We start from the raw sequence: 71,037 nt of genomic DNA on the forward strand, positions 1-71,037 counted from the left end.
GAGAGCATTTCTCACTCAAACCACCACAATAATTATGTAACTTCTACAAAGTCTTAATAGCTACTGCTCACTAGGTAACTGTCACAATTGTGTGGTGAATTACTTGGCTAATACTTAGTAAACTGATAGATGTTTACATCCATATTATATTTGGAACCCAAGTTCTCTCTCTCCCCCCCACCCTCTCTCTCTCTCTCAAAAAATTATCTATGTGTATATGTGAGTGAATGTCATGTGTATGTGGCTACAGAGGCCAGCAGAGAGTGTTGAATCTCTTGGAGCTGGGGTTATAGGCAGTTCTGAGATGCTTTGACATGGGTGCTGGGAACTGAACTCAGGCCCTTTGGAAGAGCAGCAATTTTTCTTAATCACTGAGCCATCTCTCAAACCCATTAAATTCTCTCTTAGCTAGACCATTATATGTGTTTACTATGGTTCAAGAATTAAAAAAAAAAAGATTTATTTATTTATTATTAAGTATACAGTGCTCTGCCTGCCTGTATAGCTGCAGGCCAGAAGAGGGCATCAGATCCCATTATAGATGGTTGTGAGCCACCATGTGGTTGCTGGGAATTGAACTCAGGACCTCTGGAAGAGCAGTCAGTGCTCTTAACCTCTGAGCCATCTCTCCAGCCCTCAAGTAGGACTTTTTATAGTAGGAATAGCTTTATTAACAAAGTATGTCATAGTTAAATCCATTTATAGTTGTGTGCTATTTAAATAACTCACAACATCGCATCAAGTTAAGTGTAATAAAATGGCTGAATTTAAATTTCTGTTTGGTAATATACAAATTGTATATACAAGCTCATACTAGCATCTAAAGTTTTAATTTTTCCCTTTTTTTTTGGTCTTTACCACTAAGTTCCCTTTTTCAGTGTGAAAGTGAGGGTTGGTAAGGGTTTGTTGACATACCTAAGTGGGCAGGAAGTTTAAAATAGCTAAAAAACTGCCAGTGTGGGGGAAGCCCATCAACTCTGCATCTGAGACATCAGATCCCAGTACAGTCTCCTGATAGCGTAACTAGGAGATGTTAATTTCTGTTTCAGGTCTCCCTCCCAGCGTGCCAAGGAGATGAAATGAAATCATGTGCATAAGATGCCTGCTAGGTAGAAGCTTCCTCGAAGGCAGGAGGAAGTTACTTCATACCTCAGAGTCCTGCCCCCAAGCCACAGCTGCTGGCTCTTGGCTCCTTAAAGGCTGCCTAGAAATGAGGTATTATTGTGTGCAAAGCAGGGCTGTGGCACACCCCAGGCCTCCTCGATTGGAGTCTCCTTTCAAATACACAGTAGTCATTCTTGACTCTGGCCAACACACTTTCTGATCGCCTTGGTTCTTTTATTTTTTTTAAAGACTTATTTATTATGTATATTCTGCCTGCACAGTAGAAGAAGGCAGCAGATCTCATTTCAGGTGGTCGGGAGCCACCATGTGGTTGCTGGGAATTGAACTCAGGACCTCTGGAGGAGCAGTCAGGGCTCTCAACCTCTGAGCCATCTCTCCAGCCCTCACCTTAGTTCTTAAGGACTGTGATTTTAATTGTATTTCACGTGTGTAGGTGGTTTGCCTGCTTGTATGTCTATGTGCCCTGTGCCTGTGGAGGGCAGAGAAGGGAGCAGGAGATCTCCTGTACTGGAGCCACAGGTGGTTGGGAATCACTGTGTGGGTGCTGGGAACCGAATCTAGAGCCTCTGGAAGAGCAGCAAGCATCCTTACCTACTGAGCCATCTCTCCAGCCCAGCTCTTCATAGTGTGACGGTTAATGATGTCTACTTGACAGAGTCTACAGTCACTCAGAGGCAAGCTTGTGAGGCAGGGCAGTGACCACACTAATTATGGATGGCAGCATTTCTTGGGAATGCGTGGGGGGGGGGAGAGGGAGGGAGGGAGGGAGGGGACTGAGGAACAACATGCATGTCTTTGCTTTCACTTCCCATTGCAGATGCAATGTGACCAGATTCCTCACTTCTTTGCCACCTTGCCTTTTCCATCATGGTGGACTATGTCCTCCAACTGTGAGCCAGAACAAACCCTTCCTTAAGTTGGATAACTAGCAATGAGAAAAGTAACCAATATATGTATATTTGCATTTTAATTTTTTAAATTGTGTGTATGTGTGTGTGTGTGTGTGTGTTTGGGGGAGCATTCGTACCGTGGCATGCATGTGGAAGTCAGAAGACCGCCTGAGCTAGTGGATTCTCTGCTTTCCATGTTGTGGGGTCCCAGGGTGGGGTGATTTCCCAGGGTGAAATCAAACACAGACTTCAAGTTTAGTAGCAGGCGCCTTTGCCCACTGAGCCATCATGCAAGCATATTTGTGTGTGCAGGGAACAAAGAAATAATTCTGAGAAATTTGGTGCCTGCACCCATATACTCACATATTTTCCCTAGTATTGCATAATTGTTCCTTGTAGTAGAGAGATAGATATTTGGAGATTTGGAGCGACTACACTCAACTCAATGGTGACTCCAGGACTAAAGCACATCTCCATCCTTCTGAGGAAGAAACTCACACCTGCACCTGGCCTAGCTCCGCCTCCACTTGGGTTGGGCCTCTCGCCCTCGTCCCTCCTCCACTCAATCTTGATTGGTTATAGGAAGAAACTGGTTCTCCATTGGCTTCTTCGTGAGGGGGTGGAATCGGGTTGTGTTTCATCTCTCTGCTGCCGGCCGAGCTCGTCCGAGGGGACCCGAGTGGGACCGAGGCCTGCGCTGTAGCGGTGCTGAGCTTAGGCTGCCGGACGCGCCCCACCCAGCACCAGGCGGAGCCAGAGATGCTGGCTAGGGCCGAGCGGCCCCGCCCGGGCCCCCGGCCGCCTCCGGGCTCGCCCTTCCCGCCGCCGCCGGTGCTGCTGCTGCTGGCGATGCTGGGCGCCCCGGTGTGCGGCCGCGTCCCCCGCTCTGTGCCCAGAACCTCGCTGCCCATCTCCGGTAAGACTCAGGAACCCTTGTCCTCAGCCCTTTGCCCAGTGCCCAGCCCTTGCCAGCAGGTGCCCACACCCACCTGCCCTGCTAACCCCAGCGGCAGCATCTAGGGCCCGTCTGCACCGTGCACACCTCTCTGGGACCAAGACTGAGACCTCTACCAGGTCCCTCTCCGTCTCATGCCATTCCACCCCACGCCATCCACCTATCCCACCCCCAACCCGTCCTCGCATCTCAGCTCCCTAGACACAACCGGGGTGCTCCTGAAGCTCCCCCCTTTTTTCAACAGGGTGCATCCCCTAACCTTGCATACCTGGATACTGAGGCCCAGGGTTTGCCCAAGGTTGTCCGTTTCGGTCCTTTATTCCTGTTTCTCACACATAGACCCACACCCATCTCTTCATTTCTAAGCCCGTGCTATTCCCTAACCTTTCTCTCTCTCTCTCTCTCTCTCTCTCTCTCTCTCTCTCTCTCTCTCTCTCTCTCTCTCTCTCTCTCTCTCTTTCTTGTGGGCCATCAAGACCCACCCTGATCCTGAGCCCAGAATTTCAGTCTTTTGAGCTTCATTTCCCCACCGTCCTTTCAAAGGCCCTCCCGCCTCCATCCAGACCCAGATCTTTCCAGCCCGCTTCCCATACCGCCTCTGGAGCTATCCTTCCTATCTCTCTGTTATCAACTCACTTTAACTTTCATTTCCTGACTGCTCGCTGCTCCCTCTGCCCATTCCCTACTTTGAGTGCTAGAAAAACACTTCAATGAGCCGACTCAGAGTTCTTCACAAAAAGCAGTGGAGGGGGCCGGAGGGGAGGCTCAGTTGTTAAGAGCCCTGGGCTGCTTTTTCAGGAGATCCGAGTTCTGTTCCCAGCACCTGTGTTGGTGGCTTACAACCGCCTGCCACTCCAGCTCCAAGGGAACAGGATTTTGTTGTTATTTGTACTCACATGTGCACATATAAAGACACAAATACATAAAATAATAATTAAAAAGAAACATTATATATATATATATTTTTTTAAAGCAGGATAGGGCTGAGGTGCTTTATGAAGACATGGAAGATGTCAAGGGATGTAAAATGGCATTCACGGTTTAAATACTCTTTGCTGAAGTGGACATGAGTGTGTCGTGGGACTTGTTTTCTTCTCAGTGGGCACAAGTGAAACTAGAACTCACAACTGGGTCACAGTAACTTAGAGCTTATGCTTAGGCCAAACGACATCTAAGGATGCTATGAGCTCAGAAGGCAGAGTTGGGATCAGAGCCTGCGGAGTCTCCGTTTGTGCTCAACCTATATACACCACAAGGAGAGTTACAGATGCCCGTCTTTATTGACCTCTGGGAATCCAGAGAGGCCTGGATGGCAAGACAGAGCAGAGGACGCAACATAAGTGGAGTGTCCACACTTCAGAGCTTATACCACGCATGAGAATAGGAAGGGTATATTGGAGCTGAGTGGGGGCGTGGAAGGGTGGGGTGGACGGGGCTCACACCCACCAGGCACACCTAACAGTGAAATGGGCTGGGAGCTGGAATCTGGGTGTGCTGGTGCAAGGCTTCGGTCTTCAGAACCGGAGACTGAGCAAAGGTGAATTCACACAGGGTTCTTATGAACTTCAAATCGTTAAGTGATTTGGATGCTGATAATGTGTCCAGTTTGCGTCTAAGTCAAACTCATGCTAAGGAAGGAGGGAAGGATGTGGCCACTTGTGGGATGGGGGGCACGCTCACTTGTTCCTCCTTTTAAGTCTCCCAACACCCCTGGATGGTGGTGTTTATACACGGGAGGAAGAGGAGGCTCTAGGAGGGCGAGTTACTGACGTGTGCACGCACACAGCTGGTAAGTGGAGGAGCCACGTTTAAATGCAGGATGGCCTATTTCAGAAGCGCATATCCATCCCACTGTAGCTTTGGGTAGAATGGGGTAAGGGTGAGGGAGGATGCGGACTCCAAGTGTGTTAGTAAGGGAGTATCCGGTATGGTGGTCCACACCTTTAATCCCAGCTGTCAGGAAGCTGAGGCAGGAGTATTTTGAGTTCAAGGCCAGCTTGGGCCATATAATAAGAGTCTATCTCAAAAGGAGGCAGTGGTACAACAGGAAAGTTATGTATCACATTGCTATGAGTAGAAGTGACGGATTTTAATATTTGTGCAATTATTTTTTTTTAAAGTGTTCTTTTTATAGAAAAAGCATGCCTGACTGGACCATGGGCTACCCACTCTGGCCTCTTCAGCTATTTTCCACTAGGGACAGGAAGATGGTTAGCTTGTCGGGAAGGTTCTGGGTTTTCCCTCTTGTTGGCTGCCAGATGAACAGTCCTTGGAAGACAACAAAATCAGCCCCTTTGGGGACCTGGCGTCTCTGGAGGGATGGCTGATGTCACTCTCCTCTGTCCTCTTCTCTTCTTGCCAGAGGCTGACTCCTATCTCACCCGGTTTGCTGCCCCACGCACGTACAACTACTCTACTCTGCTTGTGGATCCTGCTTCTCACACACTTTACGTCGGTGCTCGGGACAGCATCTTCGCTCTGACCCTGCCCTTCACGGGAGAAAGACCCCGCAGGGTGAGAGATGCCAGTGGGGGTGACCCAGAGTCCATAGCATACGTTTAAATCCATCAGTCCGTGGGCTGTAAGTGGGAGAGTTTCAGAATAACTAACGATGAGATGGAGCAGAAGGACAGAGGGAGCTCGCGGCAGCGTGAGTTATGGGGGGCTGGGGGGTAGCGCGGAGTGTTTTTTTTTTTCTGTGAGCTACAGTGGTGGGTGTGGCTAAGGCCCTCACTGAATGGACTGGAAGCTGGGGGCAGAGTGTAAAACCTTTGTCAGTCAGGGAGGAGCTGACGGGAAGGGGGGTCCCCTCACCTGTGTTGGCTGTGATGGGGAGACATGATGATGGGGGAGGCTATGGAGGGGGGCATAACGGCAGGGAAAGGATACAGTGACACGTTTCAGTGACACGTTTCAGGTGGCGGTGGGCAGTGGTATCTCGAGGATGGTGATTTACCCTGGGAGAGGATTCTGTAAACTGTTTTCACCATGTTACCAGTACTATGACACAGTGCCCAAGAGCATAAATGCGGGGCTGGAGAGATGGCTCAGTGGTTAAGAACACTGCCTGCTCTTCCAGAGGTCCTGAGTTCAAATCCCAGCAACCACATGGTGGCTCACAGCCATCTATAATGTGATCTGATGATAAAGTACTCATATACAATTAAAAAAAAAAAAGCGTAAATGTGTCCGGACAGAGACTTTCCTTGGGACAGCATTGACATATAGTGACAAATCCTGATATATTCTATTTCTTTAAATGTGGTTTGGGGTTGGGAATCTGCTGACCAGGTAAAGTGTTGGCCCAGAATGGACAAAGCCCTGCGTTGGGTCTCCAGTACCACATAAAAGTCTGGTGTGGTGGTGTATACCTGTCATCCCAGAACTGGGGAGGTAGACACAGGAGGATCAAGGCCATCCTCTGCCCTATGAAGAGTATGAGGCCAGCCTGGTTGGCCTGAGACCCTGTCTCAAAAATTAAAATGTGGTTTTGACTTCCCAGTTGATTTTGTTCATTAGTGGCGGGGCTAGGGATGGGGAGGGGGAGGGGAGGTGGCAGCTTCCATTTCAGAAGAAGTGAGGAATCTTAGAACTTTCCAGATTGTTGAAGTGTGTACAACTGTTTCTTTTCCCCTGGCCTCAGTGTACATGGGGGAAGGGAACTTGGGGAAAAGAGCTTTTCTTCTTTCTCAGATCGACTGGACGGTGCCCGAGACTCACAGACAGAACTGTAGGAAGAAAGGCAAGAAAGAGGTAGGTGTAAGCCTGCACCCTGTTGTGAGCATCTGTGGAGACCCTAGCCCAGCCCTGAGGTTGGGTCAGACCCCACTAGTGCTCCCCAGGCGAGGATCTAACACTTCCCATCCCCTGTACTCCCCTGTCCCCCCATCTGCCTCTGATTCTCTCTTACCCATCTCTGACCCTCCCCGCAGGATGAATGTCACAATTTTATCCAGATTCTCGCCATTGCCAATGCTTCTCACCTCCTCACTTGTGGCACCTTCGCCTTTGATCCGAAGTGCGGGGTTATTGTGAGTGACAGGGGGAGAAGGAGAGGGAGAGGGAGCCTGCAGCGGTGTGAGTTACTTGGGGTGGTGGGTGGGAGGGTGGGAAGGGTACTTTGTGAGTGATCATATTGGGCACGGTTAAGACAACCATGATGTAGGATAAGTACCAGGGGGTGGGGGGTGGGGGAAGGGCAGGTAGAAGATGCCCTCATAGGGTGGAGCCTTTGCCTGCTACCAAGGGAGGGCAAGTGGAGTGGGAAAGGGAGCTTGTCTGTAGAGGGTAAAGGATGCTAAGAGTAACAAGACGTAGTGAGAGAGTGAGTGGGGTCAGGGTTGTTGGTTGGCCCGGGAATCGGACAAATCCAAGAGATGTCTCAGAAGGTCAGACATTCATGTTTCTTTGCCCAGAAAGTGCTTTGGCCCAGCAGCTGGAGCCTGTTCCTTTATCAGAACAGCCCGAGCTCTCTTCTCCCACAGCACGGCTCATCATCGTCTGGCACCCTCTGCCAACCCCATTCTCTATGGGGTGTGACTCTCTTGACATCTGATGTCACCACCCTGTAATGTGGTACCAGCTGGCTCTGGGCTCTGGGTCTCGCCTTTGGGGTGAGCCATCCTGGTAACCGCATTTTCTTCTCCATCTTGTTTATTAGTGAAGGCCTGCGGGCCTTTCCCACCCTCAGACCCAGGCAGTCTTGGTATGACTATGTTCGTGATGATGTCTAGGCTAGCTCGTCATAACTAGAAGTGTGGAACTCTCACCTTCCTCTGTTAATTGGACAGTGGTCGTCATCACTGGTCTTCTGGCAGCAGATTCGTGACTGAGCGCTGCTACGTGGCACAACGGTGTGAAACGTGTTTATTTCTTGCTCTGACCCTGAATTGCAGACATCGACTAGACTGTTCTACAGTCTGCACTGATACAGCGACCCCACTTGGGCCTAGATATAATATACGTGCCCTAAAACCTCTGTTTGAGAGCACCCTCCCGTCTCTGGTTTATGGATCAGTCAATCACCAGGGTTTTTCTCAGGCTTAGTTAGTTGGCCTTGGTGGATTCTTTCCACATGCTCTTAATAAAAGTCTGGATGATTCTTTCAGCCTAGGAAGCTTTATCAGTTCTGGAAGGTATTTGAAAACCTCTGTGTTCCATCAGCCAGTATTGAGGGTTTAATTCTTTATAGTTCCCACCACACCCCCACATGTAGCAAGGCTATCCCTCCCCCCACCGTCTCCCCCACCCACCCTGCCCCCACCCCCGGGCTGCTCAAGCATAGCAATCTCAGAGGATAGCTATCACAGTCATAGCCTATGCACAGTGTGATGATCCCAGCTCATCTTCCTGGACTTTTCCGTCTTCCTTGGATCTCTGAGTTGGGACCCTAGTGAGTCCTAACCAGAGGACCCAGATCAAAAATGTTCTGGCCATGCCTGTGTGACCTGGGCCCCCATCTATTCTTGAGAGATGTCGGCAGTGAAGAGCGAAGCCAGGGTTCGGCGCCCAGCCACTTCTTCTCACCACTTCAGCGTTTTCTCGGAAGCCCTCTCTCTAACAGGCTCGCGAACTGAGGGGCCGTTCTGCGGAGCTAACAGGTTAGCTCTGTTAGCCCTCCAGGCTCCGCCCCAAGCCTGCTCTGTAAACTTTTTGAACAGCCTTTGCCACTCTTACCTGTCGTATTCTGTGTGGTTATATCCTTGCTTTACCCTTAGTGCAGAACCTCCTTAAGTATTGATGTCAACACTGCAGCTAACTGTTCCCTGAAAATCTTTGATCTGGACACAACTCATTCATTGATGACTGTGAAGTGATGAGAAGTGAAGCAAAGTGAGGTGCCTTAGGAAGCCCCGGATCTACCAGTTTTAGCAAGTCTTTCAGTGCCAGCTTCCATCACACATTAGAAGAAAAAAAATTTTTTACAAGATTTACTTATTTTATGTATGAGTGCCCTATCTGCATGTACACTGCAGGCCAGAAGAGGGCATCAGATTCCAGTATAGATGGTTGTGAGTCACCATGTATGTGGTTGTTGGGAACTGAACTCAGGTCCTCTGCAAGAGCAGACAGTGCTCTTAATTGTTGAGCTATCTCTCCAGCCCCCCAGAAGAGAATTATTTTAATGTGACTTGTTAATGGAACTCCAGCCATTAATAGAGAAAAATACTAGGCCACCGGAACAGCCGTGGCCAACCACTCTGTTGCAGGCTTACGTTCACGATTAAGTTTAATTTTATTACCACATCATGCTGCTCAGGTATGATATTTATTTCTATTTTATAAGCAAGGAAACTGATATTCAGGGAAATTTGATGCCGTGGCTAAGGTTATATAGCTGGCAGAGGCAGGGCCAATATTGGAACTTGGGTTGGTCTAGATTGTTCTACAATGCTGTCTGTGTGGCCACCATGTAACCCAGGGGACCCCATCTGGCTTCAGTCTCTTGTGGCATATGACATGGTTCATGCATCTCAGAGAATCTTTTTTTTTCCTCCCCTACCTGGGAGAGATCCTTTATAAGCCTTCTGTTTATTTTTCTCAGGCAAAGCCAAAGGGCAAAGCACCCAACATCAGTGCTCAGGGAGAACCGTCCTATCCGTGCCCAGATTCCAGCTTTAGGGATTTGCCTTGACCACAGCTGATAGGAGGCTGTCTGCTGACATGGTGACGGTGTGACAAAGAACCCCCACAGACAGACAGACAGAATCATCCTGACCACCTTCCATTTTTACACACACCCCGGCGCAGGGCCATTTTGAACAGAGGATAATCAGACCCTTATCTGTTAATGGGTGGCTCAGTTTCTCAAAGGTTAGATGATAAGATTATGCCTCTGGGGAAAACTGAGAGGGAGCTGGTCGTGGCATGTTGAGTTTTAAGAAGCGGACAGGTACGGGCTGGAGAGATAGCTCAGGGGATAAGGGCACTGACTGCTGCTCCAGAGGTCCTGAGTTCAATTCCCAGCAACCACATGGTGGCTCACAACCATCTATCATGAGATCTGATGCCCTCTTCTGGCCTGCAGGTGTACATGCAGGTAGAGCACTGTATATATAATAAACAAGTAAATTAATCCAAAAAAAAAAAAAAAAAAAAAAAAGAAGCGGACAGGTAAACACTGAGAAAGCCCAGTAGTCAATGGAAATATGGATTCAGGTTTGGAGGATGTGGGGCTCATTAGGGAGTCTCAATGGTTTTACATAGAGAGGCTGGAAATGGAAGAATGAGAGGGCTATTTAAATAATATGCTAGAAAGGCTGCAGATAGATCCCAAGGATATACACGGTGGCCCTGGAAAAAGAAGGAGCTAAAGAAACAATTATCAAATAGGAGAAAGGGAAGTTAGAGTTTCAAGGGCCGAGGAATGGAATAGTTCAAGGAAATGAATTGAACATGGCCATTTGATACATAGAGATTGTCGTGCATGGGGACCAGGAAAAGGCCCATCCATTTTTTCCTTTGGTGAATTGGAAGAAATGAAAGGGAGCACTTTTAGGTGTGGAGATGGGAAAACAGCTTATTTTCCAGGAATAATAAGTGATTTGTTTGGATAGATCAAAGAAAAATTGGGGAGTAATAGAAAGTAGGTAGGTAGGATTAGACTTTGTACTCCAGGCAATGGTGGTAGTGGTGGTGGTGGTGGTGGTGGTGGGGTGTGTGTGTGTGTATGTGTGTGATTCTGGAAGATTGGTGTAAGGTAAGTATGGAGGTAAATTAGGGCTGGAGCTATTCAGCCTAGGGCAAGGAGTAGCTCAGGTGAGACAGGAGAAGTGCAGCCACAGTAGGTGCTAACTGCCTGAGCACCTCGGTAGTTACACAGCCACCATCGTTCTCCTCAGACAAGGATGTTCTCTCTACCACACTGTGCTTCTGTGAGGTCTTCCATCCCAAAAGGCTCGTTTGATCCGGTACCTCCCTTAGTGGAGCCCATGAGATTACACCTCATCTCCACAGCCTTGTTAAAGAATTGTCTCAGAAACTCAAACCTTGTCCGTCATCTGAAGCAAAGAGGGAAGTGACGCGTGTAGTCCAGTAGCAGCATTAAGCTCAAGGGCACACGTCTTTGTGTCATAGCCCTGACTACCATCGGAGCAATTTAAGCCGCAGCCACAGTGTGTCCGCTTGAGCTCGGGAGCCAGAGCCAGCATGCCTGGCGTGCCCATGCTGTAGCTTTGACTTGAAACCAACTACAGGAACGTTTCTCTGGGTCCTAGTGTGAAACCATCCTTCACTTCCACTTGTAGATGTCATCCTGAAACTCTCTTTAGTGCCGTGCGCTAGGCTGAGGCCACTTGTGACTGGCCCTGGTGGGACGCTTATGTGTGTTACCTCCCACCCCTCTGGAGGACCCTGGAAGGAGAAGAGACTTATCTGACACACCCTCAGATCGTGAGCTGAGCTTTGGCTCATACTTCCACCGACTTCACAGTTTCCTTCTCTGCTTGGATGTGGAACCTGGCCCGCTCCCCATCCTTAGGTGGGAGTTGGTTGAGAAAGATGCTCTGTTTTCCCCAAGGCTTCGGCTGGTTCTCACAGAGTTACACTTTTCTTTGCCCTTCCTCGGAGCTCCTCCAGCCCGCCAAAGGCTGTCTGCTTCCTTCCTTCCATCTCTTTGGCCATAGCACATCTTGTAGGGCAGTTACAAACCCCCGAATTTCAGAGGACGGGTCTGTGCCCAGCTTCCGTGGTATTTCCTAGGTCTGTGCTGGGTATGTTTTCATGGGCAAGTGTGGAGGACAGGCCCGAGGGCAAAGAAGAGCAAAACAGAGAAAAGAAATGAGTGGGTAGAGGAATCAGGAGTAAGGTAACCGACTATGGGAGTGGGGGTGGGGTGAGTGGGATATGGATAGAGACGGCTTTCCCTTCATTTGATCTGATGTTTAATTCTCACCATGCACCTTGTCCTATAACCCCTAAACCACCTGCCCTCCCCTCCCCCTCCCCACCTTTCTGGTCTGTAGGATGTGTCCAGTTTCCAGCAGGTTGAAAAACTTGAGAGTGGCCGGGGGAAATGTCCTTTTGAGCCAGCTCAACGGTCAGCAGCTGTAATGGCTGGTGAGTGGGGAGAGACAGGAACGGTGATTCTTGCTCTAACGACCTCCTTCCCCACCCTCCCTGCTCGAGCGTCTGCGTCTTTTCTTTCCTTGGGATGTGTACTGCATTGGTTTCTTCCATTCAGCGTTTCCTCATAGTCCCCGAATGCCTGGACTGCCTACGTCCCCACAGGGTGTTACATTCCCCAGGCTCCTCTCTAGGGAACGTGGCCTCTGCACCTCTAGTGTGATTGCTTTTGCTGCAGACTCCATTTTGTTCTCCTATAGCACTCCCCCGCACCCCCATTTATAACAGGACTTGACTGCAGTGAATATTGTAATATATTTGGAAAGAGCACTTTTAAAAGAGCGTACGTTACACTAGCTGTGAGTTCGAGGCCAGCCTGGTCTACAAAGGGAGTCAAGGCTACACAGAGAAACTCTGTCTTGAAAAACCAAAACCAAAAACCAAAAAAAAAAAAAAAAAAAAAAGAAAGAAAGAAAAGAAAGAAAGAAAAAGAAAAACCAAAACCAAACAAACCAAAACCAAAATAAAACAAACAAAAAATAAACCAACCAAACAAAAAACCACCAAGAAAACCAGAAAAAGAAAAGAAAACTGCTGCCAGTATTTTAGGATATTCCTTTCCAGCCTGGAAACTGTGTTCACACGTCCATATACAGTCACACACACTTTGTTGGCTCTGCCTTTGTTCTCTGGGGGGAAATGGCTGGTTTTCCATTCCCTTCGTTACCTCCTTTGAGGGAGTCACCTGCAGTTGCTCAAGAGTGAACCCCACCCAGACTTCTTCTGGAGAATGACGAATCTGTTGGCACAGAGAACAGATTGCTTTTGTACTGCATAACCCGGGTTTTAGGGGCGGTCACCCCACGTAGACTCTCCAAATTCAGAGAAAAGCCAGGTGTGCCCTTGTGACCGCGCACGCAGAGCAGGCGGGGACAGGATGGAAACGTAATGCGTACTCCATCACATTGAAAGCGTTACAATCTGACATGAACATAATTTTGAACTTTGTCATGTGACTTTACCTTACAGAACATTCCGTATGACTTTCAAGTTTGTTTTTTTGTTGTTGTTGTTATTTTGAGGCCAAGTCACATGTAGCCCAGGCCAGCCTCAAACTCTCTATGTAGCCAAGGGTGAGGTTGAACTCCTCATTCTCCTGCCTCCACCGTCAAAGGCTTTTGCCGTGCTGATGGTGAAACCCAGGCTGTGTGTGTGTGTGTGTGTGTGTGTGTGTGTGTGTGTGTGTGTGTGTGTGCGTGTGCACGCGCGCGCGCGCGCGCGCGCTAGGTGAGTCCACTCTGCCAAGTGAGCTACATCTCCAGCTCCAAGAATACTTTGTGAAGACATTTAAAAAATTAGATTTGGCTGGAGAGATGGCTCAGTGGTTAAGAGCACTGCCTGCTCTTCTGAAGGTCCTGAGTTCAATTCCCAGCAACCACATGGTGGCTCATAGCCATCTATAATGTAACCTGATGCCCTCTTCTGGCCTGCAGGTGTACACACAGACAACACTGTATACATGATAATAAATAAATCTTTTAAAAAATTAGATTATTTATTTATTTATTTATTTATTTATTTATTTATTTATGGTTCTTTGAGACAGGGCTTTACTATATAGCCTCTGCTTTAAGTGCTGGGATTAAAGACATGTGCCACTATGCCCAGCTATGAAGATAGTTTTTAATGGCATTATGCTGTTTATCTTTTGAGCATACCATGAGTTAGTTAAATAATTCCAAATTTTTGTTATTTTAGATTTCCTTCAAAGTTTTTAGTATTATCCATATTACCATAGTGAGCATCTTTTCCCCCCTCAGTTTCCATCATCTTCTCAGGGTTCCTAGAAATGGATTGCCACATCAAAGGGTGCGATCTTTTATGGCTCATTATCAGATGCTAATTGCATTTTTAGATGGGGTGTACCAATTCGCACCTTAAGCCATGATGTACGATGCTGTTTTGCTTTCTCACATTAATTTTGCCGTAATATTTTGTCATTTAAGAAAATCTGTGCTAGTCTGAGGCTGAAAGTGGAATTGTTTGTTTGTTTTCCAGGCAGGGTTTTTCTGTGTAGCCTTGGCTGTCCTGGACTCACTTTGTAGAGCAGGCTGGCCTTGAACGCACAGAGATCTGCCTGCTTCTGCCTCCTGTGCTGGATTAAAGGCCTGTGCCACCACATCCAGCTTGAAAGTGGCATTTTGCTTTAATTTGTATTTCTTTAAATGTTAGTGAAGTTGAACATTTTGTTTTTACATGTTGTAGTCCTTATTTTTGCTTTTTCTTGGGTAAATTCTCAGTTCAGATAGGTATTAGTATTCCAAGCCACACATCTTTTCCTCTGTAGGGTGTGTGCGCGTGTGTGTTTTCTTTGCTTTATTTTATGTGTATGAATGTTTTGCCTACACTTATGTCAGTGCAGCATGTGTATGCCTGGTGCCTTCAGAGGTCAGGGGAGGGCATCAGATCCCCTGGCACTGGAGTTGGGGATGGTTGTGAGTTACCATATGTGTGCTTAGAATTGAACCTGGGTCCTCTTGAAGAGTAGAAAGTGCTCATAACCACTGAGCCAAACACTGAGCCATCTTTCCAGCCCCTAAATCTTTTAGGATTTATTATTATTATTTTTTAAAGATGTATTTATTATTATGTATACAGTGTTCTGTCTGCATGTACACCTGCAGGCCAGAAGAGGGCATCAGATCACATTATTGATGGTTGTGAGCCACCATGTGGTTGCTAGGAATTGAACTCAGGACCTTTGGAAGAGCAGGCAGTGCTCTTAACCACTGAGCCATCTCTCCAGCCCTTATTTTGTTTTTTGAGACAGAGTCTTTGTGCATAGCCCTGACTGTCCTGGAATTTACCATGTGAGCCAGGCTGGCCTCAAACTCACAGAGCTCCTCCTGCCACTGTCTCCCTAGACTGGGATTAAAGGTTTGTACCTCCACACTCTGCTTCTGATTTGTATATTTTTAGAAAACTCAGTCTTTCTTTTAAAGAACAGATAACCATGTTTCCCTTTTAAAAAATTTTTCTCTCAGATTTAATTCTTTGAATATTTGGAATTTATTTTATTGACTGCTGTTGATAGCTCCCTAATCTAAGGCTGTTCTCATGGGTCAAGCTGTTTCTTTCTTCCCTGACACATAGGTTGTCATAAAAAATATTTTTACTTATTTGTGACACTTTTTATAAGTTGTTATTACTTATTCATTAATTAATTAGCTTAATTTTATAGTTTTTGGATACAGGGTTTCTCCGTGTAGCCCTGGGTGTCCTGGAACTCACTTTGTAGACAGATTGGCCTCAAGCTCAGAGATCCCTACCTCTGCCTTCTTAGTGCTTAGGTTAAAGGTATACACTACCACACTTTTTTTTTTTAAATCAGGGTCTCACTGTATAAACCTTGAACTCACAGAAACCTACCTGAATGCTGAGATTGAAGGCATGCACCACCATGCCCAGATTGGACAATATTTTGTATAAATAAAAGATTGAGACTTGGGCTACAAAAGTGCATTTTCCCCTCACTTATGTACGGCTTTATTTTTTAGGAAAAGCCTTAGAAGATAAACAGATTAAGCCACTCTCTAGCCACACAGTTGATGACTTTCTGTCTGAGAGTGAGCAGAACGCTGAATAATTGCAGCGTCCAGTCAGTTCGACCAGCCTGACGAGATCCTGTTGGTTCTAGTTTAGGTTGGAGTAAAACAGTTCGGGCAATATTTTTCCTGGCTTTTTACCCACATCTTTGGCAAAACTCTGAGTTGGTCACTGGGGTCATTAAGAAGGATTTCTGAGTTGCAGCTGTTGTAAACACTGCGACAGACATCTTGCAGAGTTGTGTATCAGCGCACACGCGACTTCCCAGTTGTAGGAATGCAAGTCGTTAGTGGCGTGCTTTTTGCTAAGCAGTAGTCACCAAGCCTGTGCCAGTCACTGGATAGCTTCTCCCCTCTGTCAGGAAGAGCACGCATATCAGAACGTGGTTTAAGGAGATATATTTCATTCTAAGTTTATTTTGTTGGTTACATTTATTATTATTATTATTATTATTATTATTATTATTATTATTATTATTATTATTATTTAATTAAGAATTCTCCTCCAAAGTCCAGCTTGATTTGTAATTCCCTCCCCTCTCCCCTTTGGAAACATGGTCTCTTCATGTATCATTAGCTGGCGTGGAATTGGCTAAGTAGATAGACGGACCTTGAACTTGTAGACACTTTCCTGCCTCTGCCTCCTGTGTGCTGAAGGTAGAGATGTCCACCACCCTGGCCCTGGTTTGTATTTTGAATGGTGTTTCTCCTGGTGAGACCAACCAGCTCTCCTGTGTTTATTGGTACTTTTGTGGAGGGTGGGGAGGTGAGGGAGGCGGGGTAAACCTAATAATCTAGGGTTTATTTTTATTGTTTTTGACTTTGTTTCTTAGGCAGGTCTCTCTGTTGCCCAGGCTGGATTTGACCTTCTGCTCGTAGTCTTGTCTCAGCCTCCCCAGTGCTAGGATGGTAGACATGAGCAGCCATGTCTAGCATATGACACATTTATCTGTCCTGTCGTCAGATAAAATTAGCAAAATCATCTCAGTATCTTTATTTGTGATATTTATGCTAGGGGAAAATGTGAGTGTTTTGGCAGTCGATTCACATGGACCTGAAATCATTGGCGAGCCCTTGGCAGTCTCCTTGTCTTGTGCTTGCTCTTTGGAGGTTGGCTTCCACCCAAAGGCCTCGTCTCAGCCACGCAGTTGTGATCTTAACCAGCCCTGGGCCTCCTTTCTCCACCGCCCTCCGCTGGCTTCTGGTTCTGTCCCCTCCTGCCAGACCTAACCTGAGTGGAAAACACACCTCCAGACAGCTGTGCTTGAATAACCGTCATGCTCCAGTGAAAGCTCATCACCTTCATCTGAGTCCTCCAAACCTGCTCCCCCACCCCACCCCACCCCACCCCACCCCACCCCACCCCACAGCCTCTCTGGGCTCCGGCTACCACACAGGAGCCAGCGGCTCGCCGCCTTTGGTCTTCCTTCCGCGTCTGGTAATAAAGCAGGTTTTCATGACGATGAGCTTAAGCTTTTGCTGTTTCTTTTCTTTCTTTTCTTTCTTTCTTTCTTTCTTTCTTTCTTTCTTTCTTTCTTTCTTTTTTTGTAACCCTTCCAGTACCTTTTCCTCTATGGATTCCAGAACACACGCCAAGGCGCCCTGCATGTGTTCGGAGGCGCGGCTCCTGCCTCCATCTTAGGTCACACGTGACCTCTCACATCCCCATCTGCCCCAGGACAACCAAGCATACGCTTGCCATGACAGGCATAGCATCCTATATGGCCAAGAGAGAGCAATAAGAGGCAAACGCTTTTGGGGGAGTTTTTTCTTCGAGACAGGGTTTCTCTGTGTAGCCTTGGCTTGTCCTGGACTCACTTTTTAGACCAGACTGGCCTCGAACTCACAGAGACCTGCCTGCCTCTCCCTCCTCGATTGCTAGGATCAAAGGTACCACGCCTGGCTGAGTAATTATGACTTACTCATAGGTTGATGAAAAAAGGTAACCTGCTGATATCATTTTTAGATAAGGAATTGGAAAACATTGGATAGAATCAAAGAAGTCTAGCTTGAAAGACTGTGTGACCAGCTGGGTGTGGTAGCAGATGCCTGTAATCCTGGCACTGGGGAGGAGGAGCTGGGAGATTGGGAATTCAAGGCCAGTCTCAGCTACATATTGAGTTCGAGGCCAGGCTGGGCTTCATGAAACCTTGACAGAAAAGCAACAGGAAGGACGGAAGAGAGGGAGGGAGGGGGGAGGAAGGAAGAGAGGGAGAGGGAGGGAGGGAGGGAGAGAGGGAGGGAGGGAGGGAGGGAGGGCAGAGGGAGAAAGAAAGGAGCCTGTTCATAAGAAGGAAAACTAGAGTATGTTAATAATCTTTTTAAAAACCAGACAATCGGGCTGGAGAGATGGCTCAGAGGTTAAGGACACTGACTGCTCCTCCAGAGGTCCTGAGTTCAATTCCCAGCAACCACAGGGTGGCTCACAACCATCTATAATGTGATCTGATACCTTCTGGCCTTCAGTTGTACATGCAGGCAGAGCACTGCATACATGATAATAAATAAATCTTAAAAAAAAAAAAAACCCCAGACAATCCCTATTGTTAATTTCCTTTAAAAGTGAGCATTTGGAGAGACTGAGGCAAGAAGATCTGGAGTTCAAGGCTATCCCAGGCTACAAAGTGAGAGTATTTATTGGGTTTTGTTGTGGTGGTTCTTTTGTTGTTAATTTTAAGACTTAGTGTTTGGCCTGCATGCATGTCTGTGCACTGCGTGTGTGCTTGGTGCGTACAGAGGCCAGAAGAGGGTATTGGGTTGTGGAGTCAAGGATGGTTGTGAGCTACCACGTGGCTTCCGGGAATCAAACCCAGGCCTTTTATAAGATCAGCAAGGACTCTTAACCACTGAGCCCTCTCTCCAGCCCCTCCAGTGGAAACGTGAAAGTCCAATAGCATAATGCATATTTGCTGCTAGATGCACAATTAGCCTGTTAATTTTAGGGTACTTAACCCTTCCAGGACCTGTGTCCAACAGGCCATCTGGGAAAGTGGCATGTTTCACATACGGTTGTGGTTTTTATTTGGCTGTGGATCTTCGTCTTTTGTGGCTTTCAGTCTTTTTTTTTCCTATTTTTGAAATGAAAATTTGTTTTTGAGTTACAAAAGTAAAAAAGATGCTAACTACAAAAAATAATTAATGATTATAAAAGAATAAAGAAACAAATAGCCAGGTGTGGAGGTACATGCCCTTCTTCTCAAGCACTTGAAGGTGAGGCAGGAAAAATCAAGGTCCTCCCTCCCTGCATGCAAAGTTTGAGGCTAGCTTGGGCCACATGGGATGCTGTTCCTCTATCCCTTTCCCCCAGAGAAAAATGATCATACTAGGAAGGTGCTTTCAGCTGGAAATCCCAGCACTTGGGAAGTTGCATCAGGGAATCAACAGTTCAAAGCCATCCTAGGAAGATCTTCTTTCAAAAAACCCAACGCAGAACAGTTTAAAAAAAAATAACATTAGTCAGAAAGAAATGTTGTTAACACCATAGTTATACCATTTTCAACAATCTTTCTGAAGACCGCACACACACACACACACACACACACACACACACATGCACACACACACAAACACGAACACACACATACACATACATATAAGCATGTGCGCACACATGCACAGATATATGCACAGATGACATATTTGTGTGTGTCTGTCAGTTATCCGTGGTGTGGTGTATGCACACATGTGTCTGAGTGACCGTGCATGTGAGTGTGGAGGCTGTCAGAGGATGTCAGGTGTCCTGCTCGGTCACTCTCTGCTTTGTTCCCTTGAGGCAGGGTCGCTCACTGAAGCTGGTGCTAAGGCGGTAGTCCACAAGTCCCAGAGATCTTACTGTTTCTGCCCCAGGGCAGGGGCTACAGGCTTGCGTACAATCATGCTTGGCTTTCTCTGTGCATGCTGGGGATCTGAACTCAGGGCCCCGGGCTTGCACAACATGTACTCTTAGTTGCTGAGTGATTGCCCCAGCTCCCGTATATGTATATATTTAAATATTTTATTAAAATTGGGCTGAATTACCCCCAGTACTTTTTTCTAACCACCTTATTCACCGAGCTCTGTGTTATTTTGTGGCCGTTACACTGGTCATCTCATCACTCACTTCTGCATGTTTTTAGTTTTTGTTATTATTTGTTTTTGTGCCCAGGCTGGACCCCAGGGCTTATGCAAGCACCTTACTGTTCCACCCCCTGGCCACGAGACTCTTTGATTTTGTTTGTTTTGTTTTTGAGACAAGATCTCACTATATAGCCCTGGCTCTTCTGGAATTCACTATATAGACCAGGCTGGCCCCCCAAACTCACAGAAATCCACCTGCTTCTGCCTCCCAAGTGCTGGAAGTAAAGGCCTGTGCCATACACCCTGCCCTCAGTGTCTGGAGACAGAGTCTCGCTGTGTAGCCCAGGCTGGCCTGCGGTACCTAACAATCCTGCTTCAGCTTCCTAAATGTTAGCGTTTCCTGGCGTGCAGCACTGGACCAGCCATGCATTTGAAGTTTACTGACTGAACCATTCAGTAATAATTGGCCAAGTAATTACACATTTATGAATAGTTTACTATGTGAGGGTTGCAGTTCTGTCATGTTGGACTTCATGACTGTGTGGTTGAGCTTGAGACCATGGTGAGCCCCGCTCTTCCCAGAGCACCAGGACACCTGCTGCATCCATCCCAAGGTGTCTCTCTCCTTCTGTTCCCTAGTGTCAGTGACCCTTTTTTATTCTACCCCGAGTGGCAATTCTCTTCCGCAGTTGCGGGTTCTGTGTTGCTAGCTCGTCAAGGTGTTGCTCCCCCACAGCCATTTGGGACCCTTTGCCTCCATCGAGGCTTTTGCAGGCTTATCTGTGATTCCTCTCCATTAGTGATTTATTGCCTTTACCCCCCAAAGACACAGTCCCTAAATATACACAAGTGTCTCCTCCTGTCTTTTGCGTTCTCACGACAGCCAGGGCACAGCTTCTGGCACAGTTTTGGTTTTAGAGCCTCCTGTGTATGGTGTTCTTTTTGTTTGTTTGTTTGTTTTTGTTTTTCAAGACAGGGTCTCTCTGTGTAGCCTTGGCTGTCCTGGACTTGCTTTGTAGACCAGGCTGGCCTTGAACTCACATCAATCCGCCTGCCTCTGCCTCCTGAGTGCTGGGATTAAAGGCATGTGCCACCACACCCGCCTGTGTATGGTGTTCTTAGTGACCATTTTTCTTTTCCTTTTCTTTTTGAGACAGGGTTTCTCTGTGTAGCCCTGGCTGTCCTAGAACTTGATCTGTAAACCAGGCTGGCCTCGAACTCGGAGATCTACCTGCCTCTGCCTCCCAAGTGCTGGGATTGAAGGCGTGTGCAACCACCTCCTGGCTAGGGGCCATTTTTCAATCAGCTTTTGTGTGTAAATTTTCTTTCCACCCGTCACCTTGCAAGTCCAGAGAGTTGGCTTCTGTGGGGCTCCATCTGTTGCTGGGCCCTATGACTAATATTTAGGCTTCTCTCCTAAACTCTGCTGGAAGGGATTGGCATGTCGTTTGACAGCTGCCCCTCCTCTGCTAGCAGCAAACAGCAAGTCAAGCATATGTCTCCAAAGTCTCACAGGGAGCTGTAACTGACTCTACCACGTATCAGCCCCTTGCCAGGGCTCTGTAATTGTTACCGAGCATCTGCATTTATTCTGAGTGGAAAGTGGCTTTCTCCCTAGTCTGTATTTTTGGAAGAACCTGGTATTTAGGAAAGTCAGTTTGCTCAAGACTGTACTGTCTAGTAAGTAGTCAGGAGTTCGAACCCAAGTCTTCTGATGCCAAAAACCCTTTCGATGGTCTCAAGTGCTGGAAGCGTCTCTGCTTCCCGCCCACACCCTGCAGGGCCCAGGCCTCCCTGCTGGTTTGCACTCTGCATTGAGTGTTGGGTCAAGGCTGGCTAGCTGGCCACTGCTAACAGCACACAGCCTTGTGGGACCACCGGGTAGCCCTAGCATGTCTATGCTTCTTCCTCTGCATGGCCCTGCTCTCCCCTGCCTCTCCTAGCTAGCACAAGCCCCTTCAAGTCCTTGCTAAAGCATCTGCCTTGCCTCTCCTGGCTCTCTGTTCTGACCTCCCAGCTGCCCGCAGAACACTGTCCCTTAAATGGTGGTGTTCCCTGGGGCATCCTGATCTACTTACCTTTCTCCTCAGTACCTTTGCCTTGTTCCTTTTAGGACCTAAAGCAGGATGTGCAGTGACTCACTGCCAGGTGCTGTCTCTGGCTGTGCTTCCTGGACCCTTCTAGAATCTCCGATCTGTTCTGAGAGCACTTCTGCCTTAGCATGTCCAGGAGTGAATGACCTTCCTCTCCAGCTGCCTTCCTCATGGGTCCTCCTCTGTGTTTCCTGTCCTGGGTACTTATGGGTGATAAACCATCAGAAAGATTATCTTAGTTTTTTCTCTCATCTCTCTTACCTCAGTTTGTGCTCAGGTCTTACTCACACACTCTACTTTAGAAATACTTTCTTGGCCTTTCCCCTCTGTCTCCTCAGCCTTGCCCAGGTCTGCCACGCATCTAGAATTGTGTGAATGGTCCTTTGAGGCTGTTATTTCTCTTCTGCCTTCTCTTTTTCTCTTTTTGTCCTCTCCTTTTCATCCTTTTTCCATTTCCCCTTCCTCCTCTTCCTCTCCTTTTGAAGATACAAAAAATAAAATATAAGCATAGCACATAAAAAAAAAAATCACATGGTGAGCTGGGCATGGTGGCGCACACCTTTAATCCCAGCACTCGGGAGGCAGAGGGAAGTGGATCTCTGTGAGTTCCAGGCCAGCCTGGTCTACAAAATGAATCCAGGACAGCCAGGGCCACACAGAGAAACCCTGTTTTAAAAAACAAAACAAAACCCCACAAAAACAAAACAAAAAAAGAAAGAAAAGAAAAAGAAGGAAATCACCCAGTGAATTAATGTAGGAGTGGCTCTTCTTTTTTTTCCATTTCATTTTATGTGTGTTTGTGTGTTTTGCATCCATGTATACCTGGGTACCACATGCCTGCAGTACCCAAGGAAACCAGATGAGGGAGTTGGATCTTCTGGAACTAGAGTCAAGGATAGTTGTGCGCCTCCATGTGGGTGCTGGAAACCAAACCCAAGTCCTCTGCAAGAGCAGCTAAGGTGCTTAATGCCTAAGCCATCTTTGTTGTTGTTGTTTTATTTTTATTTTTATTTTTATTTTTATTTTTATTTTTGAGACAAGATCTCTCTGTATAGCCCTGGCTGCCCTAGAACTTGTTATGTATACCAGGCTGGCCTTTAACTCTCAGAGATCTATCTGTCTCTGCTTCTAGAGCACTGCAATGAAAAGGCATGTGTTACCATACCTAGCCTTTCTCCTTTTTTTGATAGTATCATATTTTGTAGTTTAGGCTGGCTCTCAACTTCTGATCTTCCTGTCTCTGCCTCCCTACTGCTGGAATTACAGATCCACAGCACCATGCCTAGCTATTGTCATTGTCATTGTCATTGACAATGTCGTCATCACCACCATCACCATCACCATCACAACCACCACCACCACCACCACCACCACCACCACCACCACCACCTCCACCGTGGCCTTCTAACCCAGGACTTTGGGCTTACTAGGCTAACACTCTACCATTGAGCTACATTTCCAGCCCTCATTACTTTCCTTAAAAACCCAAATTGATTATGTTGCACTCCCCATTGAAAAAAAAATTCAGACATTCCTCCCTGTGGGATAAAAACTACAGTAGCTCAATGGCAGAGTACATCTTACAAATGAGGGCACATCTCCAGGTCTCTGGTCTTGTCTCTGCTCACTTGTTCGGCCCAGAAGCCTTTGCCCCTCGGGGCATCTGCCACCACAGTCCTAATGCCTGAATATGGCTTCTCTCTCCCCCGCTTCCCCATCTTTCTCCCTGATGTCCTCTAACTGGCAAACTTTGTATTCCTCGGAGATGCTCTGGGGCTGAGGTATAGCTCAGTTGGTAAACCACTTTCCTGGCATATGCAGGGTCCTGGTTTCAATCCCTGGTACTCCCCTGTCACCCCTCAAAAGATGCTGCAACCCCAAGTAGCTATGACTAGACCATCCTCTGTGCTCACCTCCATCTCTTAGTTCAAGTCTCCTGGTCCCTGATCATGTGCCTGCCTTCCTCACCCCAGCGGGAGTCCGTGATGACAGGATGTGCTCAACACAGTGTTTGTGCACAGTGGCGGATGGAATCCTGCCACCTTGCTTTTCCCACAATGCCTGGGCTGCTTGAGACCCTCCAGGGGCCCATAGCTTTCTATTGCCCACAGCCACTTTCTTATTCCTTGTGTCTGAACTCTTGCTCACGTTACTCACGGGGGCAGAGCTGCCCCTCTCTTCTGCCCCAAAGTGCCTGTGATTTATCCTCTTATGGCCACTTTTCTGACAGCGCTCGCACCGTCTCAGCACAGGAGGGAGGCTTCCACTCCTCTGTTGTCCTCACTTTCTGTGAAGTTTCCTCTCATCAAACTGGGTGGAAACTTCCCATAGTGAGGCTTAAACTGCTTGTATCAGAGTAACTCCTGCTGGTTTGCAGGGCGAGGTGTGATTTGACTTCTTCCTTTCCCATTTGGATCCCCTTGATCTCCTTTTGATGTCTTATTGCTCTGGCTAGAACTTCAAGAACTATATTGAAGAGATATGGAGAAAGTGGGCAGCCTTGTCTGGTCCCCGATTTTAGGGGGATTTCCTTGAGTGTCTCTCCATTTAATTTGATGTTGGCTATTGGCTTGCTGTATATAGCCTTTATTATGTTTAGGTATGTGTCTTGTATTCCCGATCTCTCTAGAACTTTAAACATGAATGGGTATTGGATTTTGTCAAATGCTTTTTCTGCATCTAAGGAGATGATCATGTGGTTTTTCTCTTTTAGTTTGTTTATATGGTGGATTACATTGATGGATTTCTGTATATTAAACCATCCCTGGATGCCTGGAATGAAGCCTACCTAGTCATGTTGAATGATGTCTTTGATATGTTCTTGTATTTGTTTTGCGAGTATTTTATTGAGTATTTTTGCATCAATGTTCATAGGAGAAATTGGTCTGAAGTTCTCTTTTTTTGTTGGGTCTTTGTGGGATTTAGGTATCAACATGACTATGGCCTCATAGAAAGAATTTGATAATGTTCCGTCCATTTCTATCTTTTGGAGTAGCTTGAATAGTATCGGTATTAGCTCCTCTTTGAAGGTCTGGTAGAATTCTGCACTGAAGCCATCTGGCCCTGGGCTTTTTTTGGTTGGGAGACTATCAATGATTGCTTCTGTTTCTATAGGTGAAATAGGACTATTTAATTTGTTTATCTGATCTTGATTCAGTTTTGGCAAATGGAATTGGTCGAGAAAATTGTCCATTTCCCTTAGATTTTCAAATTTTGTGGCATAAATTTCTTTAAAGTAGGTTCTTATGATTCTTTGTATTTCTTCATTGTCTGTTGCTATGTCCCCCTTTCCATTTCTGATTTTGTTGATTTGGATAGTGTTTCTCTGACTTTTAGTTAGTTTGGCTAATGGTTTGTCTATCTTGCCAAACCAAATAACCCAATTGAGAAATGGGGCTCAGAACTAAACAGAGAATTCTCAACAGAGGAATATCAAATGGCTGAGAAACACTTAAACAAATGTTCAGCCTCGTTAGTCAGCAGAGAAATGCAAATCAAAACGACACTGAGATTCCATCTTACACCCATCAGAATGGCTAAATTAAAAAATTCAAGTGATACCACATGTTGGTGAGGATGTGGAGAGAGAGGAACACTCCTTCATTGCTGGTGGGAATGCAAACTAGTACAACCACTTTGGAAATCTATATGGCACTTTCTCAGAAAAATGGGAATAGGGTTTCCTCAAGACCCAACTATTCTACTCCTTAGAATATACCCAGAAAATGCTCTACCACACAACAGGGGCATATACTCAACCCTGTTCATAGCTGCCTTATTCATAATAGCCAGAACATGGAAACAGCCTAAGTGTCCCTCAGTAGAAGAATGGGTAAAGAAACTGTGGTACATTTACACGATGGAATACTATTCAGCTATTAAAAACAAGGAATTCCCAAAATTTATGGGCAAATGGATTGAACTAGAAATTATCATAATGAGTGAGTTCACCCAGAAGCAAAAAGAGTCAAATGGTATATACTCACTTATATCGAGACACTAGCCCAAGGGGCATGTCCCATGGAAGTCTTCACTTACCAGGAAAGTGGGTCAGAAGGGAGGACATCTTATTGGGACTTTAGGCGAGAGAAGTATGGGAGAATGAGGAAATAGAAGGATCCAGAGGGTCCTGGAAACCTACAAGAAGAACATTATGATGGGAAGATCTGGGTCCTGGGGTCCTGCTCAAACTATGGCACCAGCCAAGGACAATATAGGCAGTAAACTCAAACCTCTACCCAGACCTAGCCGATGGACAGGACATTTTCCACCGCTGAGAGGAGAGTGGGGTCTGACTTTCATACAAACTCTGGTGCCCCATTTTTGACCATGTCCCCTTGATGGGGAGGCCTGGTGGCACTCAGAAGAAGGATAGCAGCCTACCAAGAAGAGACTTGATCCCCTATGAGCATATACAGGGGGAGGAGGTCCCCCTCAGTCACAGACATAGGGGAGGGGAGTAGGGGGAATGCGGGAGGGAGGGAGGAATGGGAGGATACAAGGGATGGGCTCACAGTTGAGATGTAATATGAATAAATTAATAAAATATTTTTTTAAATGAAAGGCAAGGTGTCGGGGCATGCTGCGGTTCTACCCCATTAGATCACTGAGTCTCCAAGCAAATTCTAGTCTGCTCTTTTGTTGTGAGTTGGCCCAGAGTAGTGTACCCAGCAATACTCAGCAGAGCACAGGTTCTAGGTCCCACAGTGGAAAACTTGAGGAAGCCTAGGGTTTGCCACCTCCTGGGGAGTCTCAGGACAGATAGCGATCACCGGGTTACTGCAGTGACACCTGTTGTCATGCCCCTGTCATACTGTGGGCCTCCTGGCAGTTTTTCCTCAGTACAGGCTTCCTACTCCAGCACTTCCTTTCCCATTCGTAAGTCAGGTGTCCCCTGTGATGACCTTTGGTGGGTGCTCAGTCCTGCGTGTTGCTTCTCTGCTTTGTCCCATGCTTCTGCCCGTGCCTACTCCCCCTTCTGGGTGTGTGACTCCGACTGCTCACCTCCTCCCTGTTGCCCTGCAGGGGGCGTCCTCTACACTGCCACTGTGAAAAACTTCCTGGGGACGGAGCCGATCATCTCCCGAGCTGTGGGTCGTGCTGAGGACTGGATTCGAACAGAGACCTTGTCATCCTGGCTTAATGGTGGGGAGAGGGACAGGGTCCCCTGGGACGCAGGTCAGGTGGAGGATGGGTAGCCTCAGGCTCTGAGGGTAATTGGATTTTTTTTTTTTCAGCCCCGGCCTTTGTCGCTGCCATGGTCCTGAGCCCGGCTGAGTTGGGGGATGAGGATGGAGATGATGAAGTCTTCTTCTTCTTCACGGAGACCTCCCGGGTGTTGGACTCCTATGAGCGCATCAAGGTCCCTCGGGTGGCCCGCGTGTGTGCGGTGAGCTCTCTGTCCTGGCTGGCTGACGTGACCCGGTGTATGGCCTTCTGTCTTTCCCTCTCTGTGCTTGCTTTGTCTCTCTCCTCAGTCTGCTTTGTTCTCTACCCAGGCTTGTCTCGTGGGAGCTTGAGGAATGTGAGGGAGAAGGCTCTGGCTCCCCTCCCAACACACACACACACACACACACACACACACACACACACACACACACACACACACCGTCCATAAGAGGTTGGTTTGTATTAGAAGGTCAAGGAAGGATCTAATGATGGACCCCCAAGCTCAAGTCCTGCCCCACCACTTCCTGCCTCTGTGACCTCTGGGCGGTTCTCTAGCGCCTTTGAAACACATATGTAGATGTTACATAATAACCAACGCTGACCTGTGCTTTAAGGGCTGTGTGAGGTCATGGCTCTTTGTAAGTACACAGTAACGTCGTCCTAGCTTTGTTATCATGACCCTACCCACCTCTGCATCTTACTGTCTGCAGTTTCTCAGACTGTGTGTCTGTTCTTCCTCTTCAGTTTGTCTGTCTCCCCATCTGTGTGTGCTGTGAAGTCAGGAAGGAGACTAGAGGGTTGGTCTACACACATTTTGCATAGTATTGATCTTTTAAAGAGTGTTTTCTGCTGGGTGCAGTGGTGCACGCTTGTAATCAGCACTCAGGAGGCAGGGGCAGGGGGATCTCTGTGAGTTCAAGGCCAGCCTAGTCTACAAAGTGAGTCTAGGACAGCTGAGGCAACACAGAGAAACTCTTGTCTCGAAAGCAAACCAAACCAAGCCAAACAACCAAACAAAAAAATGTTTTCCATGGTCTTGTCACCCCAGGGGGACCTTGGGGGCCGGAAGACCCTTCAGCAGAGATGGACAACGTTTCTGAAGGCTGACCTGCTGTGTCCAGGGCCTGAGCATGGCCGGGCCTCCGGGGTCCTGCAGGATATGACGGAGCTTCGACCTCAACCTGAAGCGGGGACCCCCATCTTTTATGGCATCTTTTCCTCTCAGTGGTGAGGGGGTCCTGGTGTGGATGAGCGTGACATGGTGGGAGGTGCACGGAATTGGTGTCGTCAGTGCAGGTGGACTCTCTTTCCCTCAGCTGCATGGCTCCCGTGTGTTTCTCGGGGATCACCTCACTTGATGAGGGATGAGGTGCTGTCACCTAGTTCTCTCCAGACACTTGGCTCCAATCTGTGACTCCTCCAGGGAAGGAGCGGCCATCTCTGCTGTGTGTGCCTTCCGACCCCAAGACATCCGGGCAGTGATGAGCGGTCCCTTTAGAGAGCTAAAACACGACTGCAACAGGGGGCTACCTGTCATGGACAACGAGGTGCCCCAGCCCAGACCTGGAGAGGTGAGGGGGTGGAGCAAGTCGTCACCTCAGGCTTGCATTTTCTTTTCCTGTCCCAAAGGGCGAGAGCTGTGCTAAAACATCCCTGGCACTTCCTGTTCTCTGAGAAACGTCGCCCGACCTGTCTCCTTTAGTGTATCACCAACAACATGAAGCTCCAGCAGGTTGGGTCCTCTCTCTCCCTGCCGGACCGTGTGCTCACCTTCATCAGAGACCACCCTCTCATGGACAGGCCCGTGTTTCCCGTGGATGGCCGCCCCCTGCTGGTCACTACGGATACAGCCTATCTCAGAGTTGTGGCTCACAGGGTGACCAGCCTCTCAGGGAAAGAATATGACGTGCTGTACCTTGGGACAGGTATATTTAAGCATCAAGCAAGTTGCCCACATTGCGCATAATGTCACCACAGAGATGGTCCCCTGTGGCATTCAGGCACCAGGGTTCCAGGCACAGTAACAGTTATGCCATCTCCTTGTCCTTTGCCTGCTAGAGGATGGCCACCTCCACCGGGCTGTGCGCATTGGAGCTCAGCTCAGCGTCCTGGAGGATCTGGCCTTGTTCCCAGAACCACAGCCTGTTGAGAGCATGAAGATGTACCGTGTGAGTTGTGTGTCTGGGAAGCCTGCGGCGGGAGAACCAAGTCCACAGCCGGTTAGTGAGCTGGTCTGGAAGAGGTAGCACATTTCCCCTTCCACCCCATTTCTACAGGGTTGGCTCCTAGTGGGCTCCCACACTGAGGTGACCCAAGTGAATACCAGCGACTGTGGCCGTCTCCAGAGCTGCTCGGAGTGTATCCTGGCCCAGGATCCTGTGTGTGCCTGGAGCTTCCGGCTTGACGCTTGTGTGGCCCACGCAGGGGAGCAGCGTGGGTGAGTCGGGCTGCTTTGCCTTGGTCTCTTGCCTGCCCTCCTGGGCTCCGCCCCTCCCCTATGCCTGTCTCATCTGCTAACGCCACCCTGTCTGTGTGCGCCTTCTTGTTTAGTGTCCGCGTCACGTGCCGGTCCATCTGTCAGCTCATCTGGCTGTCTGTCTGGTGCTGCCTAATTAATGTTAGACCTGCCCTGACAGCAGTGACAGACAGACAGTGGGGACTGACATCACCTCTAGGAGACGTTTCTCAATTTTCATCTTAGCAGAGCTCTCTCCCAGTTGCTCTTCCGCTCCTCGCTGGGAAATCCCCTCTTTTTACCTTCTGTTATCTCTCCTCTTACCCTACCAGCTCTGTTTCCTCCTCCAGCCACGGAACATCGCTGGTCCTCAGGGTTTAGTCCTAGGTCCCTTCTCTCACACTCTGCTTAGGGGGTCTCACTCCTACAATTACCACAAGTGTGCCCCCGAGCTGCAGAGCTGCAGAATACACCCGTCTGATGCTCTACTGCACCCTCCCTCCCCTGCAGTGCTTTACAAGTCACCCGGGCACAGCCAGCCCAAGCAGTGCACTATGGTTTCCTCCTTTATTCACGCGTACATCCCAGGAGAAGGACCACTGTCCCCCCCGGGTGCTCACAACAGACGCTGCACACACTGTACTACAATTGGTGTTGACTCCAGCTCCAGAATGTATCTGTCATTGCTCCACTGGCTTGCTCTACCTCCGCCACCAAGCCAAGTATCACTTCTTCCTCCGTGTGTGTGTGTGTGTGTGTGTGTGTGTGTGTGTGTGTGTTTGTGTGTGTGTGTGTGAGAGAGAGAGAGAGAGAGAGAGAGAGAGAGAGAGAGAGAGAGAAAGAGAGAGCGAGAGAGAGAGAGAGAGAGAGAGAGAGAGAGAGAGAGAGAGAGAGAGAGAGAGTGTGTGTGTGTGTGTGTGTATGTGTGTACCGGCAAGTATATGTCATTGCCACAGCACGTGTGTCAGAGGACAACCCTGGATGCTAGTCTCCTTCCACTTTGAGACAAGGTCTGTCTTGTGGTTCACTATTGTATTAAGCTAGCTGCCTGCAAGCTTCCGGTTTCTTCTGTCTCTTCCTCCTCCTCAGTCTGTAGGGCTGCGCTGGGATTTCTGGGGTTATAGACACCTGTCCTACTGTGGTTCTGGGGGACCAAACTCATTCCCTTCGGTCTGTACAGCAGGCACTTTGTCCACTTAACCGTCCCCCAGCCCAGTCTCTTCTCACTGGGCTACTCTTGCCTGTTTTGGGCTCCTGTCATCCCTTCACCCCTCAGCAGTGACTTGAAAAATATACCACATGGAAGCAAGTCCCTGACTTCTCACTCACCTGAGTATCTCAGTATGGCTCTCTATCGCATAAAAACTCTCCTAAAAAACAGATTTTATTCTTGGAAATTCAAAAGTAGTGAGGCTAATATGACAAATTTGCATATACCCTCCCCTTCCACTACCGATGCGTGGTCAATACTATGTTTCTAATAATTTTACTCCCAGTTATCCTAAAATCTTAGCTATCGTCTTACTTTATCCATAAGTCTGAGTATCTCTAGCGCTGAAAAAAAAAAGTGCCGCAGAGGTGGTTGGTCAGCAGTTAAGAGCACTGGATGCTCTTCTAGAAGATTCAGGTTCAAGTCTCAGCACCTACAGGATGGCTCAGTTTGAGGGTCTCCAGTACCCTCTTCTGGCCTCTGAGGGTACTGCACACTTGTAGTGCACTGAAGGGGGAAAACGGCGGATGCTGCCTGAGCAATGACACTGGAGATTGCCCTCTACCCTCCACATGTACACACACATGTGCATGTCCACTTGCACACACCACACACACACACACACACACACACACAAGATACATACCCATGTTACATAGTGGGTAATATTACCATAGCCATACACAATTCTTAATATCTTAGGGTTATGAAATATCCAGCCACTGTTGCAGTTTCCTCACTGGCATATACTTACAACAGCCTGTGTAAGTCAAGATTCAAATAACACCATCAATACTGATAGGCTTATATGTTTTATAAGTGTCTTTCAATTTTAGAAAATATTGAGACAAAGCCTTAATCTGTAGGCCAGGGGTGGCCTAGAACTTGCTCTGTCTGGCCTGGGCTGGCCTCAGATCCACAGTGATCTCTCCTGCCTCTTCCTCCCACACACTGAGATTACAGGAATCGAGATTCATGCCTGATTAAAACCTAAGGTCTGTGCATCGTGCTAGGCGGGCATTCTCTCCCCGAGCTACGTTCTCAGCTATTAATCTTTAATTTCAATTGCCTCAATGGAATATTTTTTGGCCAGCTGTTTGCGAAACACTTTTTCAAAGCAACGTTGAGACTTCCTGTTTTGAAGCCCCCAGGGCACGCCCACCTGGCCTCCCTCCCAGCCTTTCATCTGGGTGCTGAAGGTTTAAGCTCAAATCCTCATGTACAACGTGTCCTCTTCTACCCGCTGAGTCACCTCGCCAGACCTCAGGTTTAAATAAGAGACATCCTGTAGTTGTGGACAGCGAGCTTCCCTTCTTAGGTCTCTCTTCCTCTTAGGGGATGCCCATCACGCATCCTTCCTTCCAACAGAGTGTCTGTTAGGAATACGTGTACATTTGGCAGGGCAGGTGCCTTGAAGAACACAAGGGGTATTAAAGGATGATTTGGTGGTGGGGAGGGTGCTGACTAACCCCAGGAGTGAGTGAGAGTACCGTGGGGCTGAGCACCGTGGGTGGGCCTTCCAGGTTCTGGGGAGGGCCCAAGCACGTGGGAACACTAGGTTTGCCAACTATTCTCTTCTTTGTAGGATGGTCCAAGACATAGAGTCAGCGGATGTCTCTTCTTTGTGTCCGAAAGAACCTGGAGGTCTGTATGGCTCAAGAGAAATGTGGATGGGGGTCTATAGAAAGGGGCTAGAAGCTTGTTCACTTGACCCTATGAAGACACAGCAGCCAGGGACCCATAGCCGTCCCCTCTTTCGGACCCCTTTTTGCCAATGTCCCTACTCTATCTCATAGCTGGCGTCTCTCCATATGCCCCCCCCCCATCCTACTTCCTGCCTGTAGCCTCATGTCTTCTTTTGGTTTTTCGAGACAGGCTTTCTCTGTGTAGCCCTGGTTGTCTTGGACTCACTTTGTAGACCAGGCTAGCCTCGAACTCACAGAGATCCGCTTGCCTCTGCCTCCCCAAGTGCTGGGATTCCAGGCCTCCTCATGTCTTTTGTGCCTTTGCCTTCTCTCCACAGAACAGCCGGTAGTGTTTGAAGTTCCAGTGGCTGCTGCGGGCCATGTGGTCCTGCCGTGTTCCCCCAGTTCCGCCTGGGCATCCTGTGTGTGGCACCAGCCCAGTGGAGTGACTGCACTCGCCCCCCGGAGGGATGGGCTAGAGGTGGTGGTGACCCCAGGGGCCATGGGCGCTTATGCTTGTGAGTGTCAGGAGGGCGGAGCAGCTCGTGTGGTGGCTGCTTACAGCTTGGTGTGGGGCAGCCAGCGGGGCCCCTCCAACCGGGCGCACACAGTGGTGGGGGCTGGACTGGTTGGCTTTTTCCTCGGGGTTCTTGCAGCATCCCTAACTCTCCTCCTGATTGGTCGCCGTCAGCAGCGTCGGCGACAGAGGGAACTTCTGGCTAGAGACAAGGTGGGCTTGGACCTGGGGGCTCCACCTTCTGGGACCACAAGCTATAGCCAAGACCCTCCCTCTCCCTCTCCTGAAGATGAGCGGCTGCCCCTGGCCCTGGGCAAGAGGGGCAGTGGTTTTGGTGGCTTCCCTCCACCCTTCCTGCTTGACTCTTGCCCGAGCCCCGCCCACATCCGGCTCACTGGAGCTCCTCTAGCCACGTGTGATGAGACATCCATTTAGAGCTAGGAAAATGAGCGGGTCACTGGAGCTAGCGGCTACTGAGACCAGGGTCACTGGACCTGGGAGATGATCACGACTGCTCAGTTCTCGTGGTTTCTGTGTGGTCACCTGGACCGCAGTGTCTGTTGTCTGAGTGTGGATGGGCTGGGGGGGGGGGGGCCAGGCCTTTGTGGGATTCTCATGAGAGATCAACCCCAGAGACCCCTCTGCAATGGTCTCCTGTCTTGGGCCCAGCAGCCTGTGGGATAGAGCAAGGACACAGCTCTGACTTGCTTTATGGTGGGCCCCGACAGAAGGAAGCACCGCAGAGGTAGTTGGTTTTGTGTGTGTGTGTGTGTGTGTGTGTGTGTGTGTGTGTGTGTGTGTGTGTGCACTGCATCCTTGTGGTGGCTGTATTATTTTCCAGTTTGCTGCCTCTGGGGGAGCGCATGATCCCCTGACTGCCTTGAGGTCTCTCCCATCTCAGTTTCCCTTTGTTCCTGGAAGAGTGTGTGTCTATACACTGGTGTGCCTAGAAGACCTGTCCATGTGTGCATGAATGACAGGGCTGGTGCCTAGGTGCTTTTGGGGGGACTTGGGGAGGGAGGGAGGTTGGCATGGAGAACATTGCCCATACAACTTTACCCTCTGTAGCCAGTGAGGGAAACCACCCCCCCTCGTCACCCCACAGAGCTTCTTTAGCTTTGAGCAAAGTTCCTAAAGTGACCTTCTGGGTAGGAAGGGCCACAGGACATGTGGCATCCATCCTCCTCCTTGTCTTCACCCTCTGGCCACCGCCACTGCCACGCCACCTCTGTGCTTTCCCTGGCTGGAGTGGAGGCTCGCCCCTCTTTCCTCGGCTCCCGTTTAAAATGACCTTCACAACATTCTAAACTTGGGGCACGCCAAAGGGAGCCCAGAAAGATGTGTAGGAAATCCAAGCAGGTTAAAAGTAGATTTGCCTCAGTGACTTTCACCCTTGCCCTAAAGCAGGAGTGCCCCCATCTGGAGTCCACAGACTCCCTGAAATTGTATGCAAAATGTCTGCCCATGTGTGTTTATTTTGGGGGGGGTTGTGTGTGTGATGGCTTTTGTCAGATGCTTAAGGCCTTAATGAGGTTAAAGGACCACGGCCCATAGTCTCCACACTTGGGCCATGCAGAGGAGGTGCCGCTCTGTGGCGGTTCCTCCTTGGCCGGCTGCCTGTGGCCAGTCCCTGGATACATTGCTGCTGGAGACCCCACGTCTTTCCAGTCTTTGGAAGCTAGGCTCTGCACGTGCTTGACGACGCTGTCACCTTTCTTGCTTTGTAATCCCACGTGCACAGCTTCTGCTTGGTCTTGGCCTGTGAACGAGCCTTGTCCATTCCTGATGAGGGGGCCTCAACTCCAGTAATGACGCAGCCCTTTCCGGTTGACATTTCTGCTCTACGTTCCTTGACAGCAGCCTGTGAACTACTCAAGAGTCCCCTTGGGTTTGGAGTTACCAGTGGCTTTGAGTGGGACCTTTGACACGTAATCTAACCTAGGGTTATTGGTTTGTTCTTCTGTAAAGTGGGGATATACCTACCTCAGGGTTGCTGTAAGGATCAAATGCGGGAATGTGTCAACAATAAAGCATTGCCTATAGCAGTAGATGTTGTTCTTGTGACTGTTGCTTTATTTCACCACCATAGCTTAACCACATGGGAGCCATGACAGGCACAGTCACCATGAAACCCATGTAGTGGGAGGCAGGCCATCCTCTCACAGGTCTTGGTTTGTCTCGGATGCATCTTAGCCACCTGTGTCTAGGCTCTAGTCAGATCTGTGATTTACTTTTTAAAACACCATGTGTGTATGTGCCTGTTCGAGTGTGTGTGTGTGTGTGTGTGTGTGTGTGTGTGTGTGTGTGTGTGTGTGTGTGTGTGTTGAGTGCAGTTCCTCCAGAGGCCAGAAGAGGGCATTATTGGATCCCTGGAGCTAAAATTATAGGCAATTGTGAGTTCTGTGCTATGGGTGCTGGGAACTGAACTCAGGCCTTCTGAAAGAGTAGTGGGTACTTTAATTGTTGAGAGCCATCTCTCCAGCCCTCTAGTCTTAAACCTTTTCAGCAATGTTGATAGCTAAAGTTTCCTTCTGCTAGACTGAGAGCCACAAATGTCGTCCTTGCTTCTCTACGGAAAGGACACATGTGCTAAGTCTTTGTGTTATTCCACTTTCAAGATGAAGTGGATTTTACTTCAGAGTAAAGTAGACTGAGCACACACACACACACACACATACACACACACACACACACACACACACACACACACACACACACAATCTAGCTAGGAAAGAGATGGTGAAATAAGAATTTTTATTTTCTACTTCTTGATACTGGGTCTAACTACATCGTTCAGGCCAGTCTTGAACTCCCTATGTAGCCCAGACTTGCCCAGAACTTGCGATCCTCCTGCCTCAGTTCCCCCAAAGTCTTGGGATTCCAGGTATGCACTGGCATGCTTGGCTTTAAGAAGGCCTAGGGTTAAGTAAAAGGAGAAAATTGTGGCTTCATTAGTAGAGAAGACAGGAATAGGACACCCTGGGGGCTGCAGGAAGGACTTTAGAAGTCAAGGTCTCAGCCCCTGGAGTCATGGAATGGGGAGTCTTCCTGTCCTACTGTCTGTCACCTCTGCCTGTTCTGCCTGATTTCCTTTTCTCTAGCGGTGAATGCTCCCACTCAGACATAGAAAAGATGGCCTCCACAGAGAGGGCTCAGTGAGTAAAGGCCCTTGCTGCGTGTGATCTCCAGAACCCACAAGGGAGGAGAGAACTGACTCACTCAAGTGGTCCTCTGACCTCTACATGGGTGCTTTGGCACATGTGTGCCCGCATGGCACATGCAAACATACATAAAATAATAAGTGGTTAAAAGAAAGAAAGGTGGCTGCATTCACATTCTTTCAGCCACAGATCCCAGAAGCCAAAGCTATTTCTTCAACTCCAAGCCAAGAGTCACAAGGAAGGCTCTGCTTATATCACGTGACTACACTGAACCAATGAGTCTGCCCAAGGAAATGGGACACTGTGTGATTGGGCACGCCTAAGTCACATGCACGTCCAGGGAGGGGCAGATTAAATGCTCAGAAGAATGGGCAGAAGGAAGTTGCGTAGGAAAAAAAAGCAATTGTTGTAGCTTACTAAAAGCCATTTTAGATGTAGACAGTGATCTTTCTAAAACTAAATCTGAATATGTTGCTTTCAGATTCAAACTTTCTAATGGTTTCTTAGGATATACAGACTTCCAGCCCTTCCTCCTATGTCAGAGCCCTTCAGGTTAGGAGACTCATTCGCTTGCTCAAGCTCCCCCCCCCCCGCCCCACCCCCACACGCCTCTCTCTTCTCTCTCACTCAAACACCACACCAGCCAGCACTCACATTTGTGGACTTGTTACGCTTTTCCTACCTTCTGTCAACTGCTCTTATTCTTCTTTTGGCAAGCCTGGCTTCTAGCTATTTAGCCTTCAAATCACTTCCAGAGTGAGGCCCGCCCCATCACTCAGTATGGGTGTGGCTGCTTTTCTGTCGCTGGGATAAAACAACCCTGAGCAAGAGCATCTTAGAGGGGTGAGGGGTTATGGGGGTACAGCCTGTTTTGGTGGGGGAGGGTATGGGAGCAAGAGGATGAGGATGGCCTGGTGGTCAGGAAAAGGGAGGCCACATTTCATCCCCATGTAGGAAACAGAGAGAGAGAGAGAGAGAGAGAGAGAGAGAGAGAGAGAGAGAGAGAGAGAAAGACAGACAGACAGAGACAGAGACAGACAGACAGACAGACACAGAGAGACAAAGAGGCAGAAAGACAGAGAGCAGTGGGGCTAGGTGATAAAACCTCAAAGCTGGTGAACTTCCTCTAACAGGGCTCCACCTCCTAAAGGTTCCACCATCCTTGAAAACAGCACAACCAACTGGGGACCAAGTATTCAAATACATGAGCCTGCGGGGGGCATTTCCTTTTTAAGCCACAAACCCATGCATCCTTCTTCTCGGCATAGCACTGATCACTAATGCATATTTTCGCTCTTGCCTGTTTATTCTGTTTGAGTAATTTTCCTTCTTACCAAATCCTACCACCTTGTGCCATAGCTGTTTAGTAGAATCCCAGATCTTAGTGTCCAAGAAGGTACCCTACAGAGACCTCAAAAGAATGAGTCACTATGACCATGGCTGGCCCGGCTCACTGAGCACCGGGAAGGGCTGGGGAATACGCCTGCCAGAGTCCACAAGCTCCAGCTGCCTTGGTTCTACAGTACTGAGTCATGGCCCCTGAGATCCTCTGTCTCTCATAATCACTGAATTAGTTACTTCTCTGTGGCTGTGGTAAAATACCACAACCGAAAGCAACTTACAGGAAAAAAAAAAAAAGGGGGTGTTGTTTCGGCTTATGGTTCCAGAGGGTTAAAAGTCCACCGTGGCAAGGAAGCCGGCAGCAGGGGGCTGGCATGGTGACTGGAGCAGGAAGCTGAGAACTCACATCCTTAACCACAAGTACAAACGTGGGCGACTGAGCTGCAGGGAGGGTGAGGCTATACAATCCTGAAGTCCGACCCCTTCCTATAGCAAGACCTCACACACTAACTGTCCCCAAACAGCACCACCAAGGGAGAGGGAAGTGTCCATATACCTGCGTGTACAGGGTTCACATTCAAACCACCACCTGGGCACTCTGGATTTCCCTTTCAGAACTCCAGCAACCTCTCTCTGTCTTGGGTTGTGAGCTCCAGCTTAGACCTTTATTTTCTTTGGGCTCTATTAATAATTGATGTTTGGTTATTTGCAGCTGGGTCTTCCTTGTTCTTCCTTCCAGATCAAAGAAATCAAACAATTTATTGGAGACACAATATTCTTTTCCAAGGCTAAGTGTCCCAGATAAGGATAGTTGCTTTAACTGAAAATAAAAAATAATATCCTTGCATGTACTAATTTGTAGGTATGGTATAGTAAACATTTTTTCATATTAAACCCAACTCCAGAAAGACTGGGATATAGTCACATTTTTAGCCAGAGAAATGGGCTCAGAGAAGGAGCCTCCTGATGATCATACAGTCACCTCCTAGTTGAGTTGGCACTACGTCCAGGCCTCTCAGATTCTGAAACCTGTGTGGAGATGTCGTCCTAAAGACTTCCATCTTAGTATTAGTTATAAGACTAACAGAAAACTACAATTCAACGAGAAATATTTTTGGTTAAGTATGACTCAACGTTGGTATGGTATGAAAACATGTCTGCAACACTGGTTATGAAAAAGAGGCAATGACGAGGTGGAAGATTCATCCCAGAGTGCTGGGAACTGGCCGAGCTCTGCAAGTTGTGTTGAACTGGGAATGACTCATAGGACCTCAACACTGGAGAAGACACGTAGTGCTGAGGACAGATCAAGATGGAAATTAAAGCTCTCTGCAACCATGTCTATGCACAGACACAGGCACAAATGAGAACACAGTCCAGACCACAGACATGAGTGCAGATCCACCTGTCCCGGTTGATGTAAGGGCGTGGATGCTTGACCTCTCCAGCTTTGGCCTTTCACTAATCTTCCCTCTTTTCAGACAAGATGTATTAAGATGACTCAGCTTCTTGGTAGTATCCAATCCAAGCAATGCCCCAAATTCATGTGTGTGTGTGTGTGTGTGTGTGTGTGTGTGTGTGTGTGTGTGTGTGTGTGTGTATGTAGTTAGCTTTATTAATGGTATTCAAGAAAGTAGGGCTCCCTGTTATTCTGGGGGTCTGGGATGGAGACTGTGAGGGAGATGTTCAGCGTTGGGGACTGAGTTGGGACAGGAACTCCTCAGTAGCCAAGGGCCTCTCTCTTGCTCTCATGTCCTTGCTGGGGCAGGTGGTGGTCCAAGGCTTCTTACTCCTTAGAGGCCATGTAGGCCATGAGGTCCACCACCCTGTTGCTGTAGCCGGATTCCATATCAGAAAAGGAGCTTTACAAAGTTGTCATTGAGAACAATGCCTATCCTAGCATCAAAAAAAGTTGCAGGAGACAACCTGGTTCTCAGTGTAGCCCAAGATACCCTTGTGTGGGCCCGAGGATGTCTGCGTCACCACCTTCTTGATGTCATCATACTTGACAGCTTTCTCCACGAGGCATGTCAGATCCACGATAGACACGTTGTACGTAGGAACACAGAAGGCCACACCAGTGAGCGTCCCGTTCAGCTCTGGGATGACCTTGCCCACAGCCTTGGCAGCACCAGTGGATGCAGGGATGATGTTGTGGGCAGCCTCATGGCCATCACGCCACAGCTTTCCAGAGGGGCCATCCACAGTCTTCTGGGTAGCAGTGATGGCGTGGACTGTAGTTGAGTTCTTCCATGATGCCAAAGTTGTCATGGATGACCTTGGCCAGGGGGGTGCTAAGCAGTTGGTGGTACAGAAAGCGTTGCTGACAATTTTGAGTGAGTTGTCCTACTTCTCATGGTTCACACCCATCACAAACATGGGGCCATAGGCAGAAGGGTCAGAGATGATGACCCTTTTGGCCCCACCCTTCAAGTGGGCCCCAGCGTTTTCCATGGTGATGAAGACACCAGAAGACTCCACAACATAGTTCACACCAGCATCATCCCATTGGCTGTTAGCGGGATCTCGCTCCTGGAAAGTAGAGATGGGCTTCCTGTTAATGACAAGCTTACCATTCTCAGCCTTGACCATGACATTGAACTTGCTGTAGGTTGAGACATACTGGAACATGTAGACCATGAGCTCAATGAAGGGGTCATTGATGGCAACAATCTCCACTTTGCCAGATGAACAGGCTGCCCTGGTAACCAGGAGCCCAATATGGCCAAATCCGTCTACTCCGACCTTCACCATCATGTCTAAGGGATGAAGCTGGCACTGTACAAGAGGATGTGGCTGACTCTGGAACAGGAAGGAACAAAGACCCAACTCGAATTCTTTTTTTGTTTGTTTTGGTTTTTTTGTTTGTTTGTTTTTGTTTGACAATGTTTCTCTGTGTAGCCTTGACTGTCCTGGACTCACTTTGTAGACCAGGCTGGCCTTGAACTCGCAGCGATCCGCCTGCCTCTGCCTCCCGAGTGCTGGGATTAAAGGCATGCACCACCATTGCCCGGCCCACCCCGAATTCTTAAACCCTTATTCAAATCACCTGGCAGAAGTCCACACCTCATAATAAGTTCTTTTCAGTGCCCCTTACTGAAATGACTCACAGATTCCATGCCCTCTTCAACCACAGAGAGTGATGGCCCAGCTTGTCGCCATCCGTGCGCTTCTGGGGTTAATAAGAAAGGAGGAGAGGGGAGGACAAAGTAAACTGAACAGCAGCATTTGGCCCTCTGTCTTTCCTGACTGGAGACACTGTGCGGCTCTGCCTCTTGCTCTACGGTCTCGTCTAGAGCCATTCCTGTGCGGGAGAGCAAAGACAAGCACTGTCATCTCACTATTGCTTGTGGTGATAATGCATCTCTCTTGTCACAAATTTGTGTGGGACAATGTATGTCAAAAGATTAGTGATGGCTAGCTCAGGTAGAGAGTCTACCTTTAATTGTATGGTGTGTGTGTGTGCATGTGTGTGTGTGTGTGCGCATGTGTGTGTGTGTGCATGTGTGTATGTGTGTGCGCATGTGTGTGTGTGTGCATGTGTGTGTGTGTGCGTGTGTGTGTGTGTGCGCGCGTGTGTGTGCATGTGTGTGTGTGTGTGTGTGTGTGTGTGTGTGTGTGTGTGTGTGTGCCAGATGGTGATGTTAGACGTCTTCTCCAATCACGCTCCACTTTGTTTTTTGATACAGTCTCCAGGTTCCCTTGCCCTGCCTTCCCAGTGCTGGGATTACAGGCAGGTTAGTGTTACTTTTAGAAATGTGTCTGTCGCGGTTTCTCTCTTACTCTGGCCAGCACCCAAATAACTGAGGCTGGACTACTTTGGATTTCTGCAAGCTTTACAGCACAACACCTGAGCAACATTCCTCTATTCTAATCCTCTAAACTATTCTGGCTTCCTCCAGGCGGAGGTCCCAGAGAGATTTGCCTTTGTGGTGTTCTCTGCTTCTGCCGCTCTCTCCTGGACCTCTGCCTATGGCTGAATTCCCTACTTCTCCTGATAGCTTCTCCTCCTCTGGCTGGCAGGAAGTCCAGCCCTGTTCTCTCCCTAGCTTAGCGATTGGCTGTAAGCTGCTTTATTGGCATATTAGGGGATAATTGAGAAGCAATGTTTACACAATATCTGAGATTCTCAGAACGAGGATTGTAACAAGCTATGGGGGATGCAGAGATCAGTGGTTGAGTCTTTACACAGCGCACAACATTATGCTTATATAAGTATATACCGCTGTGCCCATGTTTTCACATGGGCATGGGGACTTGAACTTAGGTCTTCAGGCTTGCTCCATGATCCCTTTACTGAATGAATGAATCCCTCCAATATCAACTTAAAATTTTAATTAAAGAATTACATTTATTTATTTGTTTGATATGTGTGTTTGGGCACGTGTAGCATGGCATGTAGAGGTGAGAGTGCCATCTGTGGGAATTATTCTATCCTTCCATTGTATGAGCCCCAGGGATTGAACTATTTTTTGTATTTTTACACATAAGCACACACACACACACACACACACACACATATGTGAGTGTGTAAGCTTTGTATTTTTATATTTATTACATTTACACATAATATGTATTATATATTTAAACATATATTTATATGTAAGTATTGTGCTTATATATTTATATAAGCTTTGTATTTTTACATCACTTCCTGGTTGATAATGAAGTTATAGAAAGAGAAGAACTGATAGAGGGCTGGTTATGGGTAGATGGGACATGACTGTGAAGGCTGCTGAGCAATGCTAGGAAAGAATGCATCACTTACTTTTTTCATTGCTGTGACAAAACACCTGGTAAAAGTGGTTTAAGGAAAGAAAGGTTTACTTTGGCTCAAAGTTTTAAGGGTCATAGTCCATTATGGTGAGAAGGCACAGTGGCAGGAATGGCTCTAGGTGAGGCAGTAGGAGCCAGGGGCAGGGCCACATTGTGTCCCCAGTTAGGGAAGACAGAGGCCAAATGCTGCTGTTTAGTTAGCTCCGTCGTCCCCGACTCCCCCCCCCCTTTTTTTTTTTTATTAATCCCAGGAACCCAGCCATAGGGAGGTGCTGTCCCAGTTGGGGCAGGTCTTGCCTCCTCACATAAAACTTTCTAGAAACACCCTCTGATGTGCTCAGAGTCATGTCTCCTAGGTGATTCTAAGTCCAGGCAGGGGTGGGAGCTGGAGAGATGGCTCAGGGGTTAAGAGCACTGACTGATCTTCCAAAGGTCCTGAGTTCAATTCCCAGCAACCACATGACGGCTCACAACCATCTATAATGAGATCTGATGCCCTCTTCTGGCCTGCAGGTGTACATGCAAGCAGAGCACTGTATACATAATAATACATAAATAAATCTTTAAAAAAAAAGTCCAGGCAGGTTGACAATGAAAATAACCCATCACAATGAATTGAACAGATATAAGAAAATGGCCAATTTAGTCCTTTCCTTGGAAATATTGAGACCCAGTAGGGGCTGAGTCACAAGTTTAGGCCACAAAGAGGAGAAAACTATGACCAGCTGTGGGTTGGGTATATAACTCCATGGTCTTGAGTTGGTTCACAGTTCAGAAGCAGCACACATGGCAGCCACCTGTGCCAGGCGATGTGCCTTTAAGATGCAGTGGGCATTGGTAGCCTAGAGTTTATGAAGTGTGGTCTTCAGGAGTAAGATGCTAGGAGCTCAAGGGAGGAGGCACAGCTGAGAGATACGCAAGGTCCCCAAGAACCATGGAAAGAGGTGGCTGGAGTTGGTATGCTCCATGACCTGCAGCCCAACAGTAGGACTGAGAAGCTTCTCCTTTGGAGGCTGCCAGAGAGATTTCCAAATGTGCCTACTAGGGAGGGGGGGTGCTTCTGGTGAATCTACTGTGACTCGGAGGCCCCTCAATGTTGGGCAAGGCAGACAGCCTTGGGAGGAAATGGAGCTTTGCTGCAAATCATTGGGGGAGGGGCACTAGCATTGGTTTACATTCTCACACCAATCTGTGGTCTTCTGGGGGCTCAGGCCAGACTAGACCTTTTTAGAACCCAGAGATGTGAACCATCTCCCATCTGAATGACACACAGAGGCTAGGCAGGGCAGAGCAGTTTGGAGGTTCAGTGGGGGGATGAGTTAGGAAGTGGCCTCAGATTTTGCCAACATCACCACTTTATGGTACCCTGAAATGGGTTTTCCATGCACACAACCCATTAGTGGGTAAAAAAGATTTATGGATTTTTAAAATTGTTGTATAAATACACCCCACAATAAAGCACTCGGGAAATGCTGAAAGAGCTAGAAAACTAGGTCCATAGGCCAGGGGTGTAATCTCAGATACAGAAAAAAAAATCATTCAACATAAACTTATAGGTGTGTGTAGGTATGTGTATGTGTGTGTGTCTGTGTGTGTGTGTGTGTGTGTGTGTGTGTGTGTGTGTGTACATGTGGAAGCAAGGGAACAACCTTGGGAGTCCTTGATCAAGATGCAGTGTACTTTGTTATGGTGGTTTTTAGTTAAAATACTAAAATTATTTGAAAGATGTGTCTATTTTTATTTTCTGTGTATAAGTGTTGGCCTGCATGTATGTAAGTGCACATGTATAAGTGTACCACGTGTGTGCTCATTCCCTGTGGAGGTCAGAAGACAGTGTCAGATCTCCTGGAACTGGAGTCATGTGGGTGCTGGGATCTGAACTTGGGTCCTCTGGAAGACTAGCAAACACTCATAACTGCTGAGCCATCTCTCCAGTGCTATCCCTTTTTTTTTTTTTTTTTTTTTGAGACAGGGTCTCACTATGTAGTCCTGGCTTGTTGGAACTCACTGTGTAAACCAGGCTAGTCTCAAATTCACAAGAGACTTACTTGCCTCTTCCTCCAGAGTTCTGGGGTTGAAGGCCTGCTCGACCATGCTCTGGAAATTTCAACATGCGTTTTGGTTTTTAAGATAGGGTCTCTAGCTGGCCTGGAGCTCACTGTGTAGACTAGGCTGGCTGGCCAGCGAGTGAGTCCCCGGGATCTACTTGTCTCCACCTCCCCAGTGCTGGGATCACCAAGGCTGCAGGTTTCTGTGGGTTCTGGGAATCGAACCCAGACCCCAACGATAGCCCAGCGAGCACTTCACCCACTGAGCCGTCCCCTGTCTCTAAACATATTTGTAAATGAAATCTGAGTTTGCAATGCTTTTGTGACCTGCTTCTTGCACTTGGTACCATATCCAAATAAAGTTGTTTTCCCTCTTATTTCAGCAAGATGTCTAGATCTTCGAGAACAAACCCAGAGACAACTTAGTTTGCTTTTGTAGCGGCGCCTCTAATGCTCCAGCAGTGGAATTAACTTTTCTTCTTGATTTCCAGTAAGTTGATTACAGGTGGTTGTGAGCTGCCTGGCATGGCAGAACTCTGGTCCTCTAGAAGAGCAGCACGTGTTTTAAATGGCTGGGCCAGCCCCCAGATTTATTGTATTAAGGAAGTATTTTAACACATACATAGGGTTTTATATTTTTATTTTAAGAGAGTCAGGAGTTGGGTGTTGTGACACACCCCTAAAATCCCAACCCTTGGGAGCCGGAGGTAGAAAGATGAGGAATTTAAGGTCATCCTTGGCTATGTGTGGTATTCTAGGCTAGCCAGGGCTATATAAGAGCTAGTGTAAAACACACACACACACACACACACACACACACACACACACATCAGAGTAGATGTTGAATGACATCAATCAACTAACTTCTTGGCATTCAGCAATGTGACGATGCGGTTTTGCTCATTTGTCCGTAAGTGTCTTGGTGTGGCACCTGCTTGGCTTCCCGGAATGACCCCTGTGTTAATGATTCTGTGATCGGGAAAGCCGCTGCTCTCGGAAGTCTTAAAGAGAGATGGCGTGCTTTATAGGCCGTGAGACACCTGCTCTTTCTACTTCGGCATGGATGATGCAGGAAGCTGCTCCTTATCAGTTCCAATAGCACTTCCTCATTCTCTGTTTACAGCCACAGAGTGCCCTTTGTGTGGCTGTGCCATCCTGGGTTTATTGAGCCAGCTCATGAGTGAAAGAGGTCCGAGGTGTTTCCAGACTCCTGTTCAGCAGCCGGTTCCTACGTGCACTAGTTTACGGGTGTGTAGCTCGTCAGACAGTCTCGGAAATGGGACTGCTGCTTTATGCGTTGAAACGGACTGAGACGCTTTCAGCCCTTTGGAGATAATAACTAAAGCAATAAACTCTAATAGACTCAGATACAGAGTTCTGATCACTCAGCTGTGACCTCTCTACAGCTACATGGTATAAAATAACCTCCACAAAGACTGCTACCTGTTTATGTGTTTCTTTTATACTTTTTACATTTCCTTAAAAAAAAAATATTTATGCTTTTCCCTAGCTGTGTGTAACCTCTAGGCTTTCAAGGATTTTACTTTGTTCTGAAGTGGGGTCTCACGGCATAGTGCTGGCTGGACTGGAACTCACTATGTAGACAAGGCTGACTTTGTTTTGTTATGTTTTTAAGATTTATTTATGTACTACATATACTGTGTTCTGCCTGCACTTGTGCCTGCAGGCCAGAAGAGGGCACCAGATCTCATTCTAGATGGTTGTGAGCCACCATGTGGTTGCTGGGAATTGAACTCAGGACCTCTGGAAGAACAGACAGTGCCTTTAACCTCTGAGCCATCTCTCCAGCTCCGACAAGGCTGACTTTGAACTACAGACACTGCCTGCCTCTGCCTCCTAAGAGCTGAGATTTGTTTTTAATGGATTCAGACTTTCAAGAGCAATGCCAAAATTATAACCATTTTCTATTTCTGTGATAAAACACACCATCGAGGCAACTTTTATAAGGAAGGGCTTGTTTGAGCATACTGCTCAAGACGGATAGGAGTCCGTGATGGCCCTGGTGGGAAGTGTGGCAGTCGTCCGGCTGGAGTAGCAAACTGAGAGCCCACATCTCACGCTACAAGCAGGAATCAGTAGGAGGCTCTGAAACCTCTAAGCCCTCAGCAATGTACTTTTTTCAGCATCCTCTCAAGCCTCCCCCAAATAGTTCCACCCACAGGGAACCAAATGTTAAAATGCTGGGGACTATGGCAGATACCTCTGATTCAAATCACCATAAATGCTATCAGGCACTGAGCACTTTTCCAGGGCCAAGCTCTGTGCTGGCTGCTCTGACAGTGCTATTTCTCTGTTTCTTTCTTTAAAAAAAAAAAAAAGTGCGTGTGTTGTGTATACATGTGTGCATGGTGTGTGTAGTGTGTGGTGCATGTTCTGTGTGCACATGAGGAGGCCAGAGCAAGACCTCAGGTATCTTCCGCTTCTCCTCTCCACCTTATCGCCTTGAGACAGAGTCACTCCTGGAACCAGGGACTCGTTTTGGCGAGGGTGGCTGGCCACAGAGCTCTCAGCATCTGCTCTCCCGATGTGCTGCTTTTGTTGTGGGTGATTTGAACTCAGGTCCTCATGTTTAATGCAGCAAGCACTTTTACCCACTGAGCCTTCTGCTTTCTCCTGCTCCCTCCCCCATGCCCGTCTCCCCTCCTCCCCCTGCCACACACCCTTACCCCCCCCGCCGCCCCCCCCCCCCGGCCGGGCTCTGAAACAAGGCCTTTCTATGTATGTGGCCCAAGCTTGCCTTAAACTTGCCCTCTTCCTGCCCTAGCCTCCTGAGCAGGTGCGAGCCATCACACCCAGCCTTGAGTGGGTTCCCCCTAACTCTCATTTCAACCACATCTAGAACACTTTGGGGCTCTGGTTTATACAAGGTCCCAGAGCTCAAGTTGTTCACGGCTCAGCTAGGAAGTGGCAGAAGCAGCATTCGAACTCAAGTCTGCCTGCTCCGTCCGTACCATGCCCTGGTCATCAGCCTAGCATACCCTCAAGCCCTGCCAGCGTCCTCATTCTGCAGTGAGCAGCATGCTGGGATGTGTCCTGACGCTTAAGAACAATTCTGTGGTAGCTTCTGGACTATTTTCCCAAATGACAGCTTATTATGATGTCAAGTCGTGTCAGGTTAATGATGCTTAGGGAGCATCTGCCACGGGGAATGGAGAGGCTAGTTGCTCTAGGGGGTCTATAGATGGTTAGGTCGGGACTCAGCGAGACAAATGGAAGCCTGGCCTTGAACAGCAATGTGAACGTTGTCTGCTTAACCTATGAATTACCACCCCCCCCCCACCGGATAATTAATGTTGCTCAACTAGCATCTCTAGGAAGGACTGTATATGTTGTAAGATAAACACACTCAATCAATGCGAATTCCTGCTCCTTCCTGGCGCCCCTCTCCACACAACCAAAGTAAACTTTAGGTCTGTAAGCTTAGTAACATTCTAGGTTGAGCCAGAGAAAAACTAGCCAAGATTAGCCCTCCTCCCTCTTCCCACGTCTCTCCCTCCCGCCTTTTGTCCCCCCTCCCGTCCCTCCTCCCGTCCCCCCTCCTGCCTTCCCGCCATCTATTTTTTCCTTCATTCCTTCTCCTTCCCCTTCTCTTTCTCCGTTTGCCTCCTGGTTTCTCTTTTTCTTCACAGGCTCTCACTGAAGCTCGCAGCATTCCTTCTGCCTCAGCCTCTCTCGTCCTGTGACTCCAGCTGGGAGGCTCCACACCTGGCTGACCATCTGGAGTTATCAATTCATAAGAAACAAGGCTGTAAAGAGCAGTGGAAACTTCCAAAATAGGTCTTAAGGATACGACAGATGGCGTAGAGTGGGCTGACGGCACCGCTTTATAATAAAAAATATTGTACTTTCTCTGCTTGCTGGTTTCTACCTCTATTCCACCGTGAGCTGGGAGGATGGAAAGAATTCTCAGCTGTGTTTTATCGGTTAAGACTTGACCTGTGTCCTGTGATATAACCAGCTCTGGAGACGATTCCGTTTGCCGCTGAGAAAGATGTGTGTTCCTTCTCAGCTGGGTGAAATGAAATAGTCTCTGTGTTCCGTCTGTGTGGTCCAGGAGATGCACAGTGTATTCTAACTCTGAGGTTTCTTCACTTGTTCTTAGTTCAGAAGCCTTATGTAAATATGAGAGGTGAGTATTAAAATCCCTTCTTATTCTGTTGAGACCTATGTGGTCTTTTTATGCCTTTTGTTGTTTATTCTACGACATTAGGGATCTAATACTTGGTATATAAATATTTACAGTGGTTACAACTTCCTGACAAATTGTTCCCTTTATTTATTTTTTATTTTTTATTTTTCGAGACAAGATTTCTCTGTGTAGCCTTGGCTATCCTGAACTCATTTTGTACACCAGGCTGGCCTCGAACTCACAGCGATCCACCTGCCTCTGCCTCCTGAGTGCTGGGATTAAAGGTGTGCACCACCATGCCCAGCTTGTTCCCTTTATTAACACATAGTGTCCTCCCCCATGATCTTTTCCAATTAGTTTAGTTTGAGAATGGCTATACTTTCAAAATTAATCTGCATATTTAATGTGGTGCCTACCAAAATTTCACAGATCTAGAAGAACTATCCAAAAATCCATGTGGGACCATAAGTGACCACGAGCAAGCCAACGCAATCATCAGAGTAAGAAAGGGGATTGCTGGAGTTATTACAATACCCAATCTCAAATTACACCGCAGAGCTACAGAGAACAGCCCGATACTGGCAAAAAGTAGACAAGTGATCAATAGATCAAAACAAAGGACCTGGAAATAGACCAACATAGCTAACTAATTTCTGACAAAGGAAACAAAAACATACATTGGAAAAAAGGGGCCTCGTCAACAAAATGGTTGAAACTGGGTAGCTGTTTGTAAAAGAATGAAGTTAGGTTAATTAATTTCACCTTGTACAAAAATAGTTGAAACAGATCAAAGACCTAAACTCATAAACATTGATTTATAGGGAACACTCTTCAAGACACCAAGGCAGACTAGAATTTTCTGAACAGAACTTCAATAGCACTGAACTAAACCCCAAGAATCAATAGATGGGTTGATCACGAATTAACATAGGGATAATATGAGATTAAAATGTTTCTGGGGTTGGGGATTTAGCTCAGTGGTAGAGCACTTGCCTAGCAAGTACAAGGCTCTGGCTTCAGTCCTTAGCTCTGGAAAAAAAAAGAAAAAAGAAAATACAAAATACAAAAGGTTTCCACACAGGAAGAGAAGCTACCATCACAGCATGCTGAGAAACATATCACGGGAGAACATACAAGGGGCCAACACCCAGAATTTACAAAGAACAGCAGAAATTAGATACCTAGGAAATAAAGCTGCCAATCAATAAATAGTATAGTAAGCCGAGTAGGCACTTTTATTCAAAGGAACAAATGGCCAATAACTATTTTAAAAAGTGTCCAGTATCCCCATATATCGGGTAAATGTAAATTAAAACTACTTTCAAATGCCACCTCATGCCAGTCAGAATGGTCATCCTCAAGAGATGATGGAAAAGATCTGGTGAAACAGCAATCTTTAATCCCAGCACTACAGAGGCAGAGGCAGAGGTCTGGGAGGTCAAGGCTAGCCTGGTCTACATAGTGAGTTCCAGGACAGGATAGCCAGGGTCACATAGAGACCTGTCTCAAAAAACAAAAACAAAACAAAACAAAACAAAACAAAACAAAACACTCTCATTCACTGCTTGTGGGGGTACAAATTAATGCAGTTGTTATAGAAATCATTCTGGAAGGATTTTTAAAATGTTAAATATAGGACCAGCGTATGACCCAGTCATTTCACGCCTTAAGTACATGCAGAGAATGCCATGTCCTCCCACAGAGATATGTATGTGTACATCCGTGTTTGTTGCTGTTCTATTCACTATAGCCAATGAGTGGAACCAGCCTGGATGTCCATCAACACATGAACAGACGATAAAAATCTGGCACATCTATAAAACAGAATGCCCTTCAGTTAAAAAGAAAAGTGAAATTACAAAAACTGGAAGGAGAATAGATGGACTTAGACCGTACTAAGGTAGCTCACTCAATCTCAGAAAGGAAAACCCTATTACTTTGATGCGGTGCATTCTACGGGTTTTGGCAACTGTTATACAACCTGTAGCCCGCCTCATAGGATCACCCGGATCCATTTCACACCACTGCAGGTTCTCTGCTAACAGGGAACCAGACTCATCTCTCCCCAAAATGTCAGCGGTGTGGAGCCATGCAGCACGCACCGCACGTGGCCTTCTCTCAGGAGTTTGCACTTGCTTCTGATCCCTCCCTCCCTGCCCCCCCCCTACTCCGAGGGAGGGGATCTCAGGGAATCAAGGCTGACTTTGACCTCCTCATTCTGCCTCCATCGCCTGACTGCTGGGATTACAGGTGTGGGCTGCCACCCTTGGCTAGAAGCTCAGTTATTTTTAGTGTTGAGTGGTACTCCACTGTTGGAGTGCAGTACACTTTGATCGTTTTGACGTTTTCTCAGTTACACATGAGGCTGCTATAAACAACACACATATGTTTTGTGTGGATGGAAGTGTTTTTTTTTTTTTTAACTGTGAGTAAAGATCAAGGGACATGATTATTGGACTAAAGAACTTTTTTTTAGCTAAGAGGTTTTTTTTAGTATGTGTCAAAATGATTTAACCATTGGCATACAACAACAAACAAACAACAGAAGAGAACAGATCTGCTGGGATGTCACCTAAGGGGTGACACCTACATTGTCCATCAGATACTTGGCCCCCCATATGACAGTCCAGCAGTCCCTTCTGGAGCTGGGGCCAGATCCAACTGTGGAGCTAGGAGGCATCTACCAGCCACAAAACCCCTTCCACTGTCCTTTGTTTATTGTGTTGACTTTGATGATTTCAGGACAGCGTCCATGTCTGTAGCCTGGAACTTGCTAACTTGGCCAAGTTGGCTTCAAATACCCTTCCGTCTTCTTGCCTCTGCTGCCAAGTTCTGGGATCACAGTGGCTGCCTCCCATGCTCCTTCAGCCCAGGGCTGACTTCCTGTTGCCCCTGCTCTTACACAGCACATCGCTACAGAAAACCAGAACACTGAGGTGCTTCGGTCTAGCACGGAATAATGAGAGGTTCCCAGGTCCAACACACAGCCCTGGCTGGCTCGCCTTCAGTCCTCAGTTTTTCCTTTCTCTATTTCAGACACAGCAGAGCAATCCAATGCACTTATACCCACCATGTACCCATGGGTTTCTACAACCCGTGTTCCCTCATCCCCACAACCTTAACTGAAATGATTCCAAATGAATGAACAAGACAGACTTGGACTTTGTCACGCAGAGGGCAATTAACCTAGGAACAGGATTGCGCTCTCCCACCGTTATCCTTTTATATGGTCAAATTGCTTTCTAAAAGGATTAACTCAAGTCAGCCTATAAAACCAAAGGCTTCTAAATTAAGCCTAAGGGAGAAGCACATGAGCCTGGATAACTGACACGTCCGTCCAAGAGAAGGCAGTAACCAGTTAGGAATTGTGAGATGCTGGGGATTTCCCAGCCACTGGCGAGCCAGCCCTGCCCGGCCAGCTTGTATTTGTATGCATAAATGAAAGGGCACAGAAGATACAGTGACATGAAATAGGGCACAGTCCCGGAAAGCCTTGTATCTACAGGAGAGGAGGAACTGAGGGCAGACGCCAGGCAGGGCTATCCCCTCCTGTCTTCCAGGTAAGGAGGTGCAGAGTGGGCAAGGCACATCAGGGTCAAGGCAGGACCTTTGTCACCCAGTCCAGCACCCTGCTGTCCTGGAAAACATTCCTGAGACAGCTACTCTTTTCTTTTCTTTTCTTTTCTTTTTTTTCCTTTCCTGTTCCTCCTCCTCCTCCCTCTCTCTGTCCCTGTCCCGCCTCTCTCACCCCCTCCCTCTCTCACCCTCTGTCTCCTCTCTTTCTTGGCAGGCTCTTACCTTGTTTATGTGCTGCTGGGGATGGAGCCCAAGGCTTCCTGCCTGCCAGGGAAGGACTCTACCCACTGAGCTACCTCCCTAGGCCTTAATTCCATTCTAGAAAGTTAAAATATTGGGCTCATTTAAAAATTAAAAACTAAAGCTGGGTGTGGTGGCGCACGCCTTTAATCCCAGAACTCGGGAGGCAGAGGCAGGCGCATCTCTGTGAGTTCGAGGCCAACCTGGTCTACGAAGTGAGTCAAGGACAGCCAAGGCTACACAGAGAAACCCTGTCTCAAAAACCAAAACAAAACGAAATAGAAATAAAAACTATATAGAGTGGATATACTCAAGGTATACTGTGTGTACATATGAAATTGTCAAATAATAAACAAGATATTAAAACATAACAAGATATATGTGGAAATCATCTTTTTATCTCTTAGTAATTTCTTAGGTGCCGTGTGTGTGTGTGTGTGTGTGTGTGTGTGTGTGTGTGCGCGCGCTGAGGCAGAAGATTGTTGTTGCATGCCTCCCTCAACTGCTTTCAGCCTTTTAAAAACTATTATCTTTTGTATGTATGTGTGTGGTGTGTATATGTGCGTGCCAACACACACAATATTAGTGCCTGCAGAAGCCAAAAAGAAGGTATCGTATTCCCAGGAATGGAATTACAGTCACTGTGATGTTACCATAGGTGGGTGCTGGGAACTGAATTCTTGTCTTCTGGAAGATTGACGCTCTCAACCACTGAGCTATTTCTCCACCCTGATCTCCTTTTCTTTTGCAATGGTTTCGTACTGAGCCTGGAGCACATCAATTTAGCTAGTCTGGTTGGCTGATTAGCTTCGGGACTCCACCTCTCTCTCTCTGCTTGCCCGGCACTGGGCTTACCTATGTGTGCCACCACATCTGGCTTTTATGTGTGCGCTGCGGACGTGGCGAGAACTTTACTGAGTGAGCCTTCTCCTTTGCCCCATGCATATAGTTTTTGGCAGGCATTATTCTGATGCCTTCCAAAGAGCTTGTACCACTTTGAAATCCTTCTGGGAGGACAGGTGTGCTGGTCCTCGCTGGAGACCTGCCTTCTTGAGCTACATTGTATTTGGACTAACGTCCCATGTTGTTTCGTCTCTTGAGCACAGAGTTTTGGGACACGCTTGGTAACATGAGCAACCAGCTTAGACTTACCAACTTGGCACAACAGGTGGCTAGAGTGTTGGTGTCTCTCACCCAGGGTCACCTCCTCCTTTCGCTTCTCTTTGGGAGGCCATTGCTTAGAATAGCCCCGAATGTTGAGCAATCAGGTGGCTCAGGAATGACCCTGTGAATGCAAGGGACAGTTACTAAGAGTTCACTCTGACCCAGGGAGACACCAAGGCACAGAAGACTGAGACACTCTTCCAAAATGGGGCTAAGACAGAGTAGAGGTCATTTTGGGAAGGAAACACTTTGAGCCACACTTGTCCCTTGCTGGAGAGGTTCGGGTCATTGGAAGGAAACAGAGAGTGGCGTTGAGGACTGGCTCTAGACTGAAGACAGACAACGGAAGCAGTCGTTAGCTCTGTTGATGAAGATTCTCTTAATGAAGATCACAAGGGTTGGGGTTGGGGGCAAAGGGAGTCCAGGGCAACAGTCTGGTAAGGTGTGAGAATCTAGGTGTAGGTCAAGAGATCGATCCAGTAAAGATGTTTCCGTAGGGAGAAAGCCAGCAGAGGTTGGAGGTTGTAAACAAGGAAAGGCAGGTATGGTTCATGTTGTGGGGTAGAATGGCTAGGGACAGAGCTGTCATCTAGTTATCCAGGGAGCTGGCTGAACTATCCTTTCTCAGAGAGTAGTGTCTCTCTTCTGTTCTCTACCCAAGAAACAGCCTATCAGTAGATGTAGGCTCAAAAGTCATTTCCCGGCCTTCAGGCTATTTATTATACTCCTACCCAGATTCAGGGGTCTCTGACCACCCCTGGTTAGGTGTGCAGGCACAGAGCTCAAATATGAACATCCTTACCATGGCATAGGTAATAAAAAAAACCTATGGTTCCTTACACAGAAAACAGAGTGCAGATGCTCCAAGAAGTCAACTACTCAACTCAGGGGAGAAGATGGCTCATGGAAGAAGAGGGAGGTACCCACAAAATACAAGGAGTGATTGAAGAGAAACCATAATGGAAAAAGCGTTGATGACAACCGTCCAGAGGAAAGACCTGAACACAGGTTACGGTGACGTCAAGTGGTAGAGCCCTGGACGTTTGACACGATGCCTGTGGGCAGGTATCAGTTTATTAAAAGTGAGTGAGACCAGAACAGAGGGAGGAAGGAAGTGGTCAGGAAGGGGGGACAACTTTCTGGGTGCCTGTTGGGGGAGAGGTGCTTGGCTTTATGGTGGGATAGATCTGAGCTACTGCTTCTTCTTGCTCCTCCTTCTCCTCCTCCTCTTTCCCATCCTCTTCCTCCTTCCTCCTCTTCCTCCTCCTCCTCCATCTCCTGTAGCCCAGGCTGGTCTTGAACTCACTAAGGTCCAGGATGACCTTGAACTTCTGCTCTTCCCACTTTCACCTCTGGAGTGCTGGGATGGCAGACGTGTGCTCCCACGTCTGCTCTATGTGGGGTGCTGGAGTTGGAATTTAGGACTTCGTGGACTTCATGCACGCTAGGCAGGCACCCTACATCTAGCCAAGATCTGAGCTGCTTTCAATGCCAGTGGAAAGGGTTCAGGAGCTAACAGGAGGCAGGTGTGTGTCGGGCAGGTAAAAAGGGCCAGCTGATAGAATAACAACGGGCTTGAGGAAGAGTGTGGGGGCATTAGAGGACATAAGAGGCATTCTTTTTAAATAGGTTTAAAAATATTTATTTATTTATTTATTTAGCCTTTTAGAGACAGGGTTTGTCTCTCTCTCTCTCTCTCTCTCTCTCTCTCTCTCTCTCTCTCTGTGTGTGTGTGTGTGTGTGTGTGTGTGTGTGTAGCCCTGGCTGTCCTAGAACTTGCTCTGTAGACCAGGCTGGCCCCAAACTCACAGAGATCTTCCTGTCTCTGCCTCCTGAGTGCCAAGATTAAATGCATGTGTCACCACTGCCCTGGCTATTTTTTTTTTTTTAAATCTTTTTGAAATAGGGTCTCATGTAGCCTAGGCCATCCTCAAACTTACCATGTAGTTGTTGAGGACACTGAATCCAAGTGTGCCGTGAAGTTCAGGCTGTATTAGTCTTCTTTATCCCAAACTTGCCTTTCCTGGGTACCCACGCCCCATGTTTACCCTCTGCAGGTTTTTTTTTCCCCTGAGACAGGGTTTCTCTGTGTAGCCTTGGCTGTCCTGGACTCGTTTTGTAGACCAGGCTGGCCTTGATCTCACAGTGATCCACCTGCCTCTGCCTCCCGAGTGCTGGGAGGTGCTGGGAGTGTGCCACCACCGTCCACTGCCCACCTACGCCCTGCAGTTTGACTGTGGTGGCACACCATGCGTATCTGCTCCTGTGACTCTCCTCTGTTCCTTAGCTTACCCTGGACCCATTGGCGATTGTTTCAGCTACATTCTCGTCAGTGACCCACAACTTGCTCTCACCTGTGTCAAGGTCACTTCCTAACTTGGTCACCCCTCCCGTTTGTTTTCTATGCTTGAGTTGAGCTAGAGAAAATTCAGTCAGACTGGCCGGGGGGTGGGGGGTGGGGGTGGTGGTGGTGGAGGGTGGGGAGGGCAGACTGATGACTTCCTCCCTCAGCTGGTTCTCAACACTGTTAAAAGAACTTTATATCCTGCCCTCAGTCGGCATTTTAAAAGACAGCGTCTTTGTTCATTCGTTGAGAACTTCATATAATGTATTTTGATCACATTCACCCTCCCCCCGCCTCCCTGACCTGCCCCTCAGTCAGTACATTTCAGACATCTCATATCAACTTGCCAGGCCTTTGGAGTCCCCTCTCCTCCTCTAAATGCCGAGGTCTCCTTACTCTCCAGATTCATACACAGTAGAGAACGAAGATGAGCATTGGCTGCGTCACTGCGGAGGGTGGCAATTCTGTGTCCAGAATATGAAGAGAAAGGACACTGGTCAGTCCTTGCAACAAGGCTGATGTCACCGGCTTCGGGGTAAAGAAACTCAGCATTAATATGGAAGAGATAAAAGAAGCAACGGGAGAGTCCAGTCCAGGACAATGATTTCAACCCTAAAAAGAAGACATTTATTTTCAGATCCTTTGGGCAGCTGTGGAAGCCTTTGTTAAAGGGGCACTCAGAGGCAGTCTCTGAGGTTATCCATGCCAGCCACCGAATAGTGGTGGCTAGTCACAGGTGTTCCCGGAACGCAGCAGGATCCAGTGAGGGGGGAAGAACAGGAAGCCGGGGCCTCCTATGCAGTGGCTGCAGCAACTGAGATGTTTTCAACACTTCTGTGTGGCAACTTCTCTCTTTTTTTTCTTTTAAGAGTTCATTATTAGGGCTGGAGTGATGGCTCAGAGGTTAAGGGCACTGACTGCTCCTCCAAAGGTCCTGAGTTTAATTCCCAGCAACCACGCAGTGGCTCACAACCATCTATCATGAGAGCTGATGCCCTCTTCTGGCCTGCAGGTGTACATGCAGGCAGAACACTGTATATGTGTGTATATATATATATATATATATATATATATATATATATATATAATATTAAAAATAACTCATTATTATTTTTTAAAATGATGTGTATGTGTCTCTGCATGTGAGTGCAGAGCCCACGGAGGCTTGCAGAGGGTGACAGATCCCTTAAAATGGGAGTTACAGGTAGTTGGGCACCACCAGGTCTCCAGCCCTGTTTTTGTTGTTTTTTATTTTGTTTCATGGATTTTTGTTTTGTTTCTTTGTTTTGTTTTGAGTCAGAGTCTCACTGTGTTGCCCCAGCTAGCTTGGAACTCACTATATAGATCACCCTAGCCTCAAACTCACAGAGATCCACCTGTCTCTGCCTCCTGAGTGCTGGGCTTAAAGTGAGTACCATTATGTACGGCCCCAGTTGTTTCTTATCGCAGTCAAATTGGTAATCAAAAGTAATCATCATGAATGTTTTTTCAGGTTGGTGCGATCAGTTCTGTCCTCATGAACAGATGTTTCACCAACAGATGAACAAGGCTACAGCTCAAGCAAGAGGAAGACAGACAGACAGACAGACAGAGCTTGCCAGGGCCTGGAGAATGGTTAAATACATGGTTAAACACATGCCCTTGCAGAGGACCAAAACCCACATGGCAGTTTATAAGCATCCATAGCTCCAGTTCCAGGAGATCCAACGCCCTTTTCTGAATGCCATGGGTACCAGGCCCAGACATGGTGTGTAGATGTACAAGCATGCAGAACAGGCATATGCATACAGTAAAATGCAAAACACACAAAAATAAAGAAACAAGAAAACAAACAACCAGGGCATTAATGAAACACACTTTGTGTGTATGTGTGTGTATGTTTGAGAGAGACATATAGAGACAGAGGAGAGTCAGGCAGAGAAGAAAGAGACAGACAGATGGAGACTGATGGGGGAGATTTACCAAAGAGGATTAACTAGGGTAGGAAGGGAGAGGAAATCTACATTGAAAGTGAGTGGTACAACAGGGTGTGATGTTAGACGCTTGTAATCCAAGAGCTCGGGGAGGCAGAGGCAGGACAATTGCTATGAATTTGAGGTTAGCCTGGTCTACAAAGCAAGTCCAGGATAGCCAGGACTACACAGAGAAACTCTGTCTTGAAAAAACAGCAAAAACAACAACAATGACAAACCAAAAAGAAAGAAAAGAAAAGAAAAAGAAAGGAAGAAAGGAAGGAAGGGAGTGGTACCTTCCCATGGGATGGGGCCAAGACTTTAACTAAAGGGGGAAAAAAAAACCTGGCTGGGCACCAACACCCTCCCTGCTTTTCTACTTCTTGTAGACGGAAGTAGATGGGCATGTGCTGCCCTAGGGGAAAACCTACTGCTCTGCCAAAAGGAACACAGAAATACAGTGACATCACACCTTCTAAGCAAATATGTTCTCCCCCAGGAAAGGCAGGAGGTAAGCAAAAAGCACAAAAGTTTGGAAGACTTTTGACAGCCCAACCCCAACAGAATGACCCAGAGTGAGCTGCTGCTGGAGTTGAAAGACTCTGAGCTGCCAAACTGCAGAAAAAGATGTGGGGCTGCAGAGCTGCCTGCAGGGTGCATAGAGTGGTCCAGGGTTGCATTGGTGAGGGGCGTGTCACTCATGTTGGATAGGCTTTCTGGTGATGCAGCTACTTTTGAGTGGTCCCTGCTCTTTGTAAGTGACCCCATCACCCATAGTCCTGTTAGTGACAACCAAAAACTCACTGGTTTAACCAACCCGGATGCTGGTACAGTCCTTACTTTGGTCTACCTTTCCAGGATGGTTGGAGTATATGAGCGTGTTTTGTGTCCCCATGGAAATCTGTCACACAAGAGCCAGGCAAGCACCCTGCCAACTGAGCTAAGTCTCTTGTGTCGTGTTGTGGTCACAGCTCTCCAGAAGTGCACAAGCTGGTTAGGAACACAAGGCACACTCACATGTCAAGTGGTCATGGGACAAAGGAGGCATTATGGGCATGACTGATGGGGACAAACAGCGTTCTAGAAGGCCAGAGAAGCTGCAAGGCAGGGAAGGGATGTTGACAACAGTGGTCTGGAAAGGGGTCATTCGTGCATGCAGGGAGGGAACAGTGAAGCAAACTTCCCTGCCCTCCCTTCCTCGCCAGCTGCTGGGAACCCCTTTGTGTTGCAATGACCAGAACAAAAGGCTAACTTGGCCTTTTTCAGGAAGATGCTGTCATTAGAAGAAGGCGCTAACAAGGGCAGAAAAACACCCCACTCCCTCATGGCCTGATCAGAGCTGGCTGGAGAGGTGGAGGGGGGTGAGGGGGGCTGTCTTTCAACTAAAGCCTGGTCTTTGACTCGGCTAATGACTGTACTCCCAGAGTCTCAATAACCTATATTGTGAGAATTGTGGGGAGCACAGGCTGCCCTGGGTTGACCCTCCCATGAGCTTGCTGATGAGAGAGAGTGCTGTGGTTCTCTGTTTGCCAGCTGTATGGTCAAATCCCGCTGTGGCCTGTGGTTTTGGAGTCCTCATGAACACACCCTCAAGCCCTGAGAGTGGTACCCAGATGAGGATGGCTCTTGAGATGTGTGGCTCCCAATATCCATTTTATTTAGTTGTATCTCTTATTTGCTTATTTTTCCACTCTAGAAACTGAACTCAGGACTTCATGCATGCCAGGTGAGTAATGGATTCTACCGCTAAGCTATGCTCTTAGCCTCCTAGTTTCCACTTTAGTTGGGAGAAAGAGGTCAGGATGCACATCAGGAGACAGATTCATTCTTTGGGCCTCAGTGAGTGTCAGCTCTGGGGCTTGGGGGTGGGGTGTGGGGTAAGAGTCAAATACATTGACTTGACCCTGGTGGGTCAGGCAGGGGCTGAGTGCCCCTATCATATCAGGGTGTGGCTGGCAGTTCTTCCCCCCCCCCCCATTCTGCAGTTTAACTTTGATTTTCTTTTAGCTGTGTAGCTTTCAACTTGAAATAGTATCTAACATGGCTCTCAGACTGCCTATACTATGTTATGGTTTCTTGGTGAGCTGAGGCTCAGTTTCCTTTTCTGTAAAATAGAAATAATGATAACATAAATGTCATGGCACCATGGGAAGGTGTGGATGGGAGACCACTTGTACAGTCTAGGACATGGTGTGTCCTGGGGCTCACCCGGCATTGCTGCTGCCACTGCCGCTGCTGCTGCTGCCACCACCGCCGCCCCTGCTGCTGCTGGATATATAGCCCACTGCAAACAAGAAACAATGATTCCTAGTGTCCCCAGAAGCTGCTGTGACCCTGCCTCAGAGTCCCAGATGCCTCTTCTGCCTCAGAGTCCCAGATGCCTCTTCTGCCCTCTGCAGTTGTAGGTGCTTTTCCTCAAGCACCCTGATGGCGTGCTACTGTCCTTCCTGCAGGGCCCAGCATGTGACAGGGGGTTTCCAGGGCCTGCCATGGGGCTTAGTAATTAATTATTCAGACTCAAAGACGACAGGAAAAGGAGTTTGGAATTCCAAATGACCCTTTTGTCCTAGTCAGCCTTAACGGTCAACTTGACACAGCCTAGGGTCATCTGGAGAAGAAAGCCTTGATTGCAGAATTGTCTAGACCCTACTGGCTTGCAGACTGGGGGGGTGGGGTGGGGGTGGAGGGGTGTGGGTGGGTGTGGGTGGGGGGGCAGGGGGGGAGCCCACTGTGGGTGGTACCACCCCAAGCCAGGTGGAAGTGAGATGTATGAGAAAGCCAGAGAAGGGTCTGGAGACCCTCAGCAGTTAGAGTGCTTGCTGCTCTTCCAGAGGATCCTGGTTCCTTACAGTAGCTCACAACCATCTGTAGTTATCATCCCGGGGAGCTTGTGCAGAGTATAAACAAACAAATAAATAGGCACCTGTAGGCTTTTAAAAAAGAGAGAGAGAGAAGGCTAGTTAAGCATGGGCCTGTGCGTGAGCCAGAGGGTGAGCCAGCATCAGCGTTCCTCCCAGCATTTCCTGCCTCCAGGTTCCAGGCCACAGTCCCTACCCTGACTTTCCTCAGTGATGGACTGTGACGTGGGACACCTTTAAACGCTTTTTAAATAGCCTTAAGCATGGAAGCCATTGGTTATTCTGGGGCTGCTTTCCCAGTGGCTCCTATTAAGTATTTAAAAATCAATTCCAGAGCAAATGGCTCCGATTCAGGACAGCTTTCTGCAAAGGGACAACCGGGGAGATGGGTAGAGGAACAGGGAGGCTTTAGGACCACAGGAACTGAATGAAAAACACTTGGCCTTTGGGGCCAGGCACAGGCAAGGAGCAGCTGCTCTGTGACCCGGCATCTGGGCATATGCAACTGGCCGAGTGAGAGCCATGCCCTTCCTTGCCTTGGCTGACCGCCATTGAAACCACTCGCTGGAAACGTGGCTGCTGTGTGCAGAGGGGATGAGTACTGGCCCATGGGGTGGTCACATGGAGGGCTTTGCTGATCTCTGACATTTAGCCTTCCGTGCCTGGTGCCAGAGACTGGGAGACAGAGCTCCCTGGAGTGGGGACCGGGCCCAGATTGCCAGGCACCCAGAGAAACACTCCTATCATCAAGGAAGAAAAAGAAAAAGAAAAACAAAAACCCAACGATTCACGTAGGAAGGGTGCTGGCTTGTATGCCATGGTTTGTGTTTCTCCACAGAGAGGGTTTTATGTATGAGAATAAGAAGATGATAATGAGATGATAAGGTCCCAGATGCCAGATAATATGTTATAGAGGAGTTTATTAATTGAGCATGGGACGCCAGGAGGTGGTGGCGCACGTCTTTAATCCCAGCACCTGGGAGGCAGAGGCAGGTGGGTCCCTGTGAGTTCAAGGCCAGCCTGGTCTAGGACAGCCAAGGCTACACAGAGAAACCCTGTCTCGAAAAACAAAACAAAACCAACCAAACAAACAAATAAAATGAGCATGGGGAGAGAAGGAAAGGGGAGAGGGTTACCCCAGAGACACACAGAGAGGGGTGGAGATAGAGGAAGAGAGAGAAAGAAAGGGGAAAAGAGAGTTAGAGAGGGTGGGGGGGGGAGCAGATAGGATTGTCCTTTTATATAGCCGTGGGGGGGGCCACACCCCCATGGCAGGTAGGCAGTGATGTCACAGGTAGGCAGGCTGAAGCAGAATCCTAACTGAGGACTCCCCTGAGGTGGCTGCCGCTTCTTCAGCTGCTCTGCCATTGCCAGAGGCAAGAAGGACACTAATGTCCACTTGCTCCATGTTGGACAGACTTCCGCTCGAGTCTCAGTTGTTTGTTGTTGTTGGTTAGGTGTACTTTTTCCTGACAGGGTTTCTCTGTGTAGCCCTGGCTGTCCTGGACTCACTTTGTAGATCAGGCTGGCCTCAAACTCACAAAGATTTGCCTGCCTCTGCCTCCCGAGTACTGGGATTACAGAAAAGCACCACCATACCTGGCTCAGTTTTTTTTCTTACTAGGTCTGTGATGCTGGCTGATCTAACCTCTCCGTAAAACGACTGGGGTACTGACGAGTTCAGTCATCCTTCAGTGTCATGGGGATTGGTTCCAGAAGCCCCTACCAATACCAAAATCCAGTGCCCAAGTCCCTGGAGAGACGACCCGGATTTGGCTCCCAGCACTCACATAGCAGCTAACAAAACAGCCTGTAACTCCAGTTCCAGAGGATTTGATGCCCTCTTCTGGCCTCTGAGGCACTACATGTACATGGTACAAGACATACATGTAGGCAAAACACTGATAATCATAAAATAAAAAATTTAAAACCTTTTTTAAAAACCCTCCATTAGATTGACTCGTGGGCATGTATGTGGAGGCAGTTTTTTTTTAAATTGTTAATTAATGTAGGAGGTCCCAGCCCACTACAGGTGGTGTCATGCCTAAGCAGGTGGGTCTAGGTTATATGAGATAGCTACTTGAGAAAGCCATAGGAAAGAAGTCAGTGAGCAGCATTCCTGACTCCAGGTTCCTGTCTCTAGGTCCCTGCCTTTAGGTTCCTGCTTCTAAGTTCCTGTCTCCGGGTTCCTGCCTCCCGGTTCCTTCCTTGAGTTTTTGCTGGGTTTCCTTCAATAATGAACTGTAACTTGTAAGATAAAACAACCCCCTTCCTCCCTAAGTTGCCTTTGTTCAGTGTTTCATAACAGCAACAGAGAAGCAATTAGTACAGACAGATCTCCCTGCATAGCCCAGACTGGACTCAAACTCCAATGACGCTCTTGCCTTAGGGTCCCAAGTACTTGGGTTATAGGTGTTTGCCACCATGCCTGGCCCAGACAGAAAGCCCACAGGGTGACGGCCCTTCTGGGAGAATGGATGCATTAGGTGCTGCCTTGAGCTCCCTAGAGCTCACAGTCTGTCAGAAAGAAATATGACAAAAGTCACAAGGAGCTTTTGGAAAGAGCTGTGTCAGGTGTTGGGAGTGGCTTGGGAAGACAGAGAAGTGCTGGGCTCCCAGCTGCCTCCTACTGTCCCCTCCAGCTGCCCCCCAAGCATCAACCTTCTGCTGTCCCCTCTAGGTCCCCCCAAGCATCAACCTCCTCCTGTCCCCTCCAGTCTTCCCCCCCCACCCAAGCATCAACCTCCTCCTGTCCCCTCCAGTCTTCCCCCCCCCCCAAGCATCAACCTCCTGCTGTCCCCTCCAGCCCCGCCCCCAGAAGCATCAGTGAATGGGCCACCGAGAGGTCATGAAGCTGAGTTGTTAGGCTTCTAGGTAGATTTCTTTTCATTTTCTTGAAAATTTGAAGTCTGGATAGGAAGTTTCTATAAGTTGAAAAATGTAAACACCGAGGCCACCCATGCTAGCTCATGCCTTTAATCCCAGCACTCATGTGGCAGAGGCAGGGGGATCTTTTTGTACCTCAAGCCCAGCCTGGCTGACATAGTAGGTTTTGGGCTGGGTAGAGCTACACGGTGAGATCCTGACTCAAAAAGAGAAAGATAAACAACTATCTGGCAAAAAATCATATAATGAGATGAGCACCGGAGCTGGGAAGTGGTTCAGTGACTGACGTTCTGGCAGAGCAGGAATGATGACCCGTGTTTGAGTCCCATAACCTACTTTAAAAGCAGGGTGACATGTTTGACATTTACAATGCCAGTCAGTGCTGGGCAGGCAGAGACAAGTGGATCCTCAGAGCTTCTCGGGCTCCCAGCCTACTTAACACGCTCCAGGCAGACGAGAGACCCCCGTCTCAAACCTGAAGGCGGACAGAGTTCTGAGGAATGACACCAAGGTTGACCTCTGACCTACACACACACACACACACACACACACACACACACACACACACACGCACCCAGGCAGGCAGGCAGACACACACACGCTTATCCATTTAGAGGTTTTATAAAGGAGGTTGTAAACAGACAGAGCTCTGGGCCTTGGAGGAAGGGACAGTGTGTGCCCCAGCTCTACTTACTGTCCATATCTAGCAAGTCAGCAAACCACTCTGAGCCTGTGTATCTTTGTCTATAAACTGGGGGCGAGGACACCTACCTTCTAAGGTGGTGACAGGGTCACATATAGTTCACAAGAGACAAATGTCAAGAGATGAACAAGCAGATGAAGACTGTTTACCCAGGAGTCTAAGACTCAGGATGGAAATCAGCCTTCTAAACAGATGCTAAAAAAGAACAAACACAAGTAAAGGTTTACGAGCCTCGCTGGTGCTGCCTGGCTTGCTGCACCGATCTGAGGTTCCAGAGCCTGGGAGACGGAGGCTAGAAGAGAAGGCGCTCAAGGCTAGCCTCAGCTACATAGTATATTGGAGGCTAGCACGGGCTATATGAGACCTTGTCTCAAACAAACAGAGGGAAAAAAAGGACTAATATTTATTGAGACTTCACTGTGTACAAGCATGATAGACAGCTCAGGACAGCCAAGGCTACACAGAGAAACCCTGTCTTGAAAAAAAAAGCATGATAGACATATCTCATTTAGTAATTATAAATACTTGGTGAAATTCTCTTGTCCCCACTTTACCTTATTTTATTTATTTATTTATTACATATATAGTGTTCTACCTGCAAATAACTGCTGCAGGCCAGAAGAAGCCACCAGATCTTATTATGGATGGCTGTGAGCCATCATGTGGTTGCTGGGAATTGAACTCACAACCTCTAGGAAGAACAGTCAGGGCTCTTAACCTCTGAGCCATCTCTCCAGCCCCCCCCCGCCACTTTACCTTATAATCTTACTTTTTTGTTCTTGTTGTATGAGAGAAAACCTCAGTCTGGCCCATGCTGGTCTGGAACTCACTATGTAGCCCCAGGTTGTTTCTGAATTCATAGCAGTTCTCCTGCCTCAACCTCTCAAGTGCTGGGATTTCAGAAACAAGTCTCTCTAACCCATTTTAGAGATGGAAAAAAAAAATAAAAACAAAAAACCAAGACACAGAGAAAGGAAGTGATTCACCCCAGGTCTCCCAAACAGTCAGAGTTATATGGCTTGAGTCCGCACCCAAGTGTTCGGGCCAGGAGTACATCTCTGTTTCCAGTTGCATACCTCACAGGATGGTGTAGACCATCTTATTTACAGCGGACAACAGAGGCTGCAGCTGTAACTTGGCTGGTAGAGTGCTTCTGTAGAATGGATTGAGTCCTGGGCTTAATCTCCAGTGCCACAAAAACTGGGTGTGCTGGCACGAACCCCTAATCCCACTCTCAGGAGGTGCAGAGTGGTGGGTCATCTCAAGGTCATCCTTGGCTATGTAGAGAGTGTGAGGCCAGCCTGGGGTAACCTGAGACCCCCCCCCCCCATCTTAAAGAAAAGCAAAAGATAGGGCTGGAGAGATGGCTCCTCGGTTAAGAGCACTGAATGTGTGGATTCAATTCCCAGCACCTACATGGCACGTCACAACTGTCTGTAACCCCAAGATCTGACACCCTCACACAGACACACCAATGCTCATAAATAAACTATAAAAAGAAAGGCCCAAGAGTCATCTGAGGACTCGGTTATTTCCAGGTGGTTGGCGGGGAGCTAAGGCACACAGAAGTAACACCAAGGTCACAAACTAGTGGTAACTGGTGTCTGCACTCAAACTCAGAGCCCTGCTCCGTGCCTCCACTCTAATGCTGCCGTTTAAGGGCTACTTTTGTAATATTCTCTTATGTTCAGAATCATATCAGAATACTGAGGAAAGAGTCCCTTGCTCACAGTAAGGGTGGTAGAGCAGCCAGCTACCCTGTGATGACCCAGGTGATAACCACCGACTGTGATGACGTCATTCTGGTCACTCTGAGCAATGCAGTCAGGGCGGAGTGGACTGCCATGGAACTCTCAGGGACGTCGTTGCAGTAGGGGTAGAAAGTCCCAACTCCAAGGTCTTGTGGTGAACACCACCTTACGCTACTGAATAGCATTTGTGTAAGAGTTCATCAACACGAAAAAGTCTCCAGACATGGTTGTACTCTCCTATAAACTCAGCACTTGATGAACTGAGGCAGGAGAATTGCTGGGAGTTCAAGGCCAGTCTAGACTAAATGGAGAGACTGGCTCAGAAGAGGAGGAAGGTGGAAAAAGAAGGGGAGGAAGAAAAAAAGAAAGGAAGGGAGAAAGGGAGGGAGGTAGGGAGAGTGAGTGAGCAAGCTAGATTATGTCTTTTGACAGCTATTGTGCTCTTCAGAATAAGTATATCTGAAGGGCAACCATAAACTGCCTTGCTCTGGATTCCCCTTCAGTCCTGGCCCAGTTCGGCTGTCCAGTCCGCCCCACAGAGGGAGTGCTCATGGGTGCCACGCGAGGGCGCTGGGGGCTGTGAGTAACACGCACATCAGCAAGCTGCGTCAGAAAATTGTCCCTCATGTAACCCCTATCAGTGTAGCTCCGCTCCGGAGCAGGCTTGGTGGATCCTGCGGACCTGCAGCGCAGGATGGGCCCCCGGCCGGGGTGGGCGTGGCGTTCTTTGCTCAGCGGGCGGGGCGTGGGGGTGGGGTGGGAGACTGTGAGCAGGGGATGACAGCCTGCAGGGCTGTGAGGCACTCCTCCGCCCTCCTGCAGGCTCCAGGGCCAGTCCTGAGAGTTTCATCAGATCTTACATAACTTCGCTCACTGCCACCCAGATCTGAGCACGGGCCCCCTCCCACGTGCTGTCATTTCGGAGAACCGCAAGCCCTGCTGCTTGGCACGTCCAAGGGGTAGGTTGCTATGGCGTGTCCCCTTCCTGCAGACTCCTGCAGGAGAAGAGAAGCTGGTTTTGGCTCCCAGTCTTGAGATCGAAGGATTTTTGTTTTGGACCAGTCAGGGTGTTGATTGATTTGCACCCCGCCTTTCCTCCTCGGGGGATTTCTCTTTCTCCCCTTAAAAATAGGCTAAGCAGTTATGGTAGTGCACATCTTTAGTCCCAGAACTCAGGAGGCTGAGGCAGGCAGATCTATGTGAGTTTGAGACCTGCATGGTCTCCAAAGCAAGTTTCAGGACAGCCAGGACTATGCAGAGAAACCCTGCCTCGAAACAAAACAAAACAAGAAAACAAATCATATTAAAAATAAAAAGATACCAGACTCGCGCGAGTGTAGGGTGGTAGGGTGTCTTAGGTTAAGAGCAGTTCGCTCCTCTTCCAGAAGACCCAAATTCAGTTCCCAGCACCGTGACAGATGTCTCATAAGCACCTGGGTCTCCAGGGGATTCTCAACAACCTCTCCTGGCTTCCTCAGGCACCTGTGCGCGCATGTGCGGGCACACACACACACACACACACACACACACACACACACACACACACACACACACACAATAAAAAAAAGAGATTTCTAATGCTAGAGAGTTTGCTCACTTGCTAAGAGCACTTGCTACTCCTCCCAACGCCATGTCAAGTGGCTCACAGCTGCCTGTATTTCTCACCTTTCTTAATGCTGCAACCGTTTAGCACAGTTCCTCATGCTGTGGCGACTCCCCCCCCCCCCACCGTAAAATCATTTTTGCTGCTACTTTAAAGCTGTAATTTTGCTACTACTATGAATCGTAATGTAAATGTCTGTGTTTTCTAATGGTCTTGGGTGACCTTTGTCAAAGGGTCATCTGACACCCCACTCCCAGAGGGGTTACGACCCACAGGTTGAGAACCATCGGTCTATTAACAGTTCCATGGGATCCAATGCCCAGTGCTTCTTCTGGCCTTGGAAGGCACCTACACGCATATGTACACACACACACACACACACACACACACACACACACACACACCTCTAAAAGTAGATAACAGATGTCAGTGTGCCTTGTACAAGAATGCTCACATTCGTAAGGGGGGGGGGGGACGGGACACACAACACAGCCACAGTACAGCATTTGCAGGCAGGCGGACAAGCTCTTGGGGAAGAGGGCTCCTGCACTCTAGGTCTCTTTCTTAGATTCCTGAGTCTGTTTCCTAACTCATGGTCAGTTGTGCTCCTTTAAGAGAGGATACTCGCTGACTTGCCGGCATCACTCGGCGAAACATGAAGACGCGAGCTTGTAACTCCACACAGCAACCCAGACAGTCAAAACCCCGACACTCCATGAATCACAGGCTGTTCTGCAGGCATAGAAGTTGCATTTACTCAGCGTCAGGTTTGGGAGACATCTATTACTCAGCCAGTCTGCTGACAGGCACCTAGTACTCCCTAGGGTTTATAATTATGACAGTGACCACACGTGAACAATGTGCCTGGCATCATTTGTCACCTAATGGCACACCAACACAAAGAATCATTAACTTCGTAGGTGGCGGACTCACCTTAGTTGATTCTCCCTCCCCTCCTGCCCTCCGTGAAAGCTGGAGTAATTAGTCTTCTGGGAAATGATTCCTCGCTCAACTTTCCTTACCTGTCTTTGACTTCCTTTCAGCCAACTCAACCTTCACGTGACTCCTGCTGCCTCTGCCCTTCCCCGCCTCCCTGCCTCACTGCTCCCCACCTGACCACCCAGGAAACTGTGTGTCCAAATTACACCCTGCGGAATTGGATTATCGCTGATTAAATACAGTTAGACATCGCGCCCTGACTTGTTCTCAGTTTTCCTTCTGAGAGAATAGTCTCTTCTGTGTTGCTTTGTGCCGTGGACGGTGGTTAACATAGAAACCATAACTGGTTAAAGTGCAAGCAATAAGCGTCAGTGGAGTGCTCAGTCACAAATCGGTCATCTGTATCACACCCTCCCAGACCATAGCGTGTGGTGGAAGAGGGGATGGACCGATCACAAGCCAGAGGGCGGGAACAGCTGGAGGAAGAGCCTCTTCTGGGTATGGCAGGAAGGCTGCACTCATGGACTCACGATGCCTGCGGCTGTCTGCACAAGACGCTTACAATTTCCAGCCAGCCGATACCAGCGTGGACTTTAAGGCATTCATGAGCCTCCCCCTCACACACACACCCCCCACAACTGAGGAACTGGGGACAGCTAATAGCTTCTGAGGGTGTGCTACCAGTTGTGGACCCTACTCCAGGGGGTAGCCCCACACCCAGGAGTAAACGGGCAGCACAAGTTGGACTACATGGATATTAAAAAGCCCAAAAGGACATAAAGTTGAGAACATATGGAGATGAGGTTTAATCTGAGAGGTAGCTGGGTGGTGGTGGCGGCGGCGGCGGCGGCGGCGGCGGCGGCGGCGGCGGCGGCGGCGCACGCCTTTAATCCCAGCCCTTGGGAGGCAGAGGCAGGCGGATCGCTGTGAGTTCGAGGTCAGCCTTGGTCTACAAAGTGAGTCCAGGACAGCCACGGTTACACAGAGAAACCCTGTCTCGAAAAACAAAAAATAATTAATTAATTAATTAATTAATTAATTAATTAATTAATTAATCTGGGAGGTTGTTAGGGAGAGGAGTGGAGAGTGGATATGACCAAAATATACTGTATGAAATTCTCAAGGAATAAATTGTGTCTATATCCTTCCATGAAGGAATCTTTATATATCTCTGTCTCTGTAACTCTATCATGTATGTATGTATGTATGTATGTATGTATGTATGTATGTATGTATTATCTATCTATGTATCTATGTATTTATCTATCTATCTATCTATGTATCTATGTATGTATGATCTATGTATCTATCTGTGTATCTATCTATCCTCTGTATAAGAGAGTGACCCAGGCTGAAGACATGGCTCAAAGGTTAAGCTTGTCTTGCTCTTCTAGAAGGACCCAAGTTCAGTTCCCAGCACCGACCCCAGGCAGCTCACAATTGCCTGTGGCTCCAGAGGACTTGACACCCCCTTCTGGCCCCTCTGTGAGCACTCACCCATGCGTGTGCATCTAAGCAGACGCACATACATGCATACATTAAAAAAAAATAAACAAAATCTTAAAAAGGAATAATCGTCTGACTTGAGCTGTAAGCTCTGAGAAGGTAAGGGCCTCCCAGCTCACTTAGTCCCGGATGTATCAAAAACATGATCAATAAAGGGTGTGTCTAATAGAGGACTATCAAAACGTGATGTCAGGGTGTGTGGGGGCGGGGGGAGGCCCGTGGGGAACCAGAGTATAGTATATACATATATGAAATTGTCTACACAGGAAGTGAATAGGTTATGTAACTTCCCTGATGAACATACCCAAGTGCAGTGAGCTTGGTTCAAGGTCACTCATCTCCAGCAGTTATTAGCGCACAGTAATCTGTGTCACCGGCTCCTCACCCGCCCCGCCCCACCCCATGACTCTGAAGCAGTCACTGCGCCTGTATTTCTGCAAGTGCCTCTAAAATGAATGTTTACGGGCCCACAAGGTGGCTCAGCAGGTGTTAGCGCTTGCCATCAAACCGGATGCTTCGAGTTTGATATTCAGGATCCACGTTCGGATTCTATTAGAATTTTTTTTAAACAGCATATTTATATCGGGACCCAGCATTTACATACTGCAGTTTGTGACGCTGTCTCGTGAATTCCTTGAGACACAGGCTGTCCTTTCATCTCCTTTTCCCATTCCTTGATTTTTTTTTCTTTTCCTGATAAATCCGTGCTGGGCTTTGCTGACGCTATCCCCACTGTGTATTATCGAACAGGTTTTTCTGCTCTAAGTGTGCCCAATAAATGAGTGGGTTTGTCTTTGGCCAGATGTGGGCAGGCTTTATTTTCTTAGTGTATATGTGTGTATATATATATATATATATATATATATATATATATATATATATATATTGTCTAAATGTCCCTCTTGTCATTTCTTATGTTTATATTCAGAAATTTAGAAGTTAAAAATAGTCCTTTAGCATGAGGTTAGTAGTAAGCTTTTTTCAAAAGGTAGCTTTAGAAACTAGACAGTAGTGGCACAACTGGCAAAATTCTTTTTTTTTAAAATATATATTTTACTTTTATTTATTTTTTCATTTTTATGATGTTTTTTAACATAAACATTTATATTGTTACACATGAATAAAATAAGCTACATACAGCAGGAAGAACCATGAGAAAATCAGGAATTATATAAATGCTACATTCATAGTGATTTGGCTATTTGTGTTTGGCAAA

At 47.9% G+C, this 71,037-nt stretch overlaps 1 protein-coding gene, 1 long non-coding RNA gene and 1 pseudogene across 3 annotated transcripts; 2 read left to right on the forward strand and 1 right to left on the reverse strand.

Annotated features, from left to right (window-relative positions):
• Nucleotides 1–2,653: 2,653 nt before the first annotated feature.
• Nucleotides 2,654–34,871, forward strand: SEMA4F (ssemaphorin 4F). Its single transcript, XM_084765375.1, has 14 exons — nt 2,654–2,931; nt 5,333–5,484; nt 6,664–6,723; nt 6,903–7,001; nt 11,934–12,027; nt 26,813–26,932; nt 27,025–27,176; nt 28,005–28,183; nt 28,380–28,527; nt 28,659–28,881; nt 29,015–29,124; nt 29,233–29,393; nt 32,207–32,265; nt 32,645–34,871. The coding sequence occupies exons 1-14, from the start codon at nt 2,775–2,777 to the stop codon at nt 33,256–33,258; spliced, it is 2,328 nt and encodes a 775-aa protein (XP_084621501.1). The 5' UTR covers nt 2,654–2,774; the 3' UTR covers nt 33,259–34,871.
• Nucleotides 34,872–39,111: 4,240 nt separating this feature from the next.
• LOC311588293 (glyceraldehyde-3-phosphate dehydrogenase-like) lies at nt 39,112–40,112 on the reverse strand (annotated as a pseudogene). Its single transcript has one exon. The product of its transcript is annotated as a glyceraldehyde-3-phosphate dehydrogenase-like (transcript).
• Nucleotides 40,113–51,766: 11,654 nt separating this feature from the next.
• Nucleotides 51,767–56,610, forward strand: LOC311587998. Its single transcript, XR_014776033.1, has 3 exons — nt 51,767–51,867; nt 54,133–54,361; nt 56,027–56,610. It is a non-coding gene; the product is annotated as an uncharacterized lncRNA (long non-coding RNA).
• Nucleotides 56,611–71,037: the final 14,427 nt, after the last annotated feature.

The sequence above is a fragment of the Acomys minous genome, assembly GCF_964271855.1.
Source record: "Acomys minous genome assembly, chromosome: 17".
NCBI classification, from domain to species: domain Eukaryota; kingdom Metazoa; phylum Chordata; class Mammalia; order Rodentia; family Muridae; genus Acomys; species Acomys minous.

What these genes read in the sequence shown, in the direction of transcription:
- SEMA4F (XM_084765375.1), top strand. Translation starts at nt 2,775, where the DNA reads ATGCTGGCTAGGGCCGAGCGGCCCCGCCCGGGCCCCCGGCCGCCTCCG. An exon ending in CACGCAGGGGAGCAGCGTGG is followed by an intron (nt 29,394 to 32,206) that starts GTGAGTCGGGCT and finishes TCTTCTTTGTAG; the next exon opens with GATGGTCCAAGACATAGAGT. An exon ending in GTGTCCGAAAGAACCTGGAG is followed by an intron (nt 32,266 to 32,644) that starts GTCTGTATGGCT and finishes TTCTCTCCACAG; the next exon opens with AACAGCCGGTAGTGTTTGAA.